This window comes from Pempheris klunzingeri, chromosome 7 (assembly GCF_042242105.1).
Source record: "Pempheris klunzingeri isolate RE-2024b chromosome 7, fPemKlu1.hap1, whole genome shotgun sequence".
NCBI lineage: Eukaryota > Metazoa > Chordata > Actinopteri > Acropomatiformes > Pempheridae > Pempheris > Pempheris klunzingeri.
In genome coordinates this window covers 2123003-2194256 of record NC_092018.1, presented here as the reverse complement: position 1 = coordinate 2194256, position 71254 = coordinate 2123003, and the positions used below count along the sequence as shown (strand labels likewise).

The window sequence follows — 71254 nt, the reverse complement described above, 5'->3', positions numbered from 1 at the left end:
TGGTTGATGGTTTGTTTTGTTTTTTTTAGTTTTAGAAGCAAGTTTCCTGTTTGAACTCTGCAAACGTGTCCACAAAGAAGAACTTTATCTTCTTCAGAGTCTTAAAATCTTATTTTTCTGTTTGTAAAAGTGGTGAAAAACAGCTGTCCTCCACGTTTCTTCAAATGCAGGTCATTTAGATTCACACATCTCTTGAACTTAACTGAAACAACACAGACGTTATGTCCCAAGGTTGGACAGGAAAAGTTTTAATCTGCCGATAAACTGTTGGGATGAAGAGCTTAATCGGAAATCGACGTGGGTTCCCTCCTCACTATTACTGCTGGGAGAAGGTTTTGGAGAATGTTGGTTGGAAGTTAAAGAAAAAGGGCTCTGATACTCTGCACGTAGAAATAAATAGACTGCAACACCATGCCAAGCATCAGCTACATCTCTCAACCAAAAACATGAATGAAAGAAGAAATTAATGTCAGAAATGGTCAAAACCTCACTGGAGCCCAGAGTGATGTCTTCCAGTAGCTCGTTTCTTTTCCAACCAACTGACTAAAACTGAAACTTATTTAATTTCCAGTCCGATCAGAGGAAACCTTGACACCTGGAACCAGCAAATGACTTGATTTAGTCACTTATAATCATTTTCTGTGGGGAAACTAATCAACTAATGGTTTCAGATCCGGTTTAGTTGCATCTGAAACAGACGAAATGATCCTTTAACAGTTTTTTTTCCACTTGTTTACAACAAAAATCAGATTTTAGGACTTTGTTCTTTATCAGTAATCTTATGGCCGTTATTTTTCCAGTGAAGCTGCAGTTCTTCCTTCTCGTTGCTTCGCGTCGTCGCCACACTACGCTGGTCACATCCAGCTCATTGTATACGATGAATCACTACCCTGTTTGTATTTTGGAGCTGTATGTTTATTAATCACATGGCTACTTATTCTCACGTTTGGGGATGAACCACTGATCGTATAATCTGAATTTGGGTTTACATCACCACAGCCTTTAGTATTCTTTTAAAGCATTTATTTATATGTTTTTGTTGCTTATTCTTTTTATTTTATTTTGTCGGGAGGTTGGTTATAAGCTATGCACACAACTCACCTCTTTGAGCTTGTTTTCTATCAGTAATTCTAACAAATGATTCTATTATAACAAAGCTAGTATAACCTAAATTTATAGGGAATCAAGTTGGAACTGTTCATCCAATCACCTCGTAGTTGCTACGATTTTGTTGTTGTTTTTTTGTGGTATTTCTGCAGAAATGACAATAAAAAGCTAATCCGAGTTTGTTTCCATGTCGTGTTTTTGATGCTAAGTGTTGCCGTGACGTGAATCTCTGTTTCCCCACATTCAGGACATTACGTGTGTGTTGGCAGCTTGTGTGTGTGTGACATCCTACATCCTACATGTTAGTGTTTTTAGACTAAATGTCTTAAGGCAGGAACGTGAAGATCCAACATTACAAGTAAAAGAATGCATGAGAAGTCCTACGTAAGTAAACCTACAGAAGTATTGGCAGCAACATAAACACCTTACAGGAACTAGAGAATGTAATTTCTGACACGAAACTGGACTGCTGACTGTGAAAGGGATTTAAAAGTTGATTAATGACCAGAAAATATAAAACATGGAACATTTCAATGTTTGCATGCGTTACAAATAATTCATAGATATCCAGAATATATGTAGGAACAGTTGGAAAGGTGGGAAGTTGATTATCGACAGTAGAAACCAAAGTAAAGCTGAAGTCTCATGCACAATCTAAAAGTTTCCAGTGTGTGTCACTAGTGTCACTAGTGTGAAACCTGCTTATTGAAATAATCCTACATGCATTAGACTCCAAGCTTCCTCGGTGAAGCTGTGAGAGGAGAACGGTGACGGTGGCTTCAGGGTTGGACGCTTGTTGTGATCGTGTGTTTGAAGACGACCGATGTTGTTGTGTTCACGTCTGCAGGAAATCAAGCAGCATCACAACACGTACGGAGACGGTGGTGCTCGTTCTCCAAACCGTCGTCCCATCAAACCTGATCTCAAAGTGTTTGTTCTCAGTTCAACACTAAAGAACTGATCCTCTATAACAGACACTTTTTTAATGTATCTGTGCCTTTATTTTGTAACAGCGGAGAGATTACAGGGAATTAGTCGAGTGAAAAGGGTTGAAGGGCAACAGGTTGGACTTGAACCTCTCCAGCTCTTCTATAAAGTTGGAGAATTTGGAGGACACAGGAGGATTCCTAAGCTTCCCATAATGCACCTGGATAATGTCCCTTAATTTGACCCTCCCAACTGGCTGAGTCGGTAAAACCCCGATGACATCACCGGGGTTATTTTTAAGAAGCTCCTCTGGGGCCACAGCGGACATTTTACAGCTGCTTTCAAAGGTCGAGTCAGTAATTAGTGATTATTGTGTGTTTTATATTTAAAAAATCTTTATATATAGTTAAAAACAGCATCATAACTCTTGTGTAACTGGAGCTGCCTCTGCCTACAGCATGAGCTGTTCACATCACAACAGTTTTGGAGCCTAAAACGGCATCACAGGCCTCAAAGTAGAGTTTGTAACAGACTGAAGATGGAGCTGTTGAGACGGACTTCTGCTGCTGAGGTCCCTCCATCAGCTGTAGTTTTCTGGGGAACAAGAAGAAAAACAAAACCACTGACCAAACAACCAATTATGCATTAATTCAAAAGATTAACCCTTTGTCTGCCTTGAAGATTAGACGGTGCTTCACACTCGTGCACCATCTCTGGGGTTTGGTTCTCCAGGTGATCACACAGGTGTTTCGACTTAATCGGCCTGATCCGAGTGTTTCTCACCACAAGCTGTGCAGGAATCAGTGAATATGTGTTTAACATCCAGCTGTGGTTAATAATCTCCACGTGTGGCTGTTTGTAGTCTGTAACATTGAGGACTTGATGTAATTGATGTTTAGTGCATTTGCTATATTTAATTTAATATAATTTAATTTAATTTAATTTAATTGTATTTTATTGTGTTTTCTGTTCAATTTTGTATTTCAATATTTTGTATTGTTGTGACGTGACCTCTGTACCACACTAAATAAAGTCATTCTTATTCTTATTTATTTATTTTATTATAATCATTCATGCTAATTAAGGCTAACATTGGTGCAACTTAGCATTCAGTGCAGCTGCTGACGCTAACTTACAAATATGTGTTTTAGTTATTAGCAAGTAATGTTTGGCTGTATTAGATTATATTTTAGCTACGGCATCTGTTTTATTTTCACAGGTGAACGAGCGTAGTGGAGAATTTAGCAGCTGCAGCGCCGCATGTTTCCTTTCAGGATGTTTTCTCTCAGGAGGGTGAAGTCTCAGGCGAAGGCAACAGCTTCTGCACCACTCATGGCTCATTCTGCCCTCTTTGAATCACTGGATAGGAGAAGTGCTCTCTGTGCTGCCGTTACTAAACCTACACCAGAGGAAGCAGAGCTGATGGTCACCATTCATTGACTATGATGGAAACTTAATTAATGGATCATTTTTCTGTTTATTCCTCTGTCTGGACCCCCCCACACACTCACCACCTGGTATCTACGGTGGCCGGGAGGTGCAAAGCAATTTTACAATACGAGAAACACTTTTACAAAGCTGGAGACAAATTTACATTTTAGAAAACATTTTTACAAATCAGAAAACAAAATGACATTGCCATAACACATTTACAAGTCCTGAGACAAATTTACATTTGAGAAAACAAATTTACAAGACGTGAAACACTTTTACAAACGCCGAGACAAATTTACAAGTAACTTTTTCAACCGGAAAGGGAATGTACCGCGTTAATCGGCTCATATGTTCGCCACAAAACGGGCAAAAGACCGCTTGACTGCCGTCCATCGTGTTGGTACATTCCCTTTCCGGTTGAAAAAGTTACTTGTGTTACTATGTATGTGTTTCACGTCTTGTAAATTTGTTTTCTCAAATGTAAATTTGTCTCAGGACTTGTAAATGTGTTATGGCAATGTCATTTTGTTTTCTGATTTGTAAAAATGTTTTCTAAAATGTAAATTTGTCTCCAGCTTTGTAAAAGTGTTTCTCGTATTGTAAAATTGTTTGGCACCTCCCGGCCACCGTAGAGAAGTGCTCTCTGTGCTGCCGTTACTAAACCTACACCAGATGAAGCAGAGCTGATGCAACCATCATCATTCATTGACTATGATGGAAGCTTAATTAATGGATCATTTTTCTGTTGTTTATTCCTCTGCCTGGACCCCCACACACACACTCACCACCTGGTATCAGCATTGTTTTTAAATGTTAGTCCGATAATTACTATTTTTAACCGTTCAGCTGCTGGATGTCACCTCTGGGCGCAGACCATTGAGCGTGCTGTGGGTTTATCAGAGCTGCTGATGCTGCTGAAAATAATCTTGAGCAAAAAAAAAAACTGCAGAAACAGTAAAAAAAAAACGTCTGCATCTTCGAACCATCTCAGGTGAGAACAATGCAGTGGGCTGTCTGGTATCACTGTCAGCAAAAAAAAAAAAAAGTTTTGCTTTTGTTTCACAAAATGAAATTCTGAATTTCACACCATTTCGTGCAACAGACTTGTGGTTGGCACCTTAAGATTATGGAGAAAGTACAGCTTTATCACCTCAGTCTTGACATTAGCCTTCAAGTATAGAAGTTTTCCAGTATCTCATGAGTCAAGAATCAACAAGTGTGTTGACACCAACACTTACAGTTACACTGAAATAGGAGGTGTGACAATGTGTGGTTGAAAGTTTCCTCACAAGAAGATGTCAACCCAGGAGATTTATTAGTTTCCAAGTGGAAACTAAAAAAGTTTAAGACTTTTCTGTCAAAGCCAAACAGAAAATATACAGAAACACTTAAAGTGGTTTAAAGGAACAATGAAAAACGCAGGTCGTGGAAGAACCAGGGAAGAATGTGGAGAACAGTTTCCACATCAGTGCAGTAAAGCCTCTAATGCTGTGAAGTGTCACAGCTGATAAAACACAAATAAGATGTAGTAAAAGTTTGTGAAGTGAGTTCATCTTCTAAAATGGCTTTAAACAATAAAAGTGTGTGTGTGCACTTTAAAATCTTTTTCTTTTAACAGCTTAACAGTCGCTTGTTGCTTCCTTTAAAACAACAGCATAGTTCTTCACAGGCGTCTTCTGGACTTTAATTAGGAACAAATAAAAGTTACATTTCCATCGAGCGCTTCGCTGAAACACATTTCAGGCCGTATTTCTTTAAATCATCATATTTTGATAAATGAAACATCACCTGAATCACATATCGTAAAAAAAACTATAAAAAAGCATTTTCTTTTCACTTTTGCAGCCTTCAAATGGCTTCGTGTTCATGATGAAGAGATCATTTTCACAAAGCCTGAGTTGTGACGTGCTGTTTTTGTGAGGCCAGAGGTTAATTATTTACTAGATGGAAAGTTAACATTTTTAAAGGTGTTTAGACTTTTTCTTAACTTTAACTTAACTTTATGTCTGAGGAAGATGTTCATGAACCCAATGGCCTCACATTTCCTGCATTAACGCTATGTTTCGCATTCACTCGTTAGCTAAACCGTTAGCTCTGGTGGCCTCTAGGCGCCGACAGTGAAGTGTGACAGTGTTCACTCCTATGAAAGTTGCTGAGCGGCACATTAGGACAAAAAAAGGTCGACTTCCTGGGTATATAAATACCCAGATCTTCCACATCGTTGGGCCCTTAGGGCACGCATACTCCGGGATAAAATAATTTAATCCTGTGGTTAATCCTCTGCTAGACTTTTTAAATGTTATTGGACTGATTGGATCAAATTGTGATGGTGAAACGAATCATTTTGCAGGTTGTATCCTCTGATCCTCTGAGTCTGTGGGGAAAAAAAGGTCATTTTGGGCCCAATGGCGTCACGTGATGGGCGCCATTGTTGTAACGACACGGTTTGAAAATTTCCCCCTATGGGGGATCAAATAAAGAAGTCTAAGTCAAATTGTTGGGTTGGCAAGGAGACTTTTGGCATCCATGTTGCCAAGCAGAGTTGCCTAGCAACAGTGTTTTCACAACGTAAGCATTTGAACGCTTATCGTGCACACGGCTTCCTATGTGGTAACCACGGTTACGAGTCCCTTTTGAAGGCAGCGTACGGCGAATGGAAACATACCTGAACATGACTGCACGCTGAGATCTTTGAATTTTGGCTAAACTGTGGTTGGTTCTCATTGGACAATGTGTTGTGAATATTTTAGATTTTTTTTCTGTATACACCAGGAACTATTTATTTCTAAATATGTGCACTGAGAAGAAGAAAACTGAAATCTTTCATTTGTGTCTTATTGTTTGTTTACCATTAGGCTCCCTTTCCAACACCATTCAGCCCTTTAACCCACAGCTCATCTGTAGTATTTCAACTGCTAACTAGAAAAATTAAGAAATTGCAGTGTGAATGCTGCCCTGCTGATGTCACGCTGCCCTGCTGATGTCACGCTGCCCTGCTGATGTCACGCTGCTCAAACGTCACTAACGAGCTGCTGCTCGTCAGCTGTCAGGTTGCCGTGGTGACGGTGCCAGCCAAGTCACTCTGTTCTCAAAGGCAGATTTCAGCTGTGATGCACCTCTGAAAATCCAGGTTTTACTCGAAGCGGTACGTGTCACAGCCATAACATGTGGACCAGTGGAGAGAAGAGGGTCTGCTGGACACGTACATGTCGTTTAAGGTCTCTATCTGGTGAAATGAGAGCAGGTAAGAAAAGTCTTTGTCTCCCTCCTTCCTCCGCTTTTCCCTCTCAGTTAGTCAGTGAGGCAGTCGGCCGGCACTCCCGTCGCTCCGAGGCTCGTAGCGGGAGCTGCGTGCGTTTCTGTGTGTTCTGAGTCACGTCACTGCGTCCACAAGGACTTTTCCTACGTTTTTGATGCATAAATAGTGACTGTGGGTGAAACGGTTCGGCCGTCAGAGCGAGTTAAAGACAGAAGTTTCAGGCAATTTTCCCGCTCCTCTCCGCGCTCGAGAGGGTGACATCACTGATGACGTCACTCGCTCTAGCACGGCCACATACTACATAAAAACAAGCTAACAAGCTACATAAAACTAAAACTGTGATCAAGAAACAGCTGAAGTTTAATGGAGTCTCTAGCTGAAAGTATGAGGAAGCCAGTGACGTGTGGTGAGGTTTGTGGCTGGTGAGGCACTTACTCTTTCAGAGTCACATTTACAAATAGATGCACCCAATATATTTGCCAACTACTGATTATGTTTCATATCCCATATCAGCATTCTTTCGCAGGTACATATTGGGCCAAGGAAGAATGTAAAATGTATAGCGGTTCAGTATACCTCCCAAAAAACACCAAGGTGGATGAACAAGCGGCACAGCACCACGGCTTGTAAATGAAGTCAATACGCCTCTCCTTCTTATTTATTACTTCACGTTTTGATTGAAAGTCCAATTTTGAGCTGAGATATTACATCATCCATTTTTGCAGTCAGTCAGAGCAAAACATAAAATAACGGACTCCTATTGAACTTTACTTGACTACGTAGAAGAAGAACAACCACCGAACAAGAAGAAACGTGAGCTCACGTACGCCCTCTTCGTTGCGGCAGAGCTCCTGCCCGCCTCACCTCATGTCTCTTCATTGCGGCTGTATGTCAGATCCTAACACTAAATAAGTGATAGACATACGTGAAATACATCACCTATTATGTGGAAAGTGAGGACATATAATAAAAATGTCTACAATGTATAAAAACATTTTAATAAAGCATTACATTGGTAGCATACACTGAGTAAGACACAGAAGGCACGCGCTCAACCCAGTTTGCAGAGGATTGTGCAATCTGACGTGAGGCACAGCTCGGTGCTGCCTCACCTCGCTGCCTACGCTGGAACTGAACAGGAAATACGTAAAATACAGCGATTTTGATTATAAAAATGATTGAAATTATTCGAATCATACAGAAATTGCATTTATAGCACAGATCAGTGGACAAATATTTATTTTATCATTAGTTTACATCTCATGAGGGCAGGTGAGGATGATGACAGGTGAGGCACTGTGAAAAGTCAAAGCACCCTAGAGACCGACGAGCTGAACAGTTCGATGTTGGAACTGTTTCTGTAGCTCAAAGTGTGGAGCAGTTGAAACGCTGCCATGAAAACTAAAAGAGGATAACATGCTGCTGTCGGAGCAGTCACACTATTGTGAACTGAATCCAAACATGAAGCATCAAAGTCAGTCAGTATCTCTGTGGGAGGCCTGACCTTTTTATTCTAATGTAGGAAGTCGGGATATTTGAAATTCAGCGGTTTCTTTTTTCTTTTGCTGGTAAACAGGAGGGTTTCCACTCCAGACGGCTGCTGTAGTAGCTTAAACATTTGGTTGCTTTATTTGGTAACTGCTGCGCTGCCAGTCATGAGGAAGATTCTGCTGATCTTTCACTTTTGCTTCTGCAGCAACACAAAGTTTTGTCTCATCTTGAAAATGAGAAACAATGCAAAGACGGTGACTTTCTTTTCTTATGGCCAGAAAAAGGTCCAGGGGTCAGTTTTACAGAGATGTTGTTCCAACACAAGACAACACTGATCCATATAGAGAAAGAGACAGCCGCCACACAGGCTAACTCAGGACTTACAGCCACATTTCCACGGTAACAATCACTGGCACCTGCCAACCAGTGTTTCCACGGTAACAATCACTGGCACCTGCCGGCCAGTGTTTCCACGGTAACAATCCCTGTCACCTGCCGGCCAGTGTTTCCACGGTAACAATCGCTGGCACCTGCCAACCAGTGTTTCCACGGTAACAATCGCTGGCACCTGCCGGCCAGTGTTTCCACGGTAACAATCCCTGTCACCTGCCGGCCAGTGTTTCCACGGTAACAATCGCTGGCACCTGCCGGCCAGTGCTTCCACGGTAACAATCCCTGTCACCTGCCGGCCAGTGTTTTCACGGTAACAATCGCTGGCACCTGCCGGCCAGTGTTTCCACGGTAACAATCCCTGTCACCTGCCAACCAGTGTTTTCACGGTAACAATCGCTGGCACCTGCCGGCCAGTGTTTCCACGGTAACAATCGCTGGCACCTGCCGGCCAGTGCTTCCACAGTAACAATCGCTGGCACCTGCCGTCCAGTGTTTCCACGGTAACAATCCCTGTCACCTGCCGGCCAGTGTTTCCACGGTAACAATCGCTGGTACCTGCTGAAAAGTGTTTCCATGGTAACAATCACAGAGTTGTTGATTTGACGGCCGGCCTTCTGATCACTGTAGTGGACTCCACTGTAGTGGGGGGGGGGGGGGGGGTGCTGAAGAGAGCTAGCTGGTCTTGCTAGTCCCTCCACACTTTGCCTTAAACATAGTCAGGAAGTGATGAATTTAAACATCTCACTGAAATCGGACGATTAGTTCAGTCCATCTTTTTGAAACTGATCTTTTCATCTGTTTGTAATTGATCTCAGTACCGGGGCGACTTTATTTCTCCAGTTGAGACAGTTTTAAAATAAGATCTCCAAACTTTCACTCCTCCACACCCACTTGCTCTAACGTGCTTTTTAATCTCTCTCACTGTAATAAGATGTTTCGGTGTTGAAGCATCAGTTCCAGGATTGACTGTATCAAAGCGTTGTCAGATTTCACAGTTCATGCTTGAACAGTTTCCTGTCTATTACCGAGATGATGCAGGGTACCATTTCTGTGCAAACGTGTGTGTGTGTGTGTGTGTGTGTGTGTGAATGACTCAATAGAAACACTTGCTATTAAGAGATTGATTGGAAACGACCTTCACCTTCACCTGGTTGTTTAGCAGGACAGTGGGAGAGGCTGACATCACTCAGGCATCATATTTAATCACATCATGACAACAAAGGCCTTTAACAGAAATAGAGAGAGAGCATCTCATACATAACGTACATTAAAGGTCACCAAGAAAACAGATAAACAATACTATGTTTATAAAATGTTGAAGATGCAATTCATGAAAAAAAGGAGGAACTAAGCAGTGCTGTAGTTTTACTTCCTCACTGGTCACTTCTAAAAATGTTAATGGGGGATTTAATATTGCAATCTGCTCTTGTGATCATTGTGTTTCAGTCACTAATCAGCTAATTGCACAAGATATGAGATCGAAATCTCAAATGAAAGTAAAAGTCAAGGTCGCACATGTCGTCCTGCCGTCTGTGATCTGGATCTTTATCAGTCACTCAAGTGCAACCTGGAACTAATTTTAACCTGTAATGTGCATGACTGAGCTCATCCAAATTTAATATTCATCTTATTTTCATGAGCGGGAAGTACAGTCTAATTCTGGGGGGGGGATAAGAATCCCCTCAGTTAATTTCTTACCAGAACAGGATGTGGTTAACAGTCTGGGACCTCCGGGGGCAAATACAGAAGTACGGCTCTGCTGGGTTTGGTTCTTGGTACTCTCCAGTATCCTGCGGAGTGTTTTCTGTTCCTGATTCTGCTCCAAGCTGAACCCAAACTGTTGCAACTCCAGTTGGTCTGTCCTGGACCAAATGTCCACGAGTCCTCTTGGGATTTACCAACAGTGTCCTGCAGCTTTTAGAGCTGACGCCATGTGTCCACGCTGCATCAGGACAAAATTAGAACGACTTCTTTTTCTTTTTCTAAAACATTTCTGAACTTATTGTTTAGGTACTTCCCCGACTGTCCAAGACCTGAGACGTTAAATATAAGTCACAGCATTATTTTTCAAAGCTGTTTTATATCATTTTTTTCCTCCTAAATTATGGTCAGGACATGTTAATCATGATCCAGGACAGGATTAGAGCTGTTAAACTGTTTGAACGTCACCTTTTAATAACTAAAACTATTTAAAATCAGCTGGTTTTAATCAGGCAGACCAACATCTTGGAAAAGGTCTCTGGGTCACATGACCGCACCAGCAAGTTCGGTATCTGTCACTGAGGGACTTCTGCAGTTAAATTCAACGGTGAAGCTGTAAAGGGACATTTCCAGAATATTTAAAAGGACACCTGTGTCTCTGTGGGCTCTCAGGATGTCTTTGAATTAGTGCTTCTCAGCCACTTTCTGGTTTATTAACTGGATCAAACATGTTCGGCTCATGCAGATGTACTTTTTGTCCTTTAATGGATTTGTGCCGTTTTTCTATTGCAGGACATTAATGGAGCATTAATGGGAGCTTTACATGTTCCTTTGGGATTTAGATGATGTTAATGTTTTTGGTTTTGGCTGTTAGTTAATGTGTCTGAATAATTCCATGAGGGACGAGTCATGTTCATTCATTCATTCATTCATTCATTCATTCATTCATTCATTCATTCATTCATTCATTCATTCTCAACCAGTAATCCGAGTGTGAACAACTGGAGGAAGCCTGAAGCTGCTTTGCACTGCATATGTAAACTAGTCAGATGCAGTCAGATGGATTATTTATTGTAAAACAGCTGCTCAGAGAGTTCAGTTCAGTTTTATATTAAAATACAAAACCACCTGCAGATGCAAAGCACCGTGTTGTGGCTGCATTACTGTGGTCTGTTTACCTGACATGTGCCATGTGTGTGAATATTCTGCTTTTTATGCTTTATAGTTCAACCTCCACGCTGTTCTTGGGCAGAGCTCAAGTTTAAATGGTGTCACTCTTAACCATTTAATTTCTAAAAATATATCTTAAATCTAAAAGTCAGTGGTAGACAATCATTCCTTCAGCACGTGTGCATTTAAAATAAGACTTTTATTGATGTCCTGCAGGTAAATCTCATTGTTGAAGCAGCCAACAGAAAGAAGTATCAGAGAAATGTGTAACTATAATATGAGAAAGAACACAAATACAATAGAAGAGCATTAGGAGACAAAAAATGATGTTAGATTAGGATGGATCTGTAAAAATAGACCCTCAGAGGGGAACCCACAGTTTGCTAATTCAGCAGAGCCCCCCCCCCCATTAAAAAAAAAAAAAAACGCCACAGCTTTTACATTGTGATGTGTCATGACAGGAAAATGCTTCCTACGCAGACTTCCTTATTTGACGCTTTATAAACCCGACTCTCCTGCATCCTTTCACTGTCACAAAGACTTTCACGTCGCTCTCACATCCTCATTGGTGCCGAAAGATCAAAACAACCGCCGAGATGACGACCAAACCGCTGCTGCTGCTGCTGGCCGCTCTGACTCTCTGCTGCTGCATCACCTCTCTGCAGGGTGAGACGTCTGTCTGTCTGTCTGTCCGTCTGTCTTTAACACTCACTTTAGTATTTTTGTGTTTTGTGCAGCTAAAGTTTACAAGTTTTCTGCATGTGATGATATTTTACTGAACTTCAAGCTGGACAGAAAGTGAATATATTTAAGAATTTTAATGTTTCTTTCTTTTACTGCTTGTTTCTGCTGCTTTAAACCAGAATATTTATATTTTACATTTACATTATATTTACATTTATATTGTTGTAATAGTCTCATCTTGTTTTATCGTCTTGTTTAATTCTTTTATCTTGTTTTACTTGATCAGATGTTTGGAAATTGAAACGCTGCGATGTGTAGATGAATAAAGAACAAAACTTAATTTAACTTTATTGAAAGTAAATAATTACTTTCTGTTAAAAAACTTAACTCAAGGTCCACTTACTTGTTTTTTCTAGAGCTTTCTACTGCATCTTATGATCTTTCTCAGCTGATGGAGTTTACTCGTGTAAATCTAAAACCGCTTAAGTTCCATATTTAGCTTAAATTAATTTAATTTCTGTGACGACTGAGGAAACTCTGCCCACTCAGGAAGGTCATGAGATACGGTTGAAAGCCCCAGAACAAGCCACAGACTGGACTTTGAGGTTTTTTTTTTCTTTTGACAAGGCCTTGAGCCTTAACAAAGTTAGACTGAGCTTACAATTAAACTGCTTTTTAAATTGACAGCTTATCCCCGGGCGTGTCTCTGCCTTCGGACGACTTCTACTCCCATAAGGCCTCAAGCCATCGAGAAAATTGAGGTCATTCCTATTTCAGGAAAGTGTCGCCGCATTGAGATCATGTGAGTTGTGACAATTTCTTCAAAGCTTCAAAGGTCTGTTTTGTTGCAGAATGATGAACTAAAGCTGTGACTTCTCTCCTGGGGGAGGTACTGTCGTCCTCTACTGAAGTAAAACTAGTCATATTTAAGAATATATACCTAGCATGGGAGTTTGACCTCACAGAAGGTACTATATGAAAGGCCAAATATACCTGAGGTGGAGGAAGTACTCAGGAAATGGAAGTGAACAATACGTTAATTTGCTTTCTTGTCATCGGTGCCGCTCTCATGTCGGAGCTTTGGGCTGAGTCAGGCTAGCTGCTTCCAGTCTTTATGCTAAGCTAAGCTAAGCTAAGCTAAGCTAACTGCCCCCTGGCTCCGGCACCACGCTGATACCAAGTTTGGTCCTTCAACATATCCTTCTTCATTTAGGACAAAAGTGACAGTAGTGCAGTAAAAGTACAGAATTGCACAAAACGGAAAAAACTGAAGTTATCAAATGAAAAATAAACCTGTAAAGTTCCACTGAAGTAAATCTGTCTGTTGAAATGTGTTTCACTGTGACTCTTGTCGTCAGTGTCTCTGTATGGGAGCATCACCTGAGCACTGACTCACCTGTGACGCCTGATCACTTACACAATGAAACCTTTTCCTCCACAGCGTCACCAGGAGGAACGGCTCCAGAGTCTGTGTCACACCGACGGCGAAGTGGGTCATCATGCTGCTCAGCCGCCTGCAGAGGTAAAGACCTGTTTTTAGATATTCTAGATTTCACACTAACAGCTTCTCAGATGTGATGATTTTATTTCTCTGGAAACTGAATATCTTTGCATTTTAAACTGGTTAAAGTCACTTTTGGCTCTGACGTGTTAATAAGAATAATTATAATAATAATAATAATAAACTTATGATTAGTGCTTTACAGAACAACATAAATGAGTACACGGTTTAGTCAGGACACACAGACCTGCAGCTACACGTCGAGTTAAAACCACGAGTGTGTGTTCACTGTTTTTATTGTTCTCTCCGATCACATCCTGCATGATTCAACATTTAAATAAAGGTTGAAGTAACGAAATAAAACACAGAACATCAGACCGGATATAATCATATAATGTGAGTGAATAAACATAAATGAAAATACTAAAACAATGAAGTGATAAAAGAAACCAGACAAACAACTGATTCTGAGGAAAATAACAAACTAATTATTAATTATTTGTATAATTATTAATTATATTACTACTAATTAATTATTATTGATTAGTTAACAAACTAATTAATAATAAATAATGAATAATAAATAAAAGCCTTTTTGTAAAAGCAGGTTTGTTTGGTTAAGGAAATAATAGACAGAATAATCAATGATAAGAATAATTGATGTTTGCAGCCTTAAACCATTATCATTATCATTATTATTATTATTATCATCATATAGTAATATTACTATATTACTGCCATGATAATGTGTATTTACTGACATTTCGTTGTGTCTAAAGGACGGCCTGTATTAAAGGAAGGGCTTTCCCTTGTGTCGGTCATCAGTTATAGCGATAATGGTAATAAAACCTTTCCTAGAATCTAATCATGTTTTATATATTGATCCCTGATCACCACACACGCTCTCTGCAGCACTGTTATTCACACTGTATTTATTCATCATTCATTTTCTTGTCTTTTTTTGATTACAGGGAAAGTGTCTCCTCCAACTCGACCACCGAGTCCCCCGCCACCTCCACAGCTAACTTCTGATTCTGTAGCAACACGTGACGTAACAGTGGCGCCAATCAAGTTTATGGAACTGTGACTTAATAACTAGCTTTGTACTTCACATTTTATATCCTTTTTCTTCATTAATACTTCAGTAGTCAGATTGTTTTGCGTGTAATTGGGAAATTATTAAACATTATATCTGCATGGATACACAGACTGTACTGTGAAATGAAATACTGTGAAGGTGCTCATGTCCAAATGAAATAAATCTGTTACTATGTGAAGTAAAATCTTTAAATAAAGATACTAATCACACATTACAGTCCCGGTGGTGCCTTCTCATTGATGACAAAATAAAAGCACAGACAGAAACGCTTCCAAAAACCAACGTTTATTGCCTACAGGAGGTTGAGGGGTGGGGGGGGTGGGGTGGGGTCTGGGAGGTGGGGTGTGTGTTGAGAGATGTTACAGATGCTGCAGCTGCTCACATTTTAAACACAGCTGCAGCCTTTGTAGAAGTCCTGCGTTCACACACGCTGAGCGTCACCATGTCAGCCGAGCAAACAGCTTCTTACACCCAAAGGAGCTTTTGGATTAAGACCTCCTATAACCCAGATATCTGCTTTCTGGGGAACTAATTATGTTCATCATCCCAGAAAACAGCGTCTCTTTATCTTTATGTGTATTTCACGATGGTTCAGGATCTCCACTCTGTAGTCAGACAGATTACAAAGACTAAGATCAAAGTCTGATGATAAATCCCATCATTTCCATAAAGCAACTCGTTTTGTCGTTAAAAACCAGAAGTACAATCTGCTTTCCCTTTTGAGAAGAGAGCAACAGAAAGAATAACTTTGTTATAATAAAAGCTCTCTGGATTTATTCTTTGTGATTCTATGAAGGCATAAAACACTGGAGCAGGAGGTCTTGATCCAGCACTGATCCAGGTCCTGTAGTCTGCAGCCACACGTCTCATACCAACACAACAATCCAGCTTTTTCATCTTTACATTTATCTTTTCATTCATTCATTCATGCAGCTTCTTCCCTTTCTGGGAGCAGGTGCAGGATTCAAATTCCACTTTGGGCAAAGCTTGGTTTACTGAGCTGTGACTCAGGACCTCTACAGAGGACACATCTGTAGTTTCAGAAAAAGAAACATCAAAGTCTGCGCTGCCACCTACATCAGACAAACTTCCACTCGTCCTCGCAGGCGAACAACTTGTAACTCGTGTCGCTGCACACTTTGGCTTCCACAGAAGGAAATCTGCTTCGTGTGAGTTTGGCGGCTCTTCACCACAAAGTTTTCCGCTCACTGGCTGCAGCCTCCGGCCTGTGGAGGAGGCTGGTGGGACTGAAAAGCAGTGTGGTGAAGAGCTGCTCGCCTGGAATCTGACAACAGAAACTTAACACCGCTGTTACAGGTTACAGGTTTAAGTGCAGCTCTTTAAAATCCTCTTGAGAAATAATGTAGCACCTTTGTTGGTGGCTGCTGGTGGCTGAGGATCCTCACCAAGTTTCACTTCACTTACTACACACCAACAAAATAAATCTACGGCAACTTTAAAAGACTTTTTCAGCGAATGCTCTGAGGAAATAAATTCTTTATTTCCAGGAATAATCTGCATCTTGTTCTCGTCACTCACATTCTCCAAATGAAGGAGAAAGTGTTCTGACTTTTGTGGGCCAAATCTTATGCTGTCACTTTATTTTGTAATGGCCTCATTTCCTCCAGTGCATTAACCTGTGATCAGCATTTTAAAGGCCGAATCACCTCAGTTCAAATCGTAAAAATCTCATTTTTAATCAGATGCATTTGGTGTGTTTGTGTTTCCCACATCGCTCTTTACAGGTTAATACACTGAGGAGAAAACATGTACGCAGAAGTTCATGTTTCCTGGTTTGGATGCAGCCACCCGGCCTAGTCGGAGAATATCACATTCAACACGTAAAAGCAGATAAAAGATCCAAACACTAAATGCTTCGTCAGGTAACTGCTGGGCGTCTTATTGGCTGCCACAGACTAACGACCTCATGTAGAATGAGCCTGAATGACCTCATCGGAGAAAAGGATCAAAAACACACGGAGAAAGAAAAAAAACAAACAAAACAAAGCGTCAGGTAGTGAATGACAGGGTTTTTACATTCAGGAGCTGATGCATGCAATGATGGTCGTGATGATCCTGTGAAAGATACAGCAACCTCTCTGCAGAGCAAAACTTAAAAAAAAAAAAAAGAGAGAAAAGAACTCACCAGGGGAACCACAAAGAAGTGAGAGTGAGTACTTCACATGACTGATCTGTCCTTGATGTTATGAGTACAAAAGAAGGTGATTTTGATTTTTAAAAAAACACAGAAACCAGTCTGAGGTGATCGGTGACTCCCCAGGAGTTGGTTTCAGGAGGGATGAGAGGATGAAGAGATGGACGGACGATGGCGCTGGGTTCATCTCTGAGCGTCTTGGTCTCATGGGCAGTGCTGCTGTTGGAGAAATCGTACAAACTAGGCACGTTGTTTGTAGAAAAAGTATGCGAGATGCGCTCTACAGAGACAAAATTAACAGGTCGAATGCTTAAAGGTAACGATAAGTGGACGTCACTGTGGGGAAAGGAAAGGAAGTGGCTGTGGATGTTGGATGGTGTGTGTGAAAGGGAAGGAAGAAACCAAAATAAATTCTCATTAAGCATCATCTCTTACGCTTGGAGCGGACACTTAACTGTGCGCTGGAGAAATAAAAGCCATCAAGACAAACTGCTTTTAAGCCTAGAACATTTATCTTTTCTCAAAAACTTGGTAATACTGAATTGTACAAAGTACCAATTGAAAGACTGCATGTTAGTCAGAGACAGAAAATGCCCGTAGTTCAAAAACAAAGTTGGACAGAGATGTTGTGTCTCTACAAGAGTGTCAGAGACGGGTGGAGGTGGTGTTCACATACGAGATCTTAGTGCACCGGGCAAAGAAAAAAAGTACATCTTTGATTTGTGAGAAAATATATATACGCCCCTTTATGGGAGAATGGTACATTCCCCTCACAGCTGGGAGAGTCGCCCCGACATCAGAGGCTATTCACTTTATGTACAGCTGTTGTACAAAATCAGAAAACCCAGTGAGGTGAGTTCAGGAGTGAAGTATCGGCCTCAAAATGCTCACAAAGACAGACTTCGTCACCTCCACCAAAACTGGAGGTGTGTCCATCAGGCGTCAAATCATGTGCAAACGAAGCAAAGCCGATGCTGCCCGTCCAGGCCGGTTCCACTCATCTGACTGCGCTTTAAAGCTGAGGTTACAGGTGCTGTGTTGTGCTGACACCATTTATCCCAAAAGTATGGCTTTTTTTTTTTTTTTCTTTTCTTCAAATGCTGAGCAGAGCAAATATTGTGACTAATTTCTCTAATTCAATCTCCAAACGTCAGGATTTACTGAACACTACAGTGGGAAATGTCCCCTGCTTAGACAGGACTGGCTATCACACCAGAGTGTCCTCTTTAAACTGATCGAGCCTGTTTAGACCAGTGGTTCCAAAGGGTTCTTTTCTGCTTGTGACACCTTCAAGGATAACTTGGGCCCTATTTTCTTTACATGTTTAGGGCTCTAAAAACCTGGCAGGTACAAAAACTTTTGGAATTGGTCCAGTTGACTCTTCAGAACGGACAGAGGACAAGCTAGGATTACTTTTAATGTAATCATTAGGAAAAACTCCACAAGATCAAAGTAGGTCCACTAAAAGAGCTTGTTTGATCCACTGACAGGCTCAGAGTGTTATTCTAAGTGTGTGACAGCATCATGGAAAGGATCCCTACAGAGAGAGACCTGGAAGATCCTTTTGGTTTAACCAAAAACAGCACACACACCAGACTACATTCACTAAAACAGGGATTTTACACAGGAGGTGCTGCTCTGCTGCTGTTAGTTTGTTTGCATTATTGTGTGAATTCGTTGTTTTCAAGGGTTAGTTCGGATCCAACATGACATATATGTAGCTCACAATAACACAAGCAAACTTAGTGATCAAGGCGGCGGTAGACCAGCCACTCTTGTGTTCAGCAGGGTAAAATGACTGTGTTTCTAAGTGGAGTCTGGTGGGTTTGAATAGTGTGATACAATGACTGTTTAAAACAAAAAGGGTCTCTCTCTGTAGGGATCCTTTCCATGATGCTGTCACACACTTAGAATAACACTCTGAGCCTGTCAGTGGATCAAACAAGCTCTTTTAGTGGACCTACTGTGATCAGTTGTCCCAAAGGATCACGTTGCAGCCATTGCAGCCCGTTTGGTGGCTGCTGGCTGAGGTGATCTACTGGACCAGTTCCAACACTTTTACTACCCACCAGTCACTCAGACACTAAAATATGTAAAAAAAAATAGGGCCTATTATCCTTTAACACAGACCGTGTCCCCTTGGCTGTATGTCTGGATTGTGAGCAGTTAAAAGAGTGCATGTGAACACAACACTACAGCGCTGTTTAGAGAAAAGTCCCCAAAATAATCAGAATTGTTTGCTACCCTGTTAATTATCTCATGACGACTTCTGTGGGTCCCAACTTCAAGGTTTGGAACCACTGGTTTAGACAACATTAAACATTTGAGAGGTTCGTAAAGAACAAACGAGGTTTTGAAGAAAAATCGTTTTATTTTCTCAAATCTTTAGAACTTCCTTAAAATATTGAGAAAAAGAATAATTCTTTCTGCTGATACTGAACCTCAGGCACTGTGTTCTATGGGCGCTGGTAGTGATATCCAGTCCTGACCCCTGCACTCGTTTACCCCGACGATCCCACACTGATACTTGAGCCTCTCTCAGACAAATTTATCCGAGCGCCGTTCGCTCATTCTGACGACTCAGAAATGAGACAAATTTGAATTTCCCCAAGTTATTCTTTTTTTGGGAATGAAGCAAAAGTGCAGCAGCAGTTTTATCAAAAATGCACAAACACGTGGGACTTGTACAAGAACAACATATATGTATGTAAGAACATACATTACCTGTGCTTATAAAGGATTCTCAGAACAATAGCCTCCTGTTTGGTTTTGCTCGTACGATGCAACTCTGAGAGTCTTTTCGTTTGAGAGGTACTGCTGGATGCATAGCATAGCCCTGAGTTACAACTTACATAAAGGGCTATTAGTTCTAATCATCTGACACAAATATACAAAGTTTAGAGTCCACAGGAATCTGGCATGAAGAGGCTCCAGTGACCAATTTCATAGCGAGCCTTTGGTTACATACATTCGGCTCCTGGTCGTGAATCGTGAGCAGATTCTTCTCAGGAAGTATTTTCTCTCTGGCATCAATAAATAAATATTATCGACAGAGTGCAAACCACTCGTTCTTTGGCCGGTCAGGTGACGGGAAACAGGACGATTCTCTTTTAAGAACGCAGGTGTTCAAAAGTACGACTTCCAAAGCTAAAAGTGTAAAGAGCTCCGCTGGCCAATGACAGGTCGTATTACAGATACATTTCATGTCTTAAAATACCTTTTTCAAAGCAATTCAAAGAGTAGGGGACCAATTTGGTTGCGGTGCTCACAAACAAATGGGACCTGAGCACTAACTTGGCCTGAACTGATTGCTTTTGTACTTTAATACTTTTTAGTGCCGCTACAAACTCACAAGTTGCATCTTTCGAACGACAGCGAGCACGAATCGGCCGAGACGAGCCAATACCTCCGCAAGTGAAACACGCAGCACTGATCAAAGAGGTACGAGACCCGTATTACGGAAAAGATATAGCTCATAGAGGTGAAAGCAGTAGCTCAGTAACATCCACGCAGCACCGTGAGGTGGCTTTCAGGGTGAGATCTGCTAACTGGCACAAAGAACCAGGCGACAAAATCCCAAATAAATGTGGAAATGTGATGCAGAAAACGGGATTCTGTATGTTATTTTCCACGAGGCAAGAGTCTGAGTCTGAAAGCCCCTAAAAACAATCTGTCATCAGGATTTTCAGTGCTGTCATGTTTCACAAGACCTGCAGCTGTGAGATCGTTTCATATTCTAGTCCCCAATGAAGTTACGTTACTTTTAAAAAAGAAAAACACCCAATCGGCACTTTTAACCTTAAAAACTGCAGGTATTTTCTCACAGGTAAGACACCTGAACATTTCTTTCTCGGATCAGATAATATGAACGTGGTGTAAACAAACCTTTTGACCTCCTCCTGCAGCACTCCTATCCTAACACCAGCTGCTTGTAGTGTTACTCGTTTTATTTAAACACCTGTCAGTTAATTTGGGAGTGACGGCAGGTTCCAGTTCTACAGACACAACATTCACGTTGTGGCGCAGCATTAACATCGTAACGTGTTTCTCTGTTTACGCTAAAACGATCATTTCACAGCCGTGTGAAATGAGAGAAAGAAACCCAAAGCAAACGAGTAGATTCACCTTTAAAACGTTGATAGTAGCAGTTCGGGTTTGTTGCTGTAGGAGCAAAATCTACACGCGGTCGCGATCGTATCTAAGGCCAAAAAAAAACAGAAGTCGACTTTGGGGGTGGTTACCATAGCAACTTCATCCCAAGCCCAACATTTGGTATCAAACCTTTTGAAGGGGGAGAAAGAAAAAGTAAAATAAAATAAAACATTTACAGTGTGCAAAAACACAAAAAGGAGCAACAGGCGGGCGAATACTTCACTCCTTTAGGGTGGGGGTGTCTTGGAGTTGGAGGGTTCGGATGGTGTCTGAGTTTTAACATGATCGGTAAACTGTACAGGGTCCTGTATAAAGCCGGAGGGGGGAGGACAGTGCTTGAAGGTGGGGTAAGAAGGGCGGGCGGGGGCTCTCTCGGGCTGCACTACCTGTGGACCGGCAGGTGCAGCCCGTTGAGGGGGTTGAGCGGGTGGGACATGGGGGGCTGCAGCTCCAGCTGGGCCAGCAGGGAGAAGTGGTCCGAGGGGATGTGGGGGTGGGGGCAGCCGGTGATGTTGTTGTCGACGAGCCACTGGCTGTCCAGCGGCCCCAGCAGGCCCAGGACACTCATGTGGGTCTTGGAGAAGAAGATGTAGTCGATCACGCCCTGCAGGAACAAAGACATCATGTGATATCAGCGCCCCCGTCAGTCCGGCTCCAAAACTAAATCTTAACAGCTACATTTCTTCACTTTCACGCTGAGAATCAGATGAAAAGACTGATCCCACACATGACGATTAGCTTAGCATAAAGTCTGGAAACAGGGCTAGCCTGGCTCTGTGTGCAGCTAACACCAGCACATAACCCCCCCAGTAAAACACCCATTTGATGTTTCAACACTTATCTTTTGCACAGATTAAACAGAGAGGATATAAAGTTATTGAGTGAGTTTTGGGGAGCTGCTCTTGTCCCCTTCAGACAGAACCAGGCCGGCTGGTTCTCCTGGGGTCCAGGATTCGTGCTAAGCTAAGCTAACTTCATATTTAGTGTGAGTGGACTCGATCTTCTCACCTAACCTTTGGGAAGAAAGAGAAGAGGCACATGTTGATCTTTACATCCTCTACACCCACCGTCGTCCTTCATCAGCATCAGACGGTTTCTCTGTGACTTCTCTAAACTCTTCTTCTCTTCCCGTCTTACAGTTTTATCACCTCCTGATTATTTTGACCACCGTCAGCCTCAGATAAACTCACTGTATGAGAGACGTCCCTTTGCGCTCTCTTGCCAAAGCTTGGAGGGAGAAATCCACTAAACAAGGAAGAACCTACGTTTGATAAGATGTTCACGTTCTTTTATTTTTAGTAACATTCAGCAACAACAACTCAACAATTTAGCTGCCAATCAAAGTTAAATCATTATTCTGCAACTGCATATTTACCTTCTGAAAAGGTTTTGGAGAAGTTTGACATCACTGTTGGGAGCAGCGGTGTGTCCTGTACTGACCGCCGCTTTTAGAAAAGTCTTAGTTTTACTGTTTTGAGCCTTCTGCTTTGAATTCATCGAGGCTGGTGCTTGTGTTTGTTACGGCTACTTTAAACCATTTCTTCGCTGGATTACAGAACAAGTCCTGTATGGTGAAAAACACCGTTACCGTGATAGAAGATTCCATAAACCGTGACGGTGCTGTGGTCGGGTATGAAGACTGGAGGCAAACATGACGAACAATGACGGCCATTGGTGTGTTTGTCGGCTAAAGTCTCAGCTAGTAATTTCAATCTACGCCCACTGATAATGCCGCTTTGGTCTCACGAAACACGTCGGATGCCGGTGGATGTTTGCACACTGGACTTATTTGGGTAATATAATTGACGCATTTCATTGCTAAGTCATCCAAGGAGTCAATTTTTGTTTGTATTAGTGAAAACAGAAACTGAGGTGATGATGTGTTAAGGATCTGTTTTGTAGAGATGAGCTCAGCGTTTCTGCTGAAACCTCTGCAGGTTAAAGGTTTGTGTGAGGCAGGCGGGGAAGTCCATTAACAGTGGTGTAAAAAGCGGGAGCAGAAAAAAAAAAATGTGTCTCTGTGACTCATTAGGAACCAGAGCAGAGACCACAGGAGGAATCGAAAGGAAAATGCAGATTCAAATACAGGCTTTACCACCAACGCATCTTAAAAAACAAAAAAACAGTAGAAACGCTGCGCTGTGTTGTTTTGTTGCAATTTAAAGAATATAAATCATAGATCAGACACGCAGTGCTCAGGGTTTTCTTTTCCCACCACAGCAAAACTACTGAAATGATAGAAAACATTCCACATGTATGAGTCTACCTCACGGCAAATACTGTATTACACCAGCTGTTTTTTAAAATAACATTGAACTGCACCACTGTGACTATATATATATATATATATATATTAAAGTCAGACATGAACAGCACTAACTTCTACCAACTGCATGTTTATAGAGTCAACAAACTGATTCAGACAGGGAAGATAATCTGGTTTTGTTTCTTTAAGTCATGTTTTTGGGTGAGACATGCAGCTGATGCAGGAGTTGCAGTGTATTTATTTCTACATGCAGTGTACCTGAGCCCCTTTGCTAAAACTTTGACCCAAAAATAAAGGCCAGAAGGGAACAGGAACACTTGGCTTGTTCGTTTAGAATTACACTGGCCCTTCAAACATGTCTTTTCGTGCTCTTTTACTCATTTGAATGTAGTTTCGCTGGTTTTTTTGCAGTCTGGAAATCTACTAAAAACTTATTGAGTTGCATGATTCGATTAAGTTTTTCAAATTTTAACAGTCTACTAGTTGATGTACCACCTAAAGAGAAATGGATGGATCAAGTGTTTGAAAATGTTTTTACCTTGAAGTCATATGTGTAGTTGGTGTAAGGCATCAGATTGCTGTCGTAGGCGCTCTTCAGCTGGAAGCTGTGTGTGATGCTCCCGTCTGAGTTGCCGTTCTTGCCATTGCAGCTGAAGTTGGTCAGACATTCACTGTAGCGCAGCTCCTTAAAGTCCTTGTGGTTCTCAGCCACTCCTCCGTTGCTCAGGTATTCCACCACACCTGGGTCACGCAAAGGTAAATATGAAAGTGCTCCACATTAGTCCAGAACGTCTCTCTTGTTTTAAAAAACCCTAAAAATGCCCCCAACACGTATTGTGTGTGTCCAGCTGCATCACCTATCGGCTGAAGGGAAGTCCTGAATACAAACATACGAAACAAAATCTGCAGCAACATAAACTGAGGAGGACCGAAACGTTAACGGAGGTTCCTGAAAAGTGAGGCGGTCCTTTTTCCTACCGGAGTCGGGCAGCGAGTTGAGGTCAGCACACAGGACGATGGGGATGGAGGACGGGTCGGAGGTCGGCGAACCGGTCGCCACGGAGCCCGAGGCCCTCTCAGCGATGCTCTTCAGCTCCGACAGGAACATCATCGTTTGGATCAGCTTGACGTCCGAGTACTCGGGGTCCCAGTGCATGTGGGCGTTGGCCACCAGGATCAGCTGCCTCTCCTGCGGTGACTTCATGCCTGAAAACAGAGAAGAGAAGGGGGTTATGAAAATGTCACAACCCAAAACGGAGAAAAACAAAAAAGTTACAACCCCCCAAAGTGCCAGAAAAAGCCTGACTAGACTGGTGAACTTATGTTCGGGCTATTCCGGTTACAGAAAAGCACAGAGCTCTGATGCAACTCTAGAAACTCAGAAGTGCTGAAACAGTGAAAATAAAACAATGATAACGGAACATGAATGAAGGAGAAACAAACAAATCAACCACAGACAGAAGTTCTACTGTACAGGCTCACTGATAAACACTGATCACATAAAATGTTCTAACCACAACAGAACAGATGTAAAGATCCTAAAGTACACATAATCTGTCCACTAATTTAAATACAAGAGGCCATTCTTTCTCCCTATAATCCCTCCATAGTGGATTCTGGGATTCTAGCGACACCTTGTGGTAAAAACACTACTTTCCCTGTAACGTCTACGTTTGCTGCTTACAAGCTGACTGTCATTTCATTGAGTTAGTATTGGCTACAGTGCCACTACGGATCCATGTCTGTGTTATATATTGTTAATAACACAGTGCCTGTTCAACTTTAAGTTACAAATGTGTCGGTGTTAATTCACATGTGCAGTAAATATTGATAATATAGCTGAAACAATTTTGATAATCGATGAATCATTGAGTCATTTATCAGCTTCTTGCTGCTCTTTCCTCAGTTACATCCTTGTGAAATGAATATCTCTGAGTGTTGGACCGGACCGACGCCGAGGCTTGTGCCATTATTCTGATTTTGTGCAGTAACGCCTCGATTGATCCTCAGTTTCTCACTGGAGATGTTTTTTTTGTTTAGTAGTTTAGAAGACCGTCTGTCTGCTCTTACCACCAGAGAACATGTCCTTGTTGACCTCGAGCAGAACGGCCACGCCGATGTTGTCTTTGGTCATCACTCTGTTCAGCATGACCTCTGAGCCCTCAGAGTTGGCCATGGCCACCTGGTTGAACTCCACAGTGTGTTTCTGGACCAGAGTAAACCTGCACGAACAAGTAGCATCAATATCCAGGTATTTCTAAACCTGAGCCCTGCTTTTACATAATCTGGTGACTAAATGTCCATGAATGATGAAGTCAACAGGTACAAGACGTTTTGGAATTGGACCAGTAGAGTTTGTTTGTGTTATTGTGAGACTCTGGTGTTTTAAAGGGACAGATTGGATCTGAACTAGCCCTTTAAATGAAAACAAAACAGATCTTTAAACTCACTTCTCGGTCTTGAAGAACACCGCACAGCCATCCACGTGTTTCCTCTCCTGTTCAGAAACCAGTTTGGCACGAGACTTTGGACAGAAGTAGCCGTCGTAGCCGCGCTCCTTTAGTGTTTCCAGAAACAAAGCGTAGTACTGCTCCGTCTCCACCTCCTGCAGACACACCGAGAGCCAGAATCATCTACAGGAGTCTGGGAAATGTCTGAGTGAAGCGGTTAGTTACTGACACCAAAGGGAACAGTGACCATCATCCAGATATTTATGAGTTTGTTCTGTAGAAGGGCTGGAGTAATAATCCACTAATAGCTGCAGACATTTGTGGTCACCAGAGGATCAATCCTGACAACTTTGGTGACAGGAGATCAGAGTTGTTCCTTATTCTGTGAAATATCTCAGCATGTACAGGACGGATTAGTCCGGATGTCCCACACAGCTACTAGACCCTCGACCTTTCTTAGCTAAGAGTTATTTTAAAAAGCAATGTAACCAAAAAGTTCTACAAAGTCCAAAGAGATCAATAATTTCTGACGGTGAAATCAGGATGGAATATTAAAATACTTGCAGCTAAGATGTGACTGACGACTGTAATGTAATGATTTGTGGAAAACTGAAAATGAACAAGGTAAATGAAGTCCAACAGTGGAGTGACAAAGGTTACAGTAAATAAGAAGTTCTAACAGCTTTAATATGTACTTTGAGACATGCTCTGTCTGATTTGTTTATTTTTCTCAGCTTACAGTAAAAAAACATAAGAGGGGAAACGTGGAGGCGCCGTCTGCTTCGCGCTGAGACGCCCCTCAGTTACCTGCAGGCTGATGATGTCAGCGTCACAGCTGGTGATCTCCTCCATGATGCCTTTCTTGCGGTACTCCCAGTTGAGGGCCCAGGACGGACAGTAGCCGTAGAGCTGTCGCGTGGCGTACTTGTCGCACAGGACGTTGTAGCACATGACCGTGAACGTGGCTGCAGGAGAGGGCAGGGACGTTAAAGGATAACTCCGCTGTTTTTGTTAGGCATATATTGTGTTGGATCTGATCTATAACAGAAACTGGGAAATCAGCAAGACAAACACGTATTATTATACAAACCATGCAGGATATTACTGTTTAACTGGTTTAACACACTGTTTGTGAATCTTAACACACCTCTCCTCGTTACATCGTTTTCATTTTATACCTTCTGTATGCGGCCACAGCATCATATTGGTTCGGGTTGTTAAGTTACGCTCGAACAAAGACAGGCATTAGAGTATCTGACAGCACTGCGGTGGAATCCTGACAGTCCTGCAAGACCTGACGCAAATATCACAGGTGCTCGTGGTTTGAACTTTGCTGCGGGGGGGGCGGGCGGTCAGGAATGTATGCATAGTGGGAGCAGGCGGAGTGGAGCACAGGCAGCGATGGTCAGAAATCCAGTGGAGCAGGATTTCTTTACAAAAACAGTCCCGTGCAGAGCTCTACTTTACAGGCTTCATAGATTTCAGTGAATCTGTCCGTAAAACAGAGGGTCATGTTTCACCTGCACACACAATGAGACAAACCAACAGACAGTTGACGGTAGAACTTTGACCCTGATGAATGTACCTGTGGGAGTCATTTGGTCTCGCTCTTTCAGAGTGATCCAAGGTCTTTGGGGGAGCTGCTCTGGGTGCACTGCAAACAGGGCAGAGAGAAGTTAGGGATAAGTGCTCACCTGCCTGTGGCAAACACAATGGTGCGCCTGCTATGATATACCTGCGCTGCTCAGGTTGACAATAAACTGACAGTTAAATATGCATGAGTTCCAAACGGACGGTCACGTAGTAAGGCGAAGCGGCCGAGCCGTTTACCTGCTAGATTGTCAAGCATGTAGTTCAAAAGCTTCCTGGTTCCGTCCGGCTCCTGGTACAGGTTGAGGATATCTTGGGACAAAGGGTTTCCTGCAAAACAGCCACATAATGAAGATAAACTATGTATAAAAAAGCAAAGCAGGGACTTTTGTCTTTCACCATCACTTTTTTTTTTAAATGCAGCCACAAACGAGGACTGATCACTGGTGGTCAGGAGTGATTTAAAACCTTTAACACATATAATGGTAATAATGGTAAAAGAGACAGACTCACCTTTCAGCCCCAGGGTTTGTAACTGGAAAAGCCTCCCAAGTTCATAAGGCAGAACTCGTAAAAGATTGTTGTTTAAAAGCAATTCCCTGCAAGAGGACGAAAACTATCAGTCACTGATGCGTTTTTATTGGTGTAAAAACATCTTCCACCTCGCTGTCCTTTGCTGTCACCTCCCTTAAGTCTTCCAGTTAAAACGTACCTTTGCTTGCCACCTTCTTTTTTGTTTGAATGTTTGATCACTGACCCTAAACACACTGACTACTGTGTTTTTTCCATCCCTATTGCAGAATATTCAACCACCATTTTGCTAAGTTCATATTTTGAGTATCCAGGAAATATCATCTCTTAATGGAGACACAGCGCTGAGATGACTGCCCACCTGAGAGAGACCATGTTGCCCAGTTCGGCGGGCAGGCTGCGGAGCTTATTGGACGACAGGTTCAGGTAGACCAGGTTGGGCAGCTTGGCGATGTCCGGCGGGATGCGGGTCAGGTTGTTGTCGTTGATGTGCAGCGCCGTCAGGTGGGTGAGCGTCCATAACGAGCTGCTCAGACTCCTCACCCGCCCTGCGCCAAGACACACACAGGTATCAATCAGACCAGCGGATAAAACAGACTGTGGCTGCTGAAGATTAGATAAGACTTCCATTAAAAACTAGCAGCAGTGTTGAGATTTCTGTTTTGGGGCATATTGGAACGTTTTTCACGCCTGAACAAGAACTACAGTCAACTCGTGTAAATCTTTAAAAGCTGGAAAACCACATGTAGACCGTCATATGACACTAAAACCAGACTGAAGGAACTCAGCAGAATGATCCAGCATGAGCAAAGAACTCTGGGAAAAATCACTGCACTTGAACTTCAGCTGAATTAAACCAGTTGACAAAAAGATTCATTCATTTTTAGCTTTGATGTCGGCAGGAACCCATTTCTAATATGTACACATACAGCTCACGTAAAATAAAATCACCTGATTACATGTTTAATATTTACTTTTTGCTGGTCAACAATCCCCTTTTTTTCAGTTTCACGCTCATTCAGCTGTGAACATGAACCCCTGACACCATGTGATTCTGTCAAAAGAATTTCAGTTATGTGGTCGACAGATCTTATCTATCTTAACTCGGAGTCCTTTAACCAACAAAGAAGAAAAACTCTGCTGCAATTCTATAAAATGTCCCAAAACCCAACACGTTTTTCTTACGAATCACTTAAACGATAAATCAGTTATCACAATAGCTGCGGATTAATTAATGCTCTGATGATTAATCAGCTTCAGTTTGCACACACAGAAACAGTTACAGACAGTGAGCGCACACACTGCTTCATCTCACTGACTGAAACAAAGACTCTGATACATCTTTAAGTGTTTGCTCTTCAAGCACTGGGAGACCTGGACTCAACAAGTCGAGCTGAACCCAGCGTGAGTGACTGACATCTTGTTCTGGTCCACTGCTTTAGTTTTGTTCTTAATTTTCTAATATTGCCGATTAAGAATCTACAGCAGACCCAGAAGGAGTTAGTTAGACTGACCCGATATTTCAAGCTCGGCCCAGTAAGACTTCTTCCCATTGGCCGCCTCCTCGGCTGACATGATGGTGTAACATCTGCGGGGATCTGGAGGATCATATTTTTCCTTTGGCATACCTGTTAATCTGAAACACAAAGTAAGAACACAGAGATTTTAGTTTTGGCTGTCACTGAGGTGGCAGGACAACCCTACGGAGTAATAATAATAATAATAATAATAATAATAATAATAACAAAGGATTTATAGCTCTTAAAGATCTGTTTCACCACATATGTGATAAGCAGTAACTGTAGGTGTGTTTTTAAGATCCAAACAATTTAGGTTCATTGACCAACAATCATTTTTTCAGCTTCATGTTCATTCAGCAATGAACACCGAAGCCTACCTGATTAGTTCTCGTTGTCTTTAGTGTTCAAATGGGTGAAAGCGTTTTGAGAAAGATGCAACACGTGTTCGTTCGGCCACAGTAACCGTTTAAATCAGCAGAAACCAGAGTTAACGGCACGTCACGAGCACCGACCCTCTCCGGTGGACCAACCAAGCTTTTCACTGAAGTTTTGACTGAACACTGAGTTCGAAATACCAAAGAATGCTACAAATGGAAGAGTTTCTAACTCATTCAGCGATAAGCAGCATATCAAGAGACATTTATTGAAGTCCTACCAATGGCGTCACACTGAGCAACAGGTGGCAACTACACACAAGACATGGAAAAGAAGTAGACAGCCAGCTAGTGAACATGGAGGCGCTATCTTTGCCTTTTGTATCCAGTTCATATAATACGGTACTTTGACGTTTTGGACATTTGTGTGAGATCTTGTCAGAATTACGGCGTGTGGACTCTGGAGTTTTAGCTAAAAACGTGTCTTGTGAGGTCACCTTTGACCTTTGAGCACCGACATCTAATCAGTTCGTCCTGGAGTCCAAATGTGCTCGTGCCAAATAGAAAGACAGAAATTCTCCTGATGAATTCTTAAGATGTCGCGTTCATGAGAAAAGGACGGACTGACGGACAACCCATGTCACATACAAATCATAATAACCAGATAAATCTCTAAATGTCTGACAGTGTTTGCCGGCTGCTGGTGGGCGTGATTTTCCACCCTGACACCCAAACATGAGCCAAACCCTGAACCCACAGAGGAAGCACCTGGAGGACCTGGAGGACCTGGAGGACAGCTATGATGCTGGAACGAAGACCGAATTCTCTGACAAGATCAGGAAAATCCAGTTTTCATCTAGACTTTCAATCGGATCAGTTTGTGCTTTAAGTCGCTCCTTTCTGAAAGCATCTCACACACTAAAGGAGAAGTGCTACATGATGCTGATACCTGATGCTCGTCTGAATCTGGACTTTCTCAGACTTTCAGTCGACTTCCCAAACTTAGATAGATAGATAGATAGATCACTGGACACTGAACATCTTTGAGGAAGCACCTTGACTACATTTTTCACCATCTTCTCACATTTTATAGGCCGAACAACTAACTGATTAGTGTTTTGTTCAATCATCCTATCCATCCATCCATCCATCCATCCATCTATACTTCTTATCCATCAGGGTCGTGGGGGAGCTGGAGCTGACGGGGCGAGAGGCGGGGTGCACCCTGGACTGGTCGCCAGCCAACCACAGGACCAACACACACAGAGACAGACAACCACTGAAGCTCAGACTCACACCTACAGGCAATCTAGAGTCACCCATTAACCCAAGCTGCATGTCTTTGGACTGTGGGAGGAAGCCGGGGTACCCAGAGAAAACCCACGCAAGCACGGCGAGGACATGCAGACTCCACACAGAAATAAACAACAATATAAAAAAAAGAGAAAACCAGCAAAGTCTCACACTAAAGGAGCTGCTTGGAAAGTAAATCAAACAATTATTTAACCGTTTCAGCTCAGGACAAATGTTTTATTACATTTATATTGTATTGTAGCTGGTCTTTAGTCTAATTTGCACTCTGTACTTAAAGAAAATGTTAGAGTTCAGTTAAGTTTTTATTTGCCCATCGCAGAATGTTAATGACACACACACACTGCTGTTATTAACACAATAACTAAAAGGTGTGTTTTCCAAAAAGTAGAGGTAAATATAAAGAATGTATTCAAACATAAGAACATGAGATGTGTGTGTGACCTTAGAGTTTGATTAATGCAATAAATTAAAAGGCCTTAAAGTAACTTTATAACACAAGTGACGAGGTGTTCTCCAGTGAATGTTCTTGCTGAGAGAAATTAATGATTAAGTCTTTTCTCAGACGGTACTCACATGCAAACACACAAGTTACTCAGGCAAATACGCAGGCATGCCTTACACCGTAGATATCACATCTGCCTATCAGCAGCCTGCAGGACGTCCTCACACAGACCGGCCAACATGCAGCAGGAGCTTGCAGGTTATTCTAACTCTCCTGCTGTCAGTCAGTCTGCTGCCTGACATGCATGGTTCAGGGACACACGCGCTCAGCTGCCAGATTACCAGGTGCACACACACAAAGTGTGCAGCAACAATCCTGCAACAAACCCTGCCTCACCAGAGGCTACAACATCCATCCAAAACCTCTCTGGAACTCACAACGACACTGGTAAAAGTTGGGTTTAGTGCAGGACTGCTGCATTAGTTTCAGACTGGAAAGACACCTGGAGGTGGACTGGATAATAATCGTGTAATATCGTGCATTATTTTGTGGTTATGCACGGACTTGTGAGCTGAAGAAGAAGAAGGGTGCAGAGTGGGGGAGGGAAGGAGCGGGTGCGTGATATTGTGCATCCAGCAGCCGTGAGGTTGGCTGGGGGCGAACAAGTTTGGAGCAGACTTACATAACCTGTTTACACACGACTGGGTCACAAGTAAGAGGAATCAACAGCGGCTGCGGGCTGATAAACGGCCTGCTGGCACCGGCACCGGCACCGGCACCGACTCTCATCACAAGCACGAGACGGTTTCTACAGTTTATTACAGATAACTTAAAACATTATGGTGACTTTGAATCTGTTGCCCTGGAGATGAGACGTTGCTTTTTATCTTAACAAGGCGGGAAGTTTTATGTAAATGGGGGAAAAAAACAACAACATATATAGCAATGAGAGCTGACAGCTCAGAGACGAGTGTCCAAACATAGCTGTGCGTTAATGTCAAAAGTGACAGCACGTAAACGTTACATGGACGGGCCCGTCCAGGTGAAGTTCGGCCCCACCGCTCAGCAGCTGTCACACCTGACAACGAGGTGAACACGCCCCTCTGGATGCGTCTATTTCCACACTTTTAAATGTTCAAACTCTCAAAAATATCCCCGAAGCAGCAGCGGCAGGTTAACCGCCCCGGCGCGCTGAAAGCAGGGCGCTGGATTTGTTTGGCTAGCGGCTGCAGGGCGCACGCCGCCCGGGCTCAGCGAGGCGGACTGCGGAGGGGGAGAGTAGGGGACGGAGTTGGCGCAAATGGAGGCGGATTTAACTGTGAAATTCAACCCGGGGAAGCCTGGACAAGCTGTCCGCAGCGTGAGAACAAAGTGGGAAATGACATTACCTTCATTCGGGGGCGGTAGAAGACGGTTTTTAGAGGGAATCGGTAGAGACATGCAGACACGGCTGTTGAACCCGTTCAGACCCTGAACGTCTCGGAAACAGAAGGAAGAACAACAAACGCGACTTCCGCTCGTACCCGTCCGCTCACCGCATGCGCCCCCGTGCTTGTTCTCCCGTCCGTGTCACTGAAAAGTCCTCGTAAACTTATTTTTTTTAATAAAATAAAACACAAGACGCTGTTAGAAAATCGTAGTTCATCGCCCTCGCTTTGATGGAATCCCATTGAGGGCGTTGCAGTTTCTGTACTAGGTTTTTGTTCAAAGAAAAACCAAACTCCACTTAAATCTCAGTTTATTATTTTATAGAGATCATATACGGGATGATAGAGAGATCCATAGAGTGTAGTGGGTATGTTTTTTTAGAATATATAGAGGCCACTGGAAAAATCGGCATGCAGTCAATTGTTATGTTTGATCAATTTCTCTCCAGATTCTGGAGGTGACAAAGTTCAATGCATGCCGAATATGAAAATGGATCCTGACAGTTTTATATACATCTAAATATATTATCATGGGTTTCAGTATTATAAGGTTATTATAAATTATCAGATTTTGAATGGACATATAGAATAACCCCCCAGGTGGAACTATTCAGTAGGTGTCGTTGTTTTCACACGGACCTGCGGTATTCCCAGACATGGCAACTTGCACGCGGACTGTGTGGAAAGGTCAGTTGTTTTTGTGTAATTTACTTTCTTCCAACTCAGAGTAAAATGTCAGGTTATGTGTTTTGTAGGAGAAGTACGTGCTGACTGCTCCAGGCTTCCGTTGTGGTCTCTTGAGCAGAGCAGCCATTAAAGCCCGTTAGCTTGGCTGCTGGTCTGTTAGCTAGCCCTGTCTTGGATGACAGTTAGCGAAACACTTAGCTAATATCTGTGATTTTTATCGTCCTCGTACGCCTTGAAGATTTTCACACGTGTGGTGACATTATTTATAACTGTATCTGAATTATGGGGATTCCTCGTGCAATTCGGCGTTATTCTAATTAATGAGGCGACCTTTAATGAAAAGAAATTAAACATTTTTTCAATGGATTCAGTGCGTCCTTGAACCAAAACACATCGTAGTGGTCGGTGACGAGAAGCGCTGACGAGCTCAGAAAGTCTCTATATGTTGTTATTAAAGTTTTGTATGGCGGATCATATGCACGCCGAATTAAACATAGAGGATCCAGTCAAAGTTTTGGAATAATGTTATTTTGAATTTAATAATATGTATGTATGTATAATGTTATTTTAGTACTAGCTTATAAAAAAGGTTGTGTTCAACCGTGAGATATCAGAATGCAGTTTCTGGCAAAAACATTGAAGAAACGAAAACTTTAGGGGCTGCACCATCCATCCATCCATCCTTCCTTCAATTATCTTCCGCTTATCCTGGGTCGGATCAGTGTTGCAACAGGTCAAGCAGGGCACCCCAGACGTCCTTCTTCCGAGCAAAGCTTTCCAGCTCCTCCTGGGGATCCCGAGGTGTTCCCAGGCCAGATGAGATATGTAATCCCTCCAGCGAGTTCTGGGTCTGCCCCGGGGTCTCTCCTCCTGGTGAGACGTGCCCGGTAAAGGGAGGCGCTCAGGAGGTGTCCTGACCAGATGCCTGAACCACCTCAACTGGCTCCTTTCGACGTGAAGGAGCAGCGGCTCTACTCCGAGCTCCTCACCCTCTCTGGGAGGCTGAGCCCAGACCCTCGATCACTCATTCTTTCTGTCATCACCCAGAGCTCAGGACCACAGGTGAGGGTTGGAACGTAGGTGGACAGCTAAATCGAGACAGCGCCCACATTACTGCTGACGCTGCACCAATCTGTCTGTCCATCTCACGCTCCATTTTACCCTCACTGAGAACAAGACCCCGAGATACTTGAGCTTCATCACTTGGGGCAGCATCTTGCTACCAACCCAGAGGTGATTATCCACCGTTTACCGGCAGTGAACGACAGCCAGGTCACGGTCTGAGGATGCCAACAGAACCGCATTGTGTGCAACAAGCACAGATGCATTTCTGAAGGTCTCCAAACTCCAAACCCACACCTCGGCTGCTCCTTGAGATCCTTTTCCGTGAACATCACTAACAGGATAGGTGATGGGGGGCAGCCTTGCTGAGTCCAACACCCACCGAGAACGTGCTTGACTTTGTGCTGAGAATGCGGAAACATCTTGACATGTATTACTTAAGTAATAATTAACAGAAGGCTCTTGATTCTCTTGCAGACTTTTGATGGTAAACTTAAAAGTAGCACCTGCAGAAGGTGAATAAGTTCCCAGTGAACAAGTTCTCACAAATTAGTGAGCTCACTGTCACCTTTGTAGAATAATACAGGATGTAGTGTGCATCCGTTTGGCAGAGATTCGCCCTGATGCAGACTCTTTGCATAGGAGATGAACTCATGCCAAAAATACCGGACTAGGAGTGTTTGCAGTGTTTGAAAGCGAAGAGGATGTATTTCAGAGTAAACATAAATATTTCTCCACATCATCTGACCCGTATGCGATACACCAAGTAGATTTTATTTCATGAAGTCTCTCTCTCCAGCTTGCATGGAATTAAACAGGTGCACTTGGTTTATGCAAAATTAAAAGTGAGTTTTAATAGCAAATGTCTTGAACTCTGGCATGCCGTTTCATGTTGAGTCACAGAGAGAGAGCAGCGTCTGTCTGTGTTAAATGGAGGTCATCCTCTGTACCTCATGTCTATCTGTTTTCATTTCTTATGCAGCTTCTTCTCCTTTTTTTTCTTTTCCAGTTGTAGCAGGATGTCAGAGGCAGCTGCTAAGAGGCGGCGTTCCCGCCTACACAGGCGTCTCACAGACTGCACCCAGGGATCTTCCTGTCAGGAGTTTCGCAGCTGTCAAGTGAGTTTACAAACCTTTAGTTCAGTAAACCATTAGAGATCTTCCAGAGAGCTGTTTGCCAGCATCATTCTGCTTCACCCATCAACAGTTTTTCACATTTAGCTCATGACGCTGTCCTCTAGAACCAGTTTGTTCATGTGAACCATAAGATGGAGATGGATATAGGTAGATCTCACTTTAACATCTGTATTTGTCAGGCCATGGAAGAAAGAGAAGAAAGAGGATCCGGAGAAAGAGAAGAAGGTGAAGAGGGTCATCGATGACAAAGACAGACACAAGCCTTTTGGCAAGACGGCGTGGGCGCCTGTGGATGACGTGTACGTTTTGAGGCACTACCCCAGGAAGACCTACGACGCAGCAGACGCCATCGACATGCTGAAGAACTTCCAGATGTTGGACTTTACTCCCCCCACGCAGTCTCTGTACATCGATCTGAGGCTGGACATGAAACTGGAGAAAAAGGTAACGGAAACAACACCGCAGTCGTGTTCTTTGTATGTGCCGGAGCTTTTCATGAGGACGTGGGTTAGACATTTTAATGCCACTATGCTGTCATACACTGAATCACAATCAGGTTTATTGCCAACTATGCTTTCACATTACAAGGAATTTGCTTCAGTATATTGGTGCAGAATCAAGAAACAGAAATATAAGATATAAAAATATAAAACAGAGATATTTACAATATAGAATATGAGAAGAAATATCTGTTTTTTTTAGATGGAAAAGGCAGATAAGATGCTTCTAAACTAAATACTCCACATCTCTGCGTGATTTTAATTATTGCATATTAAAGTTTAAAGCATTTATACTCGATCTTGTATATAGATGCATAATTGGTTGATGACAAAAACAACAGGAATGTTGTTGGACGTTTTAAAGGTTTTAAAATGAGCGAGGCTGAGTTACTATGACAAGCTTTCTGGTTTTATTGTGTGTTTGCAGTGTGTCGTAGAGATGACCTCTGCTGTACGAAGCACGCTGTAAATAAAGACAACTGGTTCATTCATTCAGCCCATAAACATCTGTGTGGTGTAAATGGAAAAATGCAGCACCATCGGTGGAGTTGCCGCTGGTGTTTTCTTATCTAGTGACAACGTCTTTTGTCTGTCAGTGCGATTCTTGATGTGTTTCCATTAGTTATTTTGCAATGATTTGTCAAATAAAGAGGGATCTTTGCTCTGTACTGGGCAGGACTCACACCGCATGAAGTTCTGAAACAACAGAACAATAGAAATATCTTTATTGTCATTATACTCAGGTAAAGTGACATTTTGCATAAATGAATAAAATAAAATAAACCACTGAAACAAAATGATTAGATAATTAAAAGCAGCACCAGAAACAGCAGCTTGAGCAACGAACTGTTATTTAAAAAACCAACTAGTTCAATATTTACACATTAATCAGGCAAAAACAGTCAGTGAGGCCACAAGTCTGTGGGGAAGCGTTGATGTTTGGATTCGGCCCCGTGTTTTTAGTCACTGTTGCATCCCAGAAATGACCAGCTGCTTTTTTCTTCATCTGTCTGACTCCTCAGAATAGAACAGGACGCCCCCATAACGACTGATCACCTGCCAGAGTGTCTGTTGGGGACTAATTTTAGCAGTTGTCACTCTGTTCTGACTCCCCACCGCGAGTCTGAGCGATCTGTAGGAGCATCAGTCTTTGCAACGTGAGCACTTTTGGTGACTTGGCAAAAACAGAGCGACAAAAATAAAAATTCCATGAGTTTGTTTCCACATAACATACCAGACAGGCCACGTATCTCATCGGTCTCTGCAGAAGCATGCAGGACCAGTGTTCCTTTGCACAATGAGTTAAGAACACTCCAGAGAAATGGAAAATGAAAGTGGCGCCGGAACAGATTTAGTACTTGATTATCCAGGCTCAGTCCAACCATCGACTTCCCGTCCATTTTCTTATTTTTCCTCCCACATCCTTCATTATGCTGAGTGTTGAAAACTGTAATAACTGAACCTTTTTTTTTCTTCTTCTCCTCCTCACAGAAAAAAGTCGACGCCTTTGTCAGTACGGTGAACTTACCGCACCCCCTCAAGACAAAGATGAACACAGTTTTAGTTTTTACTGAGGTAAGAACTTCCTGTTTTCTAAGTCTTCTTCCCTTCAGCCCACTGAAAGCTGCTGTTGATGAACTGCTTTAATGCAGCTTGAAGAGGATTCAGACGTGCAGCAGCATCTTTTATTTCTCACCCTCTTTGAATGTAATGAACGGGCTCATGCGGCGACTGATTGTGGCCAAAGAACCCTACAAGCACGGTTTGATTGATATTCCTGTCGAGCCGTACGGCTGCAGCTCAGATGTGCACGTTAGCGGCCGTGATGAACGACGCTGGTGGGACCTGCCAGACTCTGACGCGCCCAAATCTGATCGAAATGGGTAACGTGGCTTCTGTTTTCCTCTGCAGGATGCTAATCAAGCTAAAGTTGCCCTGGAGAACGGAGCTGCGTTCGCTGGCGGGGTAGAGCTCATACAGCCGGTGAGTTCAGAGTTTAGTTTTTTCCCTCATGAGAAAACTATCATCACGATGGTTGTTGGAGAATACACTCGCCAAAGTCCAAGCAGCAATTAAAAACGAACAGCTCATCGAACAAGAAAATGAAACGAGGGGGACAAATTCACTTGTTACACTCAGTTTAATGCACAACATTAATAAATGACTCACTGATAAACAACTTTATTCCAAAAGCAACGTGACTAAATTGCCTTTATTTAAATCTGATAACGTTTCATATTAAATGTGCCCACATATGTTCAGTTTTATTATAAACTGCATCCAGTCAGTGTTTGTCTATGTTATTATTCTAAGAATGCTAAATAGGGGAATACTGTTGAAATACTGTCTGGTTTGCTTTATTTGACGTCATGGGACATTAAATCAACTACAAACACGTCACAGACGACACAGTGACGGATAAACAGAGCTGCAGACGCACGAACAAAAAGGATTCAGATTAAAAAAAACACAATTGTTCAACTTTATTGTCAGTGGTATTTTTTGAATGTCAGATGTTACTAAAGAAACAGGTCAGATCTACATTTTGGAGCTTTAGTTGGCAGCGTTTAAATAAAGTTCAACAGATCCACAGACGGCAGGTTGGATCAGCGATTGGGCAGAACAAAGTTAAAGTTATTACTAGTTTTAACTTCACTTCTCTAAATCAAATCTCCACTCCTGCTCCTGGGGTCTGTGAGTGAAGCCAGCAGACCTGCTGGTAGCTCGTAACGGCAGTGTGAGGCGGACAGAGTCACCCACTGAAGTTTAATGATGATGTCTGATGTTTCCAGATCTTAGATGACACCATCTCAGCAGACTTCTACGTAGCGGTGCCAGATATACTCATGAAACTTTCGCCGCTGAAAAACAAACTGAGGAAGAAGTTTCCAAAGAGCAAGAGAGGTAAGCTGAGTCCAGACAACATGTCGACCGGGTGCGACCGGTCCGGCTGAAGCTCGGCTTTCAGGACATCTGAGCTCATGTGAAGAGCTGTTAGGATTTAGAGCCTGAGAGTTTATTCCCAAAAGAAAAAGGTGTTTTTACAGCAGCCTGTGACAACAAGGGCGACTTCTGCTGCACCGCGGCGTCACTGATATCTTTCACCTGTTGTTTTTGCTCATTTAGCAGCTGATAGTCTTGCTGCAGGAGCACTTACACCCTCTCAAGACAACAAAGACGACCGAATGACAAACTGTGAATATAATCACGGCTACAAAGGACCAATCAGTTCTTCTCCCTGTCTCTCTCTCTCTGTTGGCACTCAGGCTCGGTTGGCATCCGCATTCCCAAGATGTTGGAGCTGTTTAAAAGGGGTCATGAGTACATGGTGGAGAGCGACTGCTACATCAGGACCCAGATAGCCACGGTATGTGTCAACGAGCCGGTGCAGAGCGTAGCGCTGGATTAAAGAAGTATAAGTTTGTGTTCTCAGCAGCAACACAGACTCTGTGCACTCTGAGGAACGCTGTGTGAGATCTGAGCATGAAATACAATTTAACTCCACTTCAGCATCTTTGCTTTGTCCCTGAGTTTGGCTGCTTCTTGCTATTTGAAGGCGGCACATCATGACTGAAGCAGTTTTTAGTCAACAAGTCAAACAGCTGACTGCAGAACAAGAAAATGTAGATTTGAAGCAAATATTGTGTTTTCCCTAAATGATGTTATCTTAGTTTTTATCTCTTCTTTTCTCCTTAAGTTGTCCTGAAGGCTTCTCGAGCTCTTCCTGACATGTTATGTCCTGATCATCTGAATGCAACCTTATATGTGTGCAAATAGAATAAAACCAAAATATTATTACATACAGAAGAATACACTCTGTTTAGTTACAGTAAAGGTTGTTCATGCTCTTTTCTCCCCTCTGCACAGCTCGACATGCCCAAAGAACACATCTTAGCCAACTTACAAGCCATCCTGACTGATGTTTGCTCCCACCGACCAGCCAATATGGGTACGTTCACCGAAACCAACTTTTTCAACTTTATTTTCTCCTCAAAGGATTTTTTTTTTTTAGCAAGGCAACAACAAAACGTCCCACACTGGTGGGCACCTCCAACAGTAAGACATGACAGGCATTGGTTTCTCTTTATTTATAAAGGCCTTGATGGGACGTTGGCGTCAGATATCACCTCCTTATTAAAGTGGTTCAGTCATAAACCTGCTTTAAGTCTTTGCTGCACACACATTAAAACAACACAGTCGTTCTGATGGGCCAGTTTAAAACCATGAGCCACATTCAGGGACTCTGTTGTTAGTTTCTTTGTTGTCTTGTTACATTTTGAATTTATTCAGTTTTAATTGTTCTACAGACATCATTGAAAGTAAGGGCACGGCCTCAATGATTGTTCTATATTTAGATAACGGATGAAAATAGGCAGGTAGAGTCTTGAAGACAGAGTAACCTAGAATAATGTAATGATAGTGATACATCTCTGCCATCATAACACACCATCATCATGACACATTATCATTATCATCACAAACCAGACTGTCACATCATCACAACAACACGACTCACTCAGTTCACCACAACACACAAGTTAAACGGCCGACCCAGAATTCCTCCAGGGCCGCTCTCCTCCCTCTGACTCTGACTCCTCTGACAGCTCATCCGGATAAACCAGCACGATGTTGACTGATGTTTATTTGCCAAAACGGTTGTTAAAGCGGAAACGCTTTCAAAATGTGCCAGCTTTTATCTGAGTTCCCTCCCCGGGTCAGTGTGCGGCTCAGCAGCCAGACTGACGGAGACACCAGCAGTGTGCCGGCCAGGTGTTCTCTGTGACTCTTCCAGGTTTACTGTGTTTCAAGCTTTTTTTCACCCGGTGGTCACTGAGTCACTCCTCCTGTAGTTACTACATCAGAGAGAAGCCCACAGCCAGCTGGGCCTCGTGTGAGGAACTAAACTAGTGTTTTTATTGGAAAACACCTCATCTGTTCTTCCAAATTTAGCTGGAAAGAGAGATGAATGAAATTATCATCCTGGGTGTTCCATTTAACAACAATACAAGGTAACTCAGCTTTCATATTAAATCACCAAACATGGACCTTTTTTATATGCATACGTAGATGTGCATCTAAATAACAAACAGATTTTGTCCTATTTACTAAAAATCTCTCTTGCCAACTGCTGCACTGGTTCCCATTCATTCCTTAATACTATTAAAAGTGATCACAATGAAAGTGAAGGAAGGAATAATGAGCTCTGGTATCAGTCAGTATCAGCAGATTCAGATGCGTCAGTGCATCTCTATCATAACATAACACATAACTCACATGTCTCAGGAGTCAGCTGATAGATTTCCATAATGAACAGGAATGAATGGAAACTAATGGCTGCCTGCAACGACGGGGAAATAAATGTAGAAACAAGCAGTGAGATCCAGCCCACATGATGTGAAGTCCTGCTGTTGTAGAAACGGTGAATGAAAGTGAGCCCCGATCAGCCGGAGCTCCTCCCACTGCTGCTGTGAACTGAACTATTCAGGACATTCGAGTTCATTCGTTTCCCATCTTCTGTACATTTGCTTCGCTTTCCGCTGGATAATGAGATGAGAGTGTAATCGGCAGCTGAAGGACCCTCATTAGACGGAGAGGCTTAAATGATCTGAAGTAAAACAGATTCTGGGATCGTTAAAATAAATTGACATTAGCGCCGAAGTAAACTGCAGAGCTTACAGAAACACTGATGGAGGGAACTTTAACAGCGGTGGCTGTTTGTGACCGAGGACTTCTCTTTACTCTCCTGTTCCTCTCAGATCTCGTCTCTTAAGGACCAAATTACCACTCAGGCATTTGTCTCGTATGCAAACTACTGAATAACCATTTTCTTAATCGTTTTTTAGCCTCTTTTCCTTCAACTCTTACTGCTTTCAACTTTCAAGCAGACAAGGAAAGCTTGTTTGGCAGACATCTTTAAACTTGTCAGAGAGAAGCACTCGCAGCAGATGCTTCTGTTTGAAGTGCTGCCTGTTAGCTGTGCAGCTTCCTCCTGGATGATCCCTGTGGGACTCCTCCCTGCTCACCCTGGAAGTGTTGCCGCTCTGCTGCACCTGCCCGGCTGCAGAAAGCGTCGTCTGCGCCACAGTAGCTGAGTGACACGTCTCACTCGGCGCCCCCCCCCCTCGTTCCACATCTGTAATTTTCATTGCTGCGTCCGGTGATGACGGCGGCGCCGAGCGGAGCCACCTGGGCTGTTCTGAGCGCTGTCAGCACCGGAGCCCTCTTTGAGTTTGTGCCAGCGAACGTTACGCAGCAGTTAAAGTCCCCCCGACAAGGACTGAGGACAGAAGTTAATCACCACTGTGCCCAGAAGTCGAGGACCAGAAGATGTGAACGTCTAGAATACTTCTGTTAACTTTCCTTTATTTCCATTACTGTGTTTTAAAGAGTCATTCAGGCAGAAGCTAATGGCTGCAGCGTGGGCAGGAACAAGAGGAAACTTCACAGATGGATGCTTAAAGCTGAGAACAGAGGGCCCAAATGTAACGAGTGGGTGACGGAAAGAAAAAAAAAAAAACCCAAGGGGCTTATGGGAATTATTCATGACAAAAGCACGACCATGTAACTTAGTGAGATCTCACAGAATCTGATGTGTTTTATTATTTGTTTCTGCTTTAACACGGAGACTCTTGTGCTCTGAATAACTTCTCCCAACATATCCGCTCTGTGTAGACAGGTGTACCACCTGGTTATATTCAGTCAGTCTTGTTCGCTTCCTGATGGAGGTTCCTCTCTGAAGGCTGCTACAGAAACCCTAACCCCATAAAGAGTGACACTGTCTGCATAGGGAGGAGGTTTGGACGGACGGGTCAAACTAAAGTAAACGTTCAGTTATTTAAATGTTAACATGACAGATAATAGTAAGAAACCAAGTAGTTTTGGTGTCTAAACTTAACCAAACTGCAACAGTTTCCTAACAGAAGGTAACAAAACAATTTATTTGCCTGCTTGTGGCTCGTCCCCACTCGTCCTGTAGAGTCGAGCCTGTCGGACTCTGAATCTTCGGTTTGATGGCCAAAGCTGAAACAGTTCAAAGTCAATATGAGAAGGTCAAATAATCACTTTCAATGGAAAGATTTCTCTCTTGTTCTTTGTTGGTTAGAGAATGATACATGTAAAAATGAGATCAGACTGAATCAGTGAATTAGAGCTGCAACATTCAGTCAGTTAATCTGTTGATTAATGAAATGCCTCATTCCAGCTCCTCTAATGGAAGGATTTCATGTTTTAATTTGCTGTGTGTGATACTAAATGGAGTACCTGTCGCCTTTTGGACAGTGACTTTGACAAACCAAGTCCCCTGAAGGCATCACATTCAGCAGTGGGGAATGTAAAGTTGTGGACACAGTTTTCTGTCGGATGCATGGACTTCATCATTCCTGTCTCGCAGCAGCTTCTTCCAAATTGCTCTCTCGCTGTGTTGAAGGAAGGTTGTTCTTCCTCCACCTCCTGCTTTTAACTTCACACATAAAAAAACAAGCTCTCAGTGATGACACATTTCTCTCTGTCCTCTTCCTCCTCTTCCTCCCCTTCCTCCCCTTCAGGACCTTTCATCGAGAGGGCGATCATCGCCAGTCACACCAGTGAAGCTCTGTGGTTCAGGAGCGAGGACTTTTTACCCAAGCCAGCAGAGAAGGAGGAGGGGGAGGAGGAATAATGAGCCGCCTCACTTTGTATATATCCACTGTACTGAATAAAGTATTTGTCCTGAGTTTTTGAGTGTTGGTACCCATTTAGAGAGAGAGAGTACAAAACATACAAGGTTTCAGTGTGTCACCTGAAATAATACCAACAAAATACACTTAAAGTTTGATAGTTCCAGCTCTTCACCCTCATTCAGAGCAAGTGTGAGAGCGCAGTGTGTCTTAAACAGTTTGATTCATGTGCGTTAAGCAGACTCAGTCAAAAACATCCTAACTTTGATCAATATTAACCCTTTAACCTCCTCACCAAGAAAAAAGCAATGAAAAAAGGGATTCTTTATGTATTTTATTTCCTTGGGGCACTAATCACAAAAATCAATGTTTTTTTATGAACAGACATTTTTTGAAATCTTGGCCTCCACCAAACGGTTGAGATGTCGTAAGTAAAACATGTTTTCAATAAGATATAGTGAGTCAAAATGTGCTCTACCATGTGGTTGAGCAGGAGGTTAAAGGGTTAAAAATAGTTTTTATGGTGTGATGTTTAAAAAAAACCACATTATTTTCTCTTCTAACCGACGTTCTCCGTCTCAGAAGAGCAGAAACCGCCTGTTGCTTCGCTCTCGGCTGTAAACCTCCATGTGTCAGTGAGCTGAGGTGTGAGGAGGGTCACGTGATTAACAGATCCCATTATGACATCATTAAAGGAGCCAAATCTGCACGGCTCGTTTTCACAGATTCACTGAAAAGAAAAAAGAAAAGGGAGGATGGTTGCTTCACTCGTAGTTTGGCAGTTATGTTGAAAAGACATCGACATTAAAAAAAAAAAAAAAGAGTCGATGCTGCAAACACCTTGTAAAATATGAAAATCTGTTTACTATGACTGAATTTGATTTTCCAGATTTAACACCCCAAACGTCCTTAAATGTGATAAAGGGAAGTCTTGAAGGGAAGACGATGGTGTGAAATCATGAAGCCCTCATCTGAATTCATGATATCGTCATCCTGCCACGGGTCTGAGCAGAAATCCTGGAGATCATCAGCCGGCTTCTGTTACGGATGCTGTTCTAACTGGTTTGGGCCTGGAGGCTGTTACAGGAGCACATTAACACCCCCCTGGGTTCAGGATGACTGCAGAATCTGCATGTTCCCACACTTGAAACAACTGGTGTGAGTTTAGTGTAGCACTGAGGTCCAGACACTCGGGGGCAGTGTTGGCGTGGCCTGTGCTGCTCAGATAAACCGAGGACTTCCTGCGACCTGTTGCAGCCAAAACCATCAGAGATATGAACAATGTGGTCAAGAGAGAAGTTTGACGCCTCTTTGATTACTCAGTTATTCAGAAGACACGTGAGGCCGTCAGCACCTGACGTGCTCCCTCATAATGTAGAAACCTCCATCAAAGCATGCTGTGTGTGTGTGTGTGTGTGTGTGTGAGGAAGACAAAGGAAGTCTTAAAAGTGTCTGAAAATGACTGAACGGCCTTGAACAGCTCTCATCGGTTCGTCAGTCTGCTGTGGATCCGTGAGTCAACATTCACACCTTGAAGGAAAGATCCAGTGAGTCTGAGAGGATTTCACCAGACACTTTCCTCACGGATAAAACAGCAGCCTGCGCCATGATGTCTTTAAATCTAAACAATGCAACGTTTGAGTCAGTTTTTCATTGATTTCCGTCCTTCAGTTTGAGCTCCTCCACCTGTTTCTCCTGAATTGAATGCCGTCTTTATTAATTCACGTGTAGGAATAGAGCTTTAAGTGAAATGTGTGTGTGTCTCCCATCCTGCAGTGCTGGAAGAAGCATTCAGACATTTACCTCAAGGGACAGAAGCAACAGCACAGTGTAACTGTACTCTTCCTACCAGTAAAAGTCCTGCACTCTAAATCTGACTTAAGAACAAAAGGACTTAATTAAAGCACCAAAAGTAAAAGTAGTGATGAAGCAGGATCATATATTATAATACTGGTTTATATTGGTGGAGCATTCATGTTAATGTTGCAGGTAGAGATAATGTTTTATTATATTTAATAAACTGATAGAAGTATAAATAAAGTAAAAAGCAAGATAAAATGAAAATACTCAAGTAAAGTACAAGTACCTGGAAACTGCACTGATCTTTAGTAGTATTAGAAGTTACTATTTAGTTTGGCCTTTGCTTTAGATTATGTTTTGACAGTATTTTTCTTTGCAAGTGATTTGTTTTCTTGTTTATGTTCTTGCTTCTGCTCGTTTCCAAGGTTCTCCTTGTGTCTAGAGGTCCTGCCAGAGCAGGTTTATATGGTTTTAGCTTTTGTTTTTCATATCACACACGTCTGCTGCAGCCGTTTTCATCTCAACGCTCCGCTTTTAGAAGAACAGAAGAGTTTCAAGCCTTCAGCATCCTTCTTGTGTTCCGGCTCTGGCGTCAGCGAGTGGTGTTTTGAATCTAAATCTGCAAAATAACTAGAATTTAAAGCCGTGTGTTCTTTTGGTTACCAGCGCCAGAGAGGCAGCAGGAGCCAGGATGTCTTTGTGCTTTTGTCTGCTTGCTTGTTTGAGAATTCATATGAAATGTTGAATGGACAAAGCCCTTCGTTTGCCAGCATAAATCACAAACCCAGGGTGCAGCAGTGGCCCTTTGATTCCACGTTTGATTTTGATTTTCTTGTGACAAACGGCCACGACAGCACGAGCTGCGAGCTGCACACGGCCTCTCTGGGAAGGTGACACGCATCATCAGGTCGAGATGTCTTTTCAAACTGTGTGTGTTTGTGCAGCCGTCCTCTCCCTGATACCGAGCAGGTTGGTATTCAGTGGGATATTGAGATAAGTTGGGCCTTTTATTGGTCCCTGTGGGGAAATGAGGCTGTTGCAGCGGCTAATGTGAGAGGATGTGGCCGTTTAGAGGAGAGAAAAGAGGCCATGAAAAGTGTGGAAACAGTAAAAATGATGAAACTGACTTCAATGACTTTCTTTCTTCATAAAAGCAGCTTGTTGCTGTTTTGACTCTTGCAGGCCTCTAATCAGTTCTACCACTGTTATTTCACTCTATTCTGTCCATATTATATCCTGAGGTTCATTTGAAGGGTTCTCTGGGGGACAGTTTCCTTTATCTGACTTTGAACTATATAACTAAAACTGACTTCGATTGTTCACAGAAATAAGGAATCACTTCATTCGACCCCACAGCAAGAGACCTGCACCATGAAGATAGATAACATTTATATATTAAAAGAGTTCACCAGGACTCAGGGGGGGTCTGAGGTCGCTCTGTTGAAACGTCCCTGACACCTTTGACCTCTGACCTCTGTGAACACAAAGGATAATTGCACTAAAATGTCATGTCACAGTATAATCAGAGAAATACCTCCCGGATCAATGGATGGTTTCTGTTCTGAGAGCGAAGGACAGAAACGGAAAACAAAATCGACGGCAAAACATTTGCTTATTTCAGCTTGTGCAGCGTGAGGACGTTCCTCTGCTTTATATGACTGAGAATTTAATACTTCTGGACCGCTCGTCAGACAAAAGATGACATTTAAAGACGTCTCTGAGGAACTGACACGCTTTTATCGACCGAATCAACACAAAGTTTGAATCAATAATCCAAACAACTGTTAGTTGAAGTGTCAGTTAACGTGTTCCTCACAGGGGACACATGAATTATTCTGGTCATGTTTGGAGGGTTTTCTAACAGGATCACCGGCCGGAGGTCAAAGTTTAACCTGGTTTTGTTTTTTTTTTGTTCTTTCTTAAATCTTCCACTGGGTCCTTGTTATAAATAGCTACAGGCCGCAGACAGCAGCAGCAGCATTAAAGCAGAAGAAAGAAACCTTGTTCAAAGGCAAAACTGATTCTGATCCCTGTTTTTGGCAGAGGACAAAAGGGCCGAGTGGAGATCAGGTTACTGCCATGTGACACTGAGGAATCTCAGTCCTGCACTCCCTCTGATTAAACATTACACTCACAGACAGACAGAGACAGACAGTTTAGAGGGATATTATACAGACGTCAGCTGAATTAAACACCGTGCAGCTACTATGGATGTAAAGTAAGTCCACCAGATCCCATATTGGAATCATTTATTAATGCAATGTGCAAGTGATATGCTAGAAGTTTGTTGGAAAAGCTCTGCAAAGTCCCTATAGGACCGTAGCAGTGACTCCACAACACCTGCGAGTAACAACAACACTCACACTCAACAATGAAATGTGTGCAGTATCTTATTTCATGAAAACATACATGGTTCAAACAGTAACCACAGGAGATAAGAATGACCATAAAGTGCCACCTGGGGTGCGATAGTGATGTGAAACGGGATAAAATTACTAGAAATTAAAGTTAAAGGTGCTTTAAACTCAATATTAAAGCACTTTAAGTGATTCACACGATGCAAAATAATACAGAAAGTAGAATAAAGTAAAAAAAATGAGCATATCAGACAATTAAAAGATCATGGAACATAAAATTGAATGAAATTAAAATAAAAACATATATATGTATGATAAAGTCATTATAAGTTTAATATTATATCATTTTCTCTCAAACTCATTAAAATAAGTTTGTCATACAATAAATTCAATGTTCTAATAAAACAAAAGGTGATAAAATATGTTAAAGTCTCTATAAAACTTAACTCCCTGGTAAGAAATCTCCTTTTCCCACATGATTCAGATTATTTATTTTTGGAATAAAACCAATCACAGTGTTAGTGATCTGGAGAAAGGAAGCTGTCTACTGTTAAATTAGAGACAAAAAATCATCTAGAAAATACTAAGAATGTAGTTTTTCTCCAACCTCAGCAGACCTCTTACCAGATTGGTATCACAGCCTTATAATCTGAATAACTTTTAATAATATATGACACCTAAAGTGCAATGTCATCACCCTAAAGTCACCAGACATTTAAAATGTGTGTAGGAACAGAATAAGAATATAATACAGCTCATTAAAGTGGATAAAACGCCATAAGGTGAGATAAAGTCACCTTACAGGAGACTGATAGCGATATAAAGTTAGTTTAAGGTCACTAGAAACACCATAAAAACTCCTAAAGTGAGCAGAGAGTGGCACAGACACACTGGAGGAACATCAGAATATAGAGAGACAGCAGGGGTGAAGCAAAGTGGGTTTAAGGGTGATGAAGTGAGACTCCAAAGACATTGTGGGGGGAAAAAAAGCTGTAAATGGGATTAAAATGACGAATCCCTCCGCTGATCTTACATTCAGTCACCAAATCATCCTCTGAAAAATAAATACATCATGTTTTAATCCCCAAGGAGCAGCGGCCCCGTGATGAGGGAGATTATGATATCTGCGAGGTGGGTGGTGGAGGAGGAGGTGGAGGAGAGGAGGGGGGGCAGCAGAGGAGAGGTGGGACGTCCTCCTGGAGAGAGGAGGGGAGGACGAACAAGAAAGAGAGGAACAAGAAGGAGAGGGAGAGGGAGTTGGGGGGGAGAGCCCGGGGAGAACAAGAAGACCGCCGCACCGCAAGAAGTGACTTGGAAACACCGCGCAAGCTTCGCTGCAGGAGCGCCGAAGTCCGCCCGCCTCTCTCCGCCACGCGCCCCGGCTGTTAGAGGGGGGGACACCACAGAAGATCACCTTGCATCCGGTGATTTTGCTCTGAAGCAGAGTTTTGTGAGCAGTGAGCCGGCGGAGGACGAGGAGGTGGACACTTCTCCTGGTTTCGCTGCTGCGCCGCATTCCAGCCCCGAGCGCTGCGCTCAGGAGTCGGACCCGGTGCGCTCCTTCTCCCCGCTCCGCTCCGCTCCGCTCCGCTCCTTTGGATCTTTCCTGGCTCATTTCTTGCACATCGGAGCATCAATAATGCCTTCATAACTGCCTTCATTTGAACTAGAGAAGCAGACAAACCGCGCGTCCCCCCCCCCCCCTGCCCGGATTTGGATTTAATGCCCCTTTTGGCTGCGACCATGGCTGGATGGTGGATGTTTGTTGGCGCTCTGGCTGGGATCCTCATCGCCCCCCGTGGGATCCAGGGTTGGTATTTTTGCTGTCTTTTCTGCAAACCAGTTGTTGTGGCTGTTATGTAGGTCAGGGGTTATCAGGCACCACGGTGCACACTCACATCAGAGCCACCCCCTCTCCACCCCCCCACACACATCTGATCACATCTAATTCCACACAGGCCACTTTTTCCTTCACCCATCTCTTGCAGGGGAGTGAAAGTTGTCTGCCTTCATTGTTTGGGAGTCTTTCCACCGATCCAGGCAACACTGAATGTAATTTATTCCCCAAGTTGCCGAGGAAGTCCTGGAACTCCGTCAAGGACCCCTGGAGGGGGCCAGGACCCCGCGTTGGGACCCCTTGAGCAGGTTATTGTTTCCCAGGAATGAGAGCAGAGATTTAGAGTCGTGGCTTCAGGATTTAGACTTTAGAGTTTCCCAGAGAAGTAGAGGGCTGAAAGTGAGCTCTCTCACATCACACAAACCTTCTTTTGATCAGATCTCCCAGCGAACATCCTCCACCTGCAGGAGGGAGGCTTCTCTGTTCATGATGCTGAGAAAGCTGAACCCTTTTAGTCCTCTGATCGTATCGGCATCCCAGAAAGCAGCGATTGAGTGAGATTCAGATGAAAACCTTTTAAACAGTTTGCACCAAATGTGCTTGAAAAGTGAAGTCACATCTGCACAGAGACAACATTTCAGTGACTGGACTTAAAGGTGGAGTTCAGACACGCTTGACGTCGAAATCTAATATGTTTCATGTATTCTAGATGGAGGAAGAACCTGAATTAGCCCAAATATAACATGAATTCTGCACGTTTCTTTATCTGCAGAATCACAGAATCTCTCCTTAGTGAGCAGAGGACAAACTGTCTAAAACAAAGAAGAAGCAGGCTGGAATAAGTTCAGTAAAATACTGAGATCAGACTGGATTCATCATACAGAATAGTCTCTGGGGTGAATGCAGCTGAACCACACAGGAGTCTGAAGGGAAAAGCAACACGTGAAGCAGACTTGTTGTCTGACTTGGCCTGTTTTCCATCTTCTCTTGCTTAAACAACACGTTGTTGCATCTGATCCTGCTCCTGGCCTCTGTGCCATTTAAATATTCATAACCCTGCATCAAATCTACGAGGTCGGCCCAAGCTGCAGCTACAGTATCCCCATCAGAGGAGTGATAATGCAGAAGACTGTCAGCAGCAGAATCTAAAGCAGGGCGGCGCAGCTGTTACCCAGCCGACCCACTCAGGGCTTCACCTCGCTCCTCCCGTCAGACTCGGCCTGGTACCTGCGGGAGAGAGTCTGGCAGGTGAGCGTCCCCCCGCCCTCAGAACAGCAGCAGAACCCCTCTCCAGACTTTCTAACCAAATCATTAGTGCCCTCTCTTCATCTCGGCATGCATCCAATCTGCTTGGCAGCACTTGCTTCAATAAGAATCAAACTTTTATAAAGCAACGCACCCCCTTCGCCTCCTTTCCGCTGCAGAGAGAGAACGTTGGCGTCGGCAAACGGAGCAGGATACTTATAAAAGTTGAAATGTTATTGACATTGAGGGCTGCGGCGGTGGAGTGGATGGATGGATGGATGCTGAGATGAAGGGAGAGACTGCTTGGAGCCAACATGAGTTTATCTCACGTGTTTTCAGATGCTTCAGATTCCTTGACAGCGTCTGCAGAAATACTCTGTGATCAAGTTCACCTAGGAAGTGCCTGAATACTGCATCACTGTTTTAGTTTTCTAAACAAGTAACTGAACTTATTCCAGCCTGGGTCCTCTTTAAATGATCAGGTCCAAAGACGTCTAAGCTTCCAGCTGAACTTCAGCTCAGTAAAGTCTTTTAGATGTTTAGGATAAATACAACTGTTTGAATTTAACATTGAACATTTAACCAGCAGATTTCACCATGAACCCTCCCAGCTGGGTGCCGACAATAAGTCTACAATAAGATTCCTGAAATTTCATGTTTAGGTTCAACATCCCCGTCTCATTTCGTCCACATATTACAGCCAAAGGGTTTTTACAGGGACAATCTTCTTTATTACTCCATAAAGCATAAACTACTGTCAACAGCCATAAACAACTTTCACCATGTTTCCAGGAATAAAATGTCATATAAATCAGATTAGGAATCACATATGAACAAATCCGATGGAAACCCTTCAGAATATAGAGAGAAATAAAGAGGCAGATGTGTCGCAGAATTAACGCCTAAATGTGGATTTTGGATGTTTTCTTCCCACGTGTCTGGAAGAGGCATGAAACTGTGACGTTAACAACCATAAAAACTGTTTTAACAGGTTAAATCTGACCCAGGTACGACGTTCCTAGCGTCATAAACGGGTAAATCTCCACTTAATGATCCAACAAACCTCATTAAAAGGCTCCATCACGTGAAGGTTTGCCTTTGCTGTGACTGCTGGTGATTTCACGTGTTCATCTTGAGACATTAGTATCACAACTGATTATCTAGTTTATTGAGGGAAGAAATGTGGTGAAATGTGTTACAATCTACTTATTTTCTAATCTTGGTGATGCTCTTTGATGCCTTCCTCTTTCAAGGCTGAGAGGAGCTCATTCAGACCGTGATTATGCCGAGCTGATGAGACGTTTAAGGCTTGATTACGAGCAAACAGAGTTCGATAGCCGAGATTCTGTAAATTAGAAGAACCATCTTGCGTAAATGGGCAACACTTCTTATCTCGGGTGTCTGTAAGCCATCATGATCTCCCACCATAAACCAAATCTCCATTCAAAATGTTTATGTTTTTTAAGACTTTTCTGGACGTCCTCCTTCCCCCAAACTAACTCACAGGGGAAACACAAAGGAGCTCGTGGAATAAGAGCAGAGTTTCTCCAGTGAGAAACCTGAAGCTGCCACACTGCCTCCATAGCAACTGTTCAAAATGTGTTTAATTAAGATTAACATCTGTTCTCTTTAACTACACAGAACCGTCTATGATACATAATGCTCAGTGTAAATCACCACTCACATACTTGCATGAACAAAATCTGAATATAATCCTTTAATCTTCAGACTGTCTTACCCCGAGTTCACACTTGCTCTTTGATGGAATGATTTAACATTTGACGCGTTAATTTATGCCAAACAGTTTTAGGAATTGTTTAAAATCTGAAATGATAATTGGCTTTTGGAGCCGTGTTTCCCTGTGTGTGTGTGTGTGTGTGTGCCTGGAACTGATTAAAGGGTCAGATTATATTCTGCAGATAAAAGAGACGACAGCACGAAGCTGCAGCACAAACACACACAACACAACTTTACCTGCACTCTTGTTACGTGGAGCTGGACCCTTATGGTGCATCTCAGCTTTCTGCTTGGTGAAGTTCAGACCTTTGGGTGTGTGTGTGTCCCTCCGTCTGTCTGTCTGTGTTTTCTTAACATTTAGCCCTCAAATTGAGCAGAGATTATCATCAGCCAACCTTTAGCTTGCCATTTCAGTCTGAAGGTTGCTTGTTTTCTAGCTTTTACATCTGCAGGAGCCCCGGTGGTCACTGCTCTTATTGCAGCCAATGTGGGTAAATGCTCCATTTTAGGAGAAAAAAACAGGTCCTATACTGGATTCTGATTGGAGCAGTCAGGTCAGGTGTTCAGGTAGCACAGGTGAAAGGTCATTTAAGTCAGTGTTTGGTAAATCATAGGGTTTATGTGTTGTTATTGTGAGATTAAACCACCTAATGTTGGGACTGTAGGATCACAGCACCGGTGCTTTTGTGGGAACATTTGCCCTGAAGATTTCCAGAATGCTGGTGAGGTGAGCAGTGTTGATTAGCATGCAGCTCGCAGCCTTGTGTGGGCTGGCTGCTCTGAACACACACCAGCCTGGATATGCCTCTGTCATTTCATGGTAAAGTTGGATTAAAATGCTGCTCATCAGTGCAAAGTGAGTAACGATCAGCATGCTGATGTCCCGGTTTTTGTGCTCTTTGTTTGAGGCCGGTGCTGCTCGGCAGCTTCAGCTGGTGGAAGGAGGTGTTGACTCAGGCTGTGTTGGTGCAGCTAAACAGGGATCGGACCCTTTTCACAGGAGACAATTAGACTTGTTACAGGAAGGAAAGGCTTCTGGTGAGTGCTTGAACAAGGGCCGACTTCAGAGGAGCATGTTTAGAAGTCCAGGAGTGGGTTAATGTAGAGGTGGACGGAGTCATTTCTAGTCAGATGGTGCAGCAGATTTATTTTGATTGATCTGCTACACTTTATTTACACTTATTTACATCCCTGATGTGAAGCTCAGCTCCACATCGTCAGACTGAGCTCGGCTTTCACCAGTCTAGGCTGGACTTAGCTGAACGCTAAGTCCAGCTTCAAGGGAGCCCACTGAACACATGCATTAATAAGAAAACTGTTGGTAAATGGGATCCCAAATACTTCAGTCATTAAAAGTGCATTCAAGCGGAACGTTTTGGAAATGCTGCATCAGTTGAGGTGAATCGGCTCATTGGAGGCCTTTCAGCTCAGATGCTGCAAACAAACCTGACTTTAAACATTTAGATGATTATTGTAAAAAAACACGAAGCGCTTCCAGACTGAAGAAATCAATTCTTGATTTCATGGCCCGGCTTCAAGTCAGGGAGATTTGGAGTGTTTGTTCCTGGATCCAGAGTCTGTTGGTGTATTCACCCAACGTCTCTCTCTCTCTCTCTCTGTGTGTGTTGTAGAGACGTATTGACCACTTTCAGAGTTTGACAGGCTTACAGGAACTCACATCCTGGAGTTTGAAGGCAATTGATTCCTCAGCTTTCACGAGGCTGAGCTGCTGTTTGACCTGCAGGAATTATAATGACAGATTTGACATAATCCCTGACAACAACCATCGGTGTCAACGTCGTGATCGTCCCTGGACTCTAATGCTAACTCTGTGTTTCTTCATCTGTCATCCTAGGAGCTTGTATCTACGAGGGATCGCTGTATGCGGTAGGTCCACTTTTTCATATTCTATTTTATCTTTAGTATCGCTGGTTAAAATTTCACATCCTGCGTCCGCTTGTAGAGCCTAATGGGTATTTGCTCATGTATTATTGAAGGGGGGGGCTTTACCAGGTTAGTATGACTGACACTTACATTTCCACATTCAGTGTGTGTGTGCGTGTGTGTGTGTGTGTGTGTGCAGACATTGGTGGTAAAAGGCGTGTGTATTATCAGTAGAGATTGCTGCACATCCTCTGTTGACTGAGATGTAGCTGAGAAGATGTGTCTCATCTATAATGCATGCCTCACACTGACTTTGTGGATGATAATGGCCATGAGAAGGCGCATGATGCGGCTTGGCGGCAGGCCTGGCTGCTAAAAGAAGGCTCCCGCTGCTCTGCCGATTGAAGGTTAGGCTCTTTTCAGAGTTAAGAAAGCGGTCTGTGATGAACTTTATTCACGGAGTGGGTCTGCTGGGTATTGGCATTGAACATTCAGGGTTTTGCTCTGAGATGTGCTTTTGTTTTATGTTTTTTAAACCCTGCTGCAGGGTCCTCATATTCTGGCTCCTGACTTATTTTAATGTTTAAAGCTGTCGTGTTTGGCTTGAGGCACTGATGGCCCTGCTCTTCTGCACAGGCTGCTGATGCTTGCCCACCATCGTACTGCCGAGCATTTGTACTTTAAAAAGATAAAAGTTTGAGTTGGAGGCAGAAATAACAGTCACCAAATGCCAGTATAGTTTTTAGAGAGTCCATTTACTGAAAACATGGGCAGAATCACAGAAAACTGTTAATGTCATCTATTATGTGAGCGCAGCTACATGAAAAATCTGTTAAAGTCTTGTTAAACCCAAAAAAATGTGTTTGGCAGGTTTTTGTATTCAGTGACGGTCTGAATGCTGTTTCCAGCAAGATTTTGCACCTTAAGGAGGGTAAAAGACGTTCAGCACCAGCACAGGTTGTACTTTGAGGTGATTCAGCTGTAAAATATCTCTGCATCCTTTCATTGGTTGAACTTAAGTTAAAAAGGAATGAATCCTGCTGCCGTGCACTTTAGAAAAACACTACTTGTGCCCTGCAACAACTGGTAATCTCTCTTAAAAAGCCTTAAACATGGTTCTCGGCGGTAGAGTTGTGGTTCCCAGGCAGTGGTATCGGCATAATTACAGTAAAGCTTTAAAAGAGTGAGCAGTAACATGTCTGCAACTACCTCCAGTGCTGTAAACGCACGAGAACACATCCTGCCTGTTCCCACCGCTTTGAAGGGGGATAATTGTTGGAGCGAGGACATAAAGACAGAAATGTTTCAGTCAGTGTTTGAGGAGGAGGAGAAGGGAAAGGAGGGGGATTGTGGGAAAAAGGAGAGGGCAGGGAGACGGGTGGGACGTCCTGGCATGTTTGAACACAGTCGGGGGAAAAAGGCCCTTCTGGAGTTCAAAGTGAAGAACCCCCCCCCTCCAACACCTGGAGTGGTGGGCAGATGGGAACAAATGGAAAATAAAACACCCGGATTAAAGTGCAGGTCTCCTCAGAAGCCCTCAGGCCTCCCCGTGTGGTTTCAGGTCTCCGTTTCCTCTTTCTTCTTTTTCCCAGACTTTAATTTCCTTTTATTTCATTAGATGTGGCGTCCTGCTTGATTTATACCAATAATAACTCAAGGAACAAAGATTATTCTGATCATTATTCACAGCTAAATTAAAAAAGACATAAAGGCACGAGATGACAGGCCTTTATACCCACAGGTCATACGCATATTAGGGCAGTAAAGCACTATTTTCTCATACTTCTCTTCTTCTTCCAGTAACTTTTAACATGTTTCCAGACCCAAAAATAACCAAATTATACTTTTCATGCATCTCCACACTTGAGGAACTCTGGGTAAAGGTTGTTGGGCGTCGGGGGGGGGGGGAGAAAGCTGATTACTGACCTGCTGCATGTTTACGTGGATTTACAGTAACCAGGTCAGTACGCTGCATGTAAACACGTCCACCGATTACCTGTGGAAGCGGGTTTCTCTGAGTAACCTGGATCCTTAACACCAGCACTGCCAGCACTGCCAGCCCCCCCTACAGGCGCTGCAGCAGTCTGCTAGACTGTCATAATGTAATATAATATATATCTCTTGCAAGCTGCAGCTGTGTGTTGCGACATACTTTTAAAAGCGGCCTTAGAACATCCCCTTCTGTAGAGCTCCGTTCAGCTGTGATGAGCCAACACGCGTTCCTGTAATCTGTCCATGGGCTTGATTATCTTTACTATTGGTGTTTGCCAATTTATGAATGCGATCTGTGCCGTCTTGGCTGTGTGTAGTGGTAAATCTAAATGCAGCGATTGACTAGAAAAGGAAATGCGGACTCACAGTTGGCCGGGAAGACGCCGACAATACGCTGCCTGTCTGTTTTGCAGCAAAATGAAGTTTAGTAATGCCTCAGCGCAGTCACGGCCAAGGCTGCAGTTACCTAAACATTGGACTTGAATGGTGCTAAAGCAAGCGGATCCAAACACCACAATCGAACTGAGCGTCCAACAGGTCGTTAGATGTTCAAGAACTTAATCCGCTGCAGCGACCCCCGAAAACAGAGCTTCAAATCACGGCCAATCTGGCACATTAATATTCATGCTCTGCGTTCTGTATGATGGAGGCACCGCCCTGAGCACAACTACAAGCTATTTTCTTTGTATTCCTTTTAAAAGCTGCCAATCCTCTTGATTTCTGTCAGTGTGGGACTCAACGGGGACTCGCTCTTTTGGCGTCGGTGGAGATTTCTCCTCTGCCAAGATTAAGATTTTGTGGGTCATGCTTGTCAGTTTTTGGAATTTATTAAAACAATGCCAATACCACATTGATCAAAGCGATGGTGAATGCGAATGAAGCAGTGTGTGAGACGATGAAAAGCTGTGAGATGCAGACGGTGTCCTGCTCACAGGGTCCCACAGGGGAGGGTCTGGCTCCCAGCTGAAACGGTTGGGGTTGAGCAGACCGTCTCAGCGGTTCAGTTTCTACTGAGGCCGGAGAAGACGGCGTTTGGCTGATGTTCCTCATCCGCACTAAATCATTCACCAGCCAGCTGTGTCCCAGCTCCAGCTCTGCCCCCCCGATGAATCAGACCACAGGGCTGCGCTCGGAGGTGGAAACAGAGGTCTTAAGTGACGTCACCCCCGGGTCACCCTAAACACCCCAAGCTCGTCAGCTTGGACACTGACATTATGTGCTAAACATGGCTGCCAGTGAGTTCTTTACATAGAGAACTGGAATGGTGCCATTTTTACCTAAGGGGGGGTCTAACTTTTCCAATTCACTGTCCTGCTTGTTGGGAACTCAAATCCTAATGAGCAGAAAATACAGGAAATGTACTGCTGCAGTCGTTCCTTTATGGCCCAGCTCTGAGTGTCAGGTCTGTAAAACTCTAGATAAGTTTTAAAATGTCAAATTATAATGGGGTGTTTTTAGAACAGAAACGTTGGCAGTACTTGATGATGTCTCGTGTTTTTGTAAAATCTTAATCTGGAGAGTAATTAGAAAGAGCTGTCTGATAAATGCAAAGTAGAAAGCTCAAAGATGTACTGAAGTACTTGAGCAAATGTTGCTGTATCCTCCTCCTGCTGCACGGGGGGAGGGGGATTGTGGGTAACATGCTGTCTGTCTGTGCGTCCTGACAAGATTTGAATAACTCGCAGACTCATCGCAGCGGTGCAAGTGTGCCACCAGGTCTGACACGCTGCTGAAATACAGCACATAGCCCGCAGTGATGAGAGCGGGGCTCGGCAACATGCAGCACCATGTCCAAATATATCGCCTGACCCTCCAGGCCTGAATTCCTGGCATTGCAAGTCGCCCTTTCTGCAGGAATCAAAATGTAGGGCACCTCCAGAACAGCACCGTCAGAGCGGAGGTCTGGGCAGTACCGCCAAGGTTTACTAACAGGCAGAGCAGCCACCTAACACAGCGGTTACCTGAACAGACTGTTCGCAGCTTAATGCGTTGCCTCTCGATCCCAGCGGCTCCCCAGAGCTCGCTCATTACAGCACAAGCTAATTTGCTGATGCCAAATCTGTCATTTAGGGTAATAAGACGTACAGTAACTGCTACATGTGTTCATTTCTTTGTGTCTCATCCAAATCCTGCCACTTTTATTCCTCCGTTCATTTAAATTTCCTGAGTCATTTTGCTCTGCTGATGACTGGTTTTGAATTTGCAACTGTTGAGACCAAGTTTCCAATCATGCATCAGTGCACACGTGTGTAGTGATTACAATGTGGTGGAAGTACATAAGGAAATGTCTTGTTCTCCACTTCTTTTGTCTCTTTGAGTCTCAGGGTTGTCGTGCTTGTGCTGATTGTATGTGTGTAGGTGTGACAGGTTTTTCTGTGGAGCAAATAATCGCACATCATTTCCATTTTCTGAAACGGCTGCCGCACATAAAACAACTGTCACATGGTATTTAAACATGGAAATTTGGCCCAGTTCACGAGCTCTTATGCTCTCCATCGCCCCCTGGTGGCTGGCTGCAGGATCGGTCATGATCGTCTTTGCACGGTGGGAGGGAGCTCTGCTGCGTCGGCCATCTTTATATGCATCTCTGTTTTGGACGGACGCTACATAAACAGGTCTCCTGATCGTAAACGTAATGAGGGAGAAGCGTTCTGGTGGCCTGAAAGTTTAAGTCTAAGACCATGAAATCACAACATCGCTGGCTTGAGGCTTCCCCAGGACATGTTGCATGTCACCCCCCATCTTTCTTTCTCTCTTTCCTTCAGTTCTTTACAGGCTACTGTCAATTAAGGCTAAAATACCCCCCCAGATACTTCCCATGATGTCCAGCTCCTCCCAAGTGTAGCCGCCCGGAACAACCGACCCTTAAACCGTGACTGTTTTCAGCTGTGTGTGCAGTCAGTTATCCACATAGTTGGTTTACTGTCATTAGTGGAAGTTAACTATTAACGTAGTGTGAAGCCTCGTCGTTAACAGCATCAGGACACCCGGAGCACTGATGCAGAGCGGCTGTTAAATGTTCGTACAAAATAAAAGCTGCCCTAAAATAAACAGATTTCTTTAGAACCAAATGGCAACGTGATAAAAACACTTTAGACAGTGACCCCCCCAAAGAAAATTCAGGAAAGCAGGTGATGAATGATGTTACATAACCGGCTTTTGAAATCATATTTGAACTTTTCATCATGGCCGCCCATTCTTTAATAAGCCATTATGTGTAATTTGCAGCCCTTAAAGCACAGCCTCAGTGTGATTGTGGTGCACCAAGGAGGTCTGTCAGGGGGAAAAATAGTTTTGCAGAACACTTGTCAGCAAAACAATCTCAGCAGCGTGTCTGATTTGCTGCTGCTGGCTGAGACAACTTGAGTTTGACGACACTGACTGACAAGAAAAAGATCAGCTCAAACTCAAATTAAAGGCAGAGCACAGTGAAGTGAGCTCTTTGAAAGAGAGTCTTCCTCCGTGCAGAGGGGGAACGTCCTCAGCCGGGTATTCATATCCATCGACACTCTGCCCACTGGGGCTCGGCGGTGAAGTATGACATTAGAAGCACTAATAGGATCTGACTGCTGTTGGACAGAATATGTATATTAGTGGAAAGTGCCTCATCCAAGGCCCCTTTGGTGGATTAATGCTCAAGCTGTGGCGATAAGCCCTCTGTGACGACCGGGTCGCAGCTGACTGGTGTTCCCGCCGCTGTTTCTCCCACCGGGCTCCGAACGACCCATGTGACCAGAGGAAAAACCTAAACCGGCCCGGCGTCCCCCCCGGAGGGATGAGACACACACTTCAAGGCTGCAGAAGGGAAGCCGAGAGCAGGAAAACGACAAAATACAGAAGGCAGAAGAGAGTAGTGAAGGGCAAAAGAGGCAGAGCAGAGAGCGAAGTTAAGAGGAAGCATCATGTGAGGGAGGGGTGACAGTCTGGGACTAAAACAAAGGCAGGGGGGAGGACGTCTGACAGCCGGGGACCTGATTTCACCTCATTCCTAAGAGATGGAGAGTGCGTGTCAGCACTTTCTTCTCCCAGCCTGATTACACATTCTGGACAGGTAGGGTCACCTGACAGCCGAGGAGGGAGGGAGGGAGGGAGGGAGGGAGGGAGCGCTAACCGCAGACCGATCTGGATGAACAGTGCAGTTCTCCCGACTTAACAAGTAGTTTTAAACCTTTTTCTTTTTTTAAACTCGTAAAGTGGTGGGCTTTGAATTCAAAATGTGAAAGTAATTGACCTGTTTAGGCCTCACTGCAGACGCTAGCAGTTTGAACAAGACTCTCACTGAGTCATGTTTTCATTTTTCTACTTTCTCGACTTGTTTTAGGAAGTTTATATTATCAAAGGGCATCTGGGTGAGTAGTAGTATTTTATCTTCTTTAAAAGAACAAGTTATCTATATTTATTTTTTTTCTGATTGCCAAAAGCCCCATGAAAAGACAGAGGGTGTGTTCCAGTCCTCATACTAACACACCGTTTGCTAAGCCAGAAAAAAGATTTGGTATGTCCTACTAGCCCTAACCCAACAGTACCAAGACGTCCAGTGTGCACGCCGACATGCTTTTTCAGAAAGCACGTCACTTTTACAACAACAGTCAAGTTTTGCGCTCCGAACTGTGACGGATGTGTGAGCGAGAACATCGAAGGTTCAAGGCTCGATGTTATGACGAAGTAAAACATATGCAGCACATAACCAACAGTGTGTTTGTCTTCTCTCAGCACAGTTTAACTTCCTGTTTGTGGCTCCGAGCTTCAAACCCACTGGCTCCTGCTGAAGACGTAAATCTTTAAAGAAGCCTCACAAATGTGTACAGACCCACATTCTTTTAATGGACAGCCCGAGATCATTCACAGATCAGCCGGAGGGTTCAGACGGTCTCAGAAGTGCCTTTAATTCAGGTTCACAGGTGAAATACAATGCAATACAACGCTGGGGTTCAGGCAGCGCCGGGCTCATGACTGGTTCTGGTCAGAGGAGCCAAGAACTGGGTTTTCCAACAGATTTTAAAGGGCAGAGCATCACAGTGTCACACGTAACCATTGTTTGATTGTTGTCAGCGTTGTCTGCGTAGGCTTGTGTCTATCAGGAAGATGTTTACAGAACAAGAACTCTCTGTTTCTTACAATCAAGATATTACATCTGCTTCTTAAAACAAGTTTACATTGAAGACATTTTGTTGCAATATCAGAGTTAATAGTTAACAGACGTGTATATCGACACTCTCACTATGAGACTAGACAAGAAAAACTAATGTTGTTGCAACTTTTACAAACATTTTCCATATTTTTGGATTTTGACTTTTGACATACATTTTAATGAGTTATTTCAGTAAATCAAAGTTCAGTGAATTATTAGAGTCTAGATCAACATCATCCTTTAATCTGGTCACGTCATCTGTCGGGGCTTCAGATTCGGTGGCATTCCCATTTAAGCTTTCGTCTGTGGCTTTCCGTGTCTGGTCCTCAGCATCAACATCAGAGAACAACTTCAAGCACACAGTGAAGTTCAGCCTGCGACACGCTGTGCAGCATCTTCAAGCGCCGCCACTGTTCAAGGCAGGTCAAGGATAAAGGCTTCTCCCGAGCAGCAGGCTTCTGCCTCACCGGCCTTATTGAGTTGTTTTATTTGTTAGATTCTGAATCCCGATTTCCCCAAATTAACCCCCGCTCCAAACCCGGCACATCCTGTTCCTCCCTGTTTATCCCTTTGAGAGGTTTCCCCTGCTGCTGCTGCGATGTGTGAAGTTCCCAACATAATGAAGTGAGCGCCGGCCGCACTGATGTCAGGAGAATAGGGCCTTTTCAGAGGCGCTGCGGCCCAGGACACACAGAAATAGATCATTTGAGGACTTGCCATTTCTGGCTCTACCACATCTGAATTATTAAGTGGCCTGAGGCTGTGAAGTGCCTACACTGGCTGCTCTTTTCAAGATGCTTTTAAAGCTAAACTGCTTCTTGCATCTTGAATCCCTCCGTACTTTTGAGCCACAGCAGCAGTTTCCCATTTGTTTTGCTCAAGGGAGAAACTTCTATAGTGCAGTATAGAAACAGCGTTGTTTCATTTTCATGTCCATCACTGAAGTTGGTTTAGATTGCACAGAGGCATTAAAGTTTTAAGATGCCTTGAGCCTTATTCAGGCCGGCGCTACAGGTTACAATACCCAATGGAAAGATTACATGGAAATGGCACTTTGAAAGCAGAGGAATGTGAACCAAATGACCTTTATCTTCCAGTTTGGCCTCCCGTGCACAAACACACAACATTCGCTCCTTTCAAAATCTACTGTGTGACTGTTTGTAGCGGTTGTAACCTCAGGGGTTCGCTGTTGATGAGGGCGACCGAGAATCTGTTTCTGTTCAATGTCAATGTGCGAGAGGTGCACTGATGTGAAAGTAGCATGTAGCTGCTGCAGGTGAAGCGACGGAGGAAGGAGGAGGAGGCCACGCTGGGCTGATGACTGACGGGCCGAGGGAGAAGACGGCGTGTCGCTGAGACTGCAGAGTTTGTTGCACAAGAGGGAAATAAGAGTGTGAATGGAGGGCCGTGTGCAGGCAGGAACCCAACACTCTAAGAAGGAGAGAAAAAAAGAGGCTTTGTTGGTGCGGACATGTTGCTACAAGCACTGCAGAGAAGATGATGAAGTATGATCCAGGAAGTCCAGTCTGAGTAATGCATCCTTGAGTTTGAAGGTTTATTAGATGGGAAAAACCCTCCCAAGTGGTTTAGAATAGCATGAGGCACACGTTTGCACTTTATTTTACCAGTTTGTGAAGGTTTGATAGTTGCTGTAGTCCAATGTCCTTCACACTACAGAGTCTGAACCAGTCAGTCGAAGGACTGAGGAGGCTGTTTTACTACGACACTCTAATGTTAGTGTGACCATTGCCTTAGGGGATGGATAACAATGGAAGCTAAGGGAAAAAAGAAAGCTGATGGGTTTATGAGGTACAAGTAGGCTTTATTTGATTAAAAGCATTAATCAGTTTTGGAAATTATTTTTCCATCTTCCATGTGACAACCCTTCAGTGGGCCCTCTGTCTGACACTGTCCCACGCCTCAGCAGTGCTGCCGGGGCTAAATGAGTGCTCGCTCTGCTCCCTCGACTGGAACTAAGCCTTTTTTTTTTCCCCACCAGCTCTCTGCAGACATGCAGAGCAGTGGAGGGCTCGAGTGAAGTGGTGCAACCTTTGGCAAACACCCAGCTGCTGGGCTAATGGGCAAACAAACAAGCTAGCTCCCCTTTCTCATCAACCTCCCCCACACCTCTGACCCCCCCCGACCCCCTCGGGCCATCCGGTCGTGGCTTTGACAGTTTCATCGCTGAAGGTCTGGGAGGTCGCTGGCCTTTTGTCTTTCACTTCATTCAGCGTGTTTGATTCCCCGGCTTGCCATTCAAGCCAGTGTGCCTCTTATCTGTAAATACCAGCATGCGGCCCCCGAGCCCCGGTTTGTCTTTCTCGCTCTACTTTTCCTTCTGTCTGTGCCTGCAGGCTCTTGGAGCTACAAGTGTTTAGACAGAGAAGCGTTTAAACTGAGCCAAGTCTTTGTCCCCGTCGGCTCAGACGGCCGTGTTCACACACGCTGCAGATCACAAACCTGCCATCCACAGGGCTCCTTTTTCCTGCTCCATCGCTGGGTTTCCCTCCTGGTTCCTGCCCTGAATACAGGAGGAAGAACATCTTCAGGGACGACTGCTTGGAATTTTCATCCACAAGAAAGGACTGAAGGAAATGGCTTTGAAAATTCGAGCAGACACGAGGGAGTTTTACTCATTTTGGAGATATTTACTGATTCTCTGGAGTTTCAAAATGTTTGCATTATAAAAGCTCCGACATTCTGCAAGGCCACAGAGTCGGTCTCTCATGTGTCTATGGAGCACCAGGAGAGTTAAAAGCATAATTTGAATCTCATCCTTTTTTTTTTTTATTCCATGAAAGTTTATACCAGTTTTCCTGGTCATGTGGAAGACAAGATATCAGCCCTTCAGCTCATCGGCCAAATAAGAGGGGAAACATAACCACAAGCTGCATTAATATCACTCCAACATGTGATTTAAGCCTCATGCACGTGTACATAAAACCTGACAGAAATCCTCAACATTCATACCAAAGGTACTTTGAAGTTCTCCCGGCGTACTCCAAGTCTTTGTACTGTGTTATCTGGCCCGCCGGATTCACATTCGGGGTTTTTAAACATTTCCTGTAGAAATGAAGGCATTCATGCTTAAAATGATGAATGTTGAAGGTATTTTCTGACAAAAGTTCTGTTGCAAGACGAAAGTCTCCAACACAGACTGCAAATACACAAAGACAGACCAAAAAAACAAGCTATTCATAATTTGAAAAATGGAAATTATAAAGTTTAAAGTACATTTTATCCCTTTTTTATAAGCAGTTATAAAGTGCAGGTGGTGGAAGAGAACTGTGCTGATCCTTGCTTCTTCAGTATCCTCTGCTGCTTCAGCGAGGCAGCTCTGAAAGAGAGGGAATATTGAGCGGACTTTCTCTCGATAATTAAAGGTAAAAAGTCATTCATATGTCAGCAGCGTCTTCCAGACCCCCCCCCACACACACACACGCTACTCATGCTCCAATCAGATGTCCAGACCGCTATCAGCACTGGCAGCATGGTGATGCTCTCACCCTCCTCATCACGTTTGCCCTCCTCTTCATCTACACTCTGCTTTCAGGGTAGAGAGAGAGAGAGAGAGAGAGTCCTCATCTAGTTATCATCGCAGTGATTCATGCTCAATCATGCTTGGCCCTCCTCCTCCTCCTCCTCCTCCTCCTCTTTCTTTTTCTAGGCTAGGAAGTCAATCTCTGGTCAACCACATTTCCCTTTGTGTCTGTCTGGATTATTAATGAGGCAGGTGCAGCAGGTGTTTTCCGAGGAGTTGAAGAGGTTCTGAGAGTAGACAGAATAACAAAAACACTTCAGGTAGAGGCAATCTGAAGTAAGAAGTAACGGCCTCAAAGGTTATTTTAGGTTCAGGACGACAACTACTGATTATTTTCATGACGGATTTATCTGTTTTATGTTTTTCTCTTATTGTTAAATTTCCTCGAACAAAAAACAAACCAGTGTTTGCTGTTTATACGACAGTTAGCCAGTTAAATCTGTTGGTGTGAATAAATCCTGTTGAGTAACTAATAGTTTAATTGATTTAATTATCTGAACACTAATCAGGAATTTTGGGACGCTGCTCTTTTGTCCAGGACAGGTTTCTTTTTGTATTTTACCTACTTAGACTCTTTCTCTTGATAGCACATAATATTCTTCTAGATTTATAACCCCAACATTGACCAGAGGCTTTCAAACATTTGTTTTGTGCCTCCAAGTGATCACCAGTCAATCAAAAGTTTCAAACTGCCACTGATATTCCTCCTCCTCCTGACAGGAATAGGTAATCAGATGCCTCCTTTAATTCTCATCTCACACTCTTTTTGCGTATGATTGGCATAAATCTCCAAAATCCACTACAGGAAAAGCTTTAGCATGAAATTCCCTGAGATTTAAAGCTAAGCCCTCTAATTGTACCTCAGTCTGTCAGAAAGAGGTTTATGAGTGCAGTATGATTATCTTTCAGCCCGCGCTCATTACCCTGCACTGTTAACCTCTTACTAAAAGGAGCCCGGTGGAATCGCGGCCTGTGAGATAAAGTAGATGATGATGGATGGAGATAGCTGCTGCCTCGGGGTAACATGTTGGAAGCCAGACCCGGCCTGTCGATGACTTCATATCCACTCTGTACCTGAGCGCCGCTGCTGCCTCCCTCAGCAGAAAACAAAGTCAGTTCCAAGTCTGCACGACCGCACAGGATGCTGAGATTCTTCTCGGCTGTCGGCCTCACTGGCTCCTATTTCAAGCTCTGGATGAGCTTTGTGTTGCTTATGATTGACGAGTAAATTGACTTCATCTCTTTTGGCCTTCATCCCGACATCCCGTCTAGAAAAGGAGTTCAAGCAGGTCACACTGGCTGGATCTACATTCCCCAACCCTCTTGGCACATTCGAAGTTATCCAAGATTTTAGCTTTTTAGAACAAAAACATTTTATTATTCAAGAGAGATGGACTTTTTCCCCTCGCTCGCTCATTCACTATCCTCTGCATCACAAACTGTTGTGAGCTCTGACAGGAGATTCAGACACTTATTAATCATCAGGTGTTTGTATCGCCGGCAGGTGAAGTGAAGCGTCGTGAGATTGTTCACAAAAAGGTAGTGAACATAGACACCTGGACGTTGGGGGGGATTGTTGAGGGCAAAACATCCCGGCTAACTTTAGACAGTAATAAGTGAGGAGGGACATGGAGAGTGATCTCAGACAACATAACCGTTTAAAGCCTCACAAGGAGAACAAGGTGCTTCAGTGTTTCTTTAGAATGTAAACTTTGTCCTGGAGGTTCATCCTCTGGGAGGCATGAATGTGCTCAGTTTCATTGCTGGAGCCTGGACTTCAACAGAATTGTTAGGACTCTTCCTCCATCTCTTAATCTTTACTGGGAGCACACTGCACAATATTAACCTCATGGTAGCGTGATTGGACGGATGCAGGGTGTCACGAACAAGACACCAACATGCAGTCTGTCATGTTTTTTGACTCTGTAATTGGCTAATCTGACCACAGTTATCATCTTAACAGACTCAAACACTGAGTTATCTGACCTCGGCGTAAAGCTTTGGACCAAATGCCAAACTAACTCACTTTGGTGATTTGCAGGCCAAAAGACATTCAGATATTGAGGTAAAAACTGGCCAGAAATGTACTAAGAATAACTGTATTTCATCATATTTAGGACACAGTGAATGCTGCTGAATGCTAAATAGTGTTTAGCATTTAGACTCACACATCTGAATGTGTTTTGATCTGCAAAAAAAAAAACAATGACTGACATCGTCGTCATTCTCTCCCGGCCCCCCCGATGTGTGTGTGCTCCGACTTTAGTTGGTGAACTTGCAGTTCTCATGAGTCCTCATTTACTTTTCTTAAACGGCTTTTCTCAGGGTTTCAAGTCTCCATTTTCCCTCACTGCTATGAAATGAGTTTTACACGTTGCTACCGTTGTTGAAGCAGCTCTAAAACGTCTCTAAAACACCAAAGAAGCAGTGCAAAGATGTGCTTGCCCTTTCAGACTGCCCTTTTTCACACCAGAATTGTTATATCTTCAAAATGACAGGAGGAAACTCTTCTAATATTTGCCTCCGTCTGCTGATAGCCTGTAATCCCCTGACCTTTCCTTATATCTGTAAAAAGACACTTGGTGTGTGTGTGTGAGTGTGTGTGTGAGTGTGTGCTCTGGTCTGTTTGAATGATCTTTGCCCTCTAGTTAGACAGGGAACAAGCCTCGGCTCGTTTTGTTACAGGCCGGTCTGAGGTAAAGACTAAAAGCTTCATGAAAGGACCTTAGTTGACAGAATTTAACCTAATGTGAGGCCTCGGGTCGTTTTAAGTGCCCTGATAGCCCAGTGGTCCGACCCAGGGGGGGTGGAAAAGACCTGCAAGGATGAATTTAAAGTTCAGTATTCACAGCGGCAAACTATTAGTTACAATCTGATCTGTAATCCAGAGGTGATTTCCGGAGAGTGACGCTGTGTTTGATCCCGGCCGACGGGTCCACTGCTTCATCCTGGTGTGAGAGAGCGAACGCTGTGTGACTGAGTGAGGACGTTAAACGTTTATCTTAACAGTCGCCTCATTGTCCGCTCTCTTGTCTCGGCCATTATTTTGGGCCGTAAAGACATTTCTTACATTCCTGTGAGGGGAACTTAGCAGCAAACTGGGAAGTTGTAGGAAAGTGGTTTGGGGAGCTGGCTGTGTAAACGTCTAGTTCATCCCTTTCACTTGAGTACAGTGTGCGGAACAACAGGAATGTCTGACTCACAGGTGTGTGCTTTAATGTGCTTGCCAGTTTGCTCTCTGAGGCGGCAGGAAAAGCACGAACATTTGTCTTGGAGCCAGAACGTGGGATGAATTTTTGATGAGCTACTGTGCACGAGGGGGACACTGTAATTTGTTTGCTTTGATTCGCGGACGGAACATCAAATGATTTCATTGCAATTAGACCGTGATGTGAAGCTGCGGCGCTCTTATCGTAGCATTTATGTAATAGGGGAAAATTACATTTACATGTCCCATTTTTCCTGCTTTGTTGCCTCGGTGACACCATCAGCTGAGTCAGCTGTCCTCCTTGGTGACACCCTCTGGGCGTTTGACAGCTCTGTCTCCAGAGGGCTGTCGGGGGTTTATTGAGGGTTTTGACCCCCGTGACGCTGCTGCTCAGCGGGGTGTCTCATTTAAGTGCCCGAGACAGGCAAACAAAGTCCTGACTGGAGGGGAGGGGGGGTCAGGAATTAGAGTTTAGACTTAAGTGAGGGGCGTATCGTTGGCTGACCTGGTGCGTGAAGATTTGAATTCCATGACGGCCCAGGAAGATGCCGTGGGGGCCCACTTGAAAAGCTTTATTTTCTTCTTTAGGTAATGTCCTTATAGAGAGAGATAGAAAAGTTAGTTATTCACAAAGACTCTCTGCATGTCTGCCTCTAGTGAATACTGCAGACGAGAGACGTTGAAAATAGCTCCAGAAAAAACATTTCTTCCATCATCGTGCAGTTCTGTGGATTTATTTATTTACTGCTCTGTTCCGATGTCTCCATTTTGTTATCTCCAATCGTATTTTAAATTGGATATTAGCCTGCTTCCTTTTCCTTGTTCCTTCATTTCTTTTACCACTTTCAACTGAAAAATGCCGGAAATTGTCTTTAACCCCAATTGTATGTCCCCCCCCCCCCCCCGCGCACCCAGACGTTGTTATATAAGATATTCATCACTATGTGATGAGCAAAACTTCAGGCAATGAAAAGTGAAGATAAAAATGTGGAAACATGTGGGAAGCCGCTGATTGTGCACCCAAATAATGAAAACAATCTCACCATGGAGCTCTCGGTCATATGTCATGGTCTTCATCGGCAGATGACACTCGGCTGTGGTCATTGAATTATTGATGTTCACATTTCAGGCCGATCTCACAGAAACACATGAGATGACCATGAAGAGCACCACAGAAGAAATGCCAATGCAAAGTCAATGAGGATGCTTTGTTATGGTGGACACAGTGACGCAGCGTAGAGATGGATGAGTCTGAGGAGGCTGCTGCTCATGTCCCATGTGAAGCCAAACGTCAGCATGGAGGTGTTCTCGTACGTTAAACAACGTTACCCACACGTTTATTATTGCTACCATGATGATGATTTATAAGGTTCAGTGCTCTCTGACGGTCACATATGACGTATTACATTTAATGGTTTCCAGTTTCTATGAGCACTTTTAGGTGAATGAAGACAACTAATGACAGAAAATCTCCAGAATAACGACTAAATGGATCCTGTGGTGGGATTGTTTCCCCCGACTGCTGTTTCCGAGGTAGTAATAATGGAGGCAATAAACAGATCATCTCATGGATGTTTGAAGTAAAAGACTAGAAGGATGACGCCTAAATAATAGCGAAATAAAACTCTTTCTCTGACTTTTTAGAAGTGCCTCAAGGACTCCTCGGGGTCCACGGCGCTCACTGTGGGAACGACTTTGTTGCTACTTCGCGCAGAAATGAACGCGATCAAGCACAAACCTCCCAAACGACTGCGTGGCTGCATGAAGGGTTGTGTTTCTTTTGGTTGATGAAGGAATGTGGAGGGCTGAATTTTCCCTCAGTGAGATGAAGTACTGCAGTTTGCAGAAGTGCTGTTATCATGGCAACATCTGCAGGAGGAGGAGGAGGAGGAGGAGGAGGAGGAGGAGGAGGAGGAGGAGCTGGGTGGATGGAAACACAGTCACAGCCGCTTCAACAATGACTGATGGCGTCACATGCAGTCAGGTCACGATGACATCATTAACAAGTGACAGGTGAACAGTTAAATCTTGTTAACCTGTAAAACTGTAACAACATTTTTCTTGTCAACAGGCATCTTGTAAATTTTACTACCTCTCCCTCCATAACGTCAAGAACCCATTTAACAACAGTCCGACGTTCCACAAATCAGTTAATTCTCCCCTCTGTCAGCTTTACATGAGCGCTGCTGCAGATTATATGGTACATTATGCACGCGAGAGCTTGAAAGTTGGAAGCAAAAGTCTGAGCAAAAAATAGAGGGAGGCACAAATCTTGTCTCCGCAGGGTTAAAATGCCACCAATAAGCCTGGAGAGACAATAATAGCAGGCAATTACTGTTACCCAGCATCCCGCGCCTCCCACGTCTGAGCCCAGCGACATGAGCATCCTTTATCTTGTCCACTGGAAATGGCACAGCGCCCGGCCGTGCCTCGTGCTTGCTGTTGGGCCTCCGCAGACCCTCGAGCCTCTGCTGGCGACGAGTGTGGAAAGGTAA

General features: G+C 43.5%; 3 protein-coding genes across 4 annotated transcripts; 2 read left to right on the top strand and 1 right to left on the bottom strand.

The window, feature by feature from the left end:
• The first annotated feature begins 12024 nt into the window (after positions 1-12024).
• On the top strand, positions 12025-14983 carry LOC139203706 (C-X-C motif chemokine 10-like). Of its 2 annotated transcripts, XM_070833550.1 has the most exons (5): positions 12025-12148; positions 12854-12968; positions 13608-13688; positions 14447-14506; positions 14639-14983. In XM_070833550.1, exons 1-4 carry the CDS (start codon positions 12079-12081, stop codon positions 14496-14498), a joined length of 318 nt encoding a protein of 105 aa, XP_070689651.1. In that variant the 5' UTR covers positions 12025-12078; the 3' UTR covers positions 14499-14506; positions 14639-14983. The 2 variants fall into 2 exon arrangements, with proteins under 2 accessions (XP_070689651.1, XP_070689650.1); XM_070833549.1 differs by lacking the exon at positions 14447-14506.
• A 4289-nt stretch (positions 14984-19272) lies between these two features.
• cnot6l (CCR4-NOT transcription complex, subunit 6-like) lies at positions 19273-33035 on the bottom strand. The gene is made up of 12 exons (XM_070833548.1): positions 32949-33035; positions 29425-29546; positions 28272-28458; positions 27893-27978; positions 27620-27709; positions 27375-27443; positions 26597-26754; positions 25790-25944; positions 25410-25561; positions 24318-24545; positions 23878-24080; positions 19273-21677 (listed from the first exon to the last, which is right to left on the bottom strand). The coding sequence occupies exons 2-12, from the start codon at positions 29534-29536 to the stop codon at positions 21456-21458; spliced, it is 1662 nt and encodes a 553-aa protein (XP_070689649.1). The 5' UTR covers positions 29537-29546; positions 32949-33035; the 3' UTR covers positions 19273-21455.
• A 517-nt stretch (positions 33036-33552) lies between these two features.
• On the top strand, positions 33553-44083 carry mrpl1 (mitochondrial ribosomal protein L1). The gene is made up of 9 exons (XM_070834071.1): positions 33553-33674; positions 35746-35854; positions 36052-36316; positions 37864-37947; positions 38284-38355; positions 39165-39276; positions 39639-39739; positions 40240-40321; positions 43917-44083. The coding sequence occupies exons 1-9, from the start codon at positions 33644-33646 to the stop codon at positions 44027-44029; spliced, it is 969 nt and encodes a 322-aa protein (XP_070690172.1). The 5' UTR covers positions 33553-33643; the 3' UTR covers positions 44030-44083.
• The last annotated feature ends 27171 nt before the right edge of the window (positions 44084-71254 follow it).

Coding starts and splice junctions, on each gene's coding strand:
- cnot6l (XM_070833548.1), bottom strand. CDS start 29,536: ATGCCAAAGGAAAAATATGATCCTCCAGATCCCCGCAGATGTTACACC. Junction 27,444..27,619: donor CATGCTTGACAATCTAGCAG/GTAAACGGCTCG, acceptor CCCTGTTTGCAG/TGCACCCAGAGCAGCTCCCC. Junction 24,546..25,409: donor CAAGGACATGTTCTCTGGTG/GTAAGAGCAGAC, acceptor CTCTGTTTTCAG/GCATGAAGTCACCGCAGGAG.
- LOC139203706 (XM_070833549.1), top strand. CDS start 12,079: ATGACGACCAAACCGCTGCTGCTGCTGCTGGCCGCTCTGACTCTCTGC. Junction 12,969..13,607: donor TGTCGCCGCATTGAGATCAT/GTGAGTTGTGAC, acceptor TTTCCTCCACAG/CGTCACCAGGAGGAACGGCT. Junction 13,689..14,638: donor CTGCTCAGCCGCCTGCAGAG/GTAAAGACCTGT, acceptor TTTTGATTACAG/GGAAAGTGTCTCCTCCAACT.
- mrpl1 (XM_070834071.1), top strand. CDS start 33,644: ATGGCAACTTGCACGCGGACTGTGTGGAAAG. Junction 33,675..35,745: donor CACGCGGACTGTGTGGAAAG/GTCAGTTGTTTT, acceptor TTTCTTTTCCAG/TTGTAGCAGGATGTCAGAGG. Junction 35,855..36,051: donor AGGAGTTTCGCAGCTGTCAA/GTGAGTTTACAA, acceptor TGTATTTGTCAG/GCCATGGAAGAAAGAGAAGA.